At 37.5% G+C, this 72,089-nt stretch overlaps 1 protein-coding gene across 1 annotated transcript; it reads right to left on the reverse strand.

The window, feature by feature from the left end:
• Positions 1–10,047: 10,047 nt before the first annotated feature.
• Positions 10,048–50,918, reverse strand: LOC150106925 (peflin-like). Its single transcript, XM_090393506.1, has 4 exons — positions 50,677–50,918; positions 34,753–34,902; positions 18,525–18,701; positions 10,048–10,214 (listed from the first exon to the last, which is right to left on the reverse strand). The coding sequence occupies exons 2-4, from the start codon at positions 34,898–34,900 to the stop codon at positions 10,048–10,050; spliced, it is 492 nt and encodes a 163-aa protein (XP_090249632.1). The 5' UTR covers positions 34,901–34,902; positions 50,677–50,918.
• Positions 50,919–72,089: the final 21,171 nt, after the last annotated feature.

Genomic DNA, 72,089 nt, shown 5'->3' on the forward strand with positions numbered 1-72,089 from the left:
ACCATTACGCAATGCAAAATGCTATTGTTGTAACCGGACCCACAGGCCCACCCATCATAGCTCAACTGGAAGTTCAGATGTGCTTGACATAGTTGTCCTCAAAAACATCAGATACCAATACCAACTGGAAGCAATAAATGAACTTTCATCAGATCACAACCCTATTCCGCTTACACTTGGTACATAAGAACGATTCTCCCCTCCCCACTCTTTCATATCTTGGGACAAACTCACCAGAATCTTACCTGATCACATTGGTCCAGTTCCTATTATTCACACTAAAGAGGAGATAGAAATGGCTGCAAACAACTTTACCAATCAAATCAAAAATGCAATAAAGGCAGTTACCCAAACCACAGTTTTTCACCCTAGTGGACGGATCCCTGAGGAAATTATGGATTTAATCAGACTGAAAAACAAAGCCAGAAACCGGTATCATAACACAAGAGCCCCTCAAGATAAAGCAAATTTGAACAAATTAAACAGACAAGTACGTGAAGCCCTCCAGACACATCGAAACCGGGAGTGGAAATCTAAGCTAACAAAATTAAACCCTGAGGACAACTCCATATGGAAGTTTCTGAGAACCTTCCGCACCAAAAGGCAACTTTTACCCCAATTCAAACCTCGAAAGGAATAGCTCACAATGATGGGGAAAAAGCAGAGGCTCTAGCCGACAGCTTGGAAAGTCAATGCAACTCCTCATATGAAAATTTGAACATCAATCTTATCTACAAGATTCACCGCCGAATTAGGCAGGCCATAACAGAACAAAAAGATGATCTAGAATCTCTCACACCCACTTCTCCAACAGAAGTTATAAACATTATAACCCACCTGAACAACAATAAAGCTTCAGGCCCAGATGGAATTACAAAGAGAATAATTAAACTACTCCCCAGAAAAGCCATTGCACATCTAGTCAACATAATTAATGCCATCCTCAGATTCCAGTATTTCCCGTTAACATGGAAAATAGCAGATGTCACACCAATCAAAAAGATGGGAAAAAACGCTCAACTCCCTGAAAACTACAGACCTATCAGTCTTCTGTCTAACCTTGGAAAGATTGCAGAAAAAGTAATCCTTACTAGACTTCAATCACAAACGGACCAACTACATATAATCCAAATGAGCAATTCGGATTCAGAAAAAACATTCTACCGTTCAGCAGATCCACAGGCTGATCGAATACATTTCCGAAGGCTTCAACCGGAATCTTCATACAGCTGCAGTCTTTTTAGATGCTGCAAATGCTTTTGATAAGGTGTGGCATCAAGGTCTTCTCTACAAACTCATCGCATTCAATATACCTATTAATCTAGTTAAAATAATTCACTCTTACCTCAGAGACAGATACATGCAAGTCAAAATAAATGAAACCAGACGCAAGGTTCTGGCTGAGTACCGCAGGGCTCACTCTTGGCCCCCTTGCTGTTTTCTATCTATATTGCTGATATCCCTCAAAACCCAAGCTCAACACTCACTGCATTATATGCTGATGACACTGCATTATTAGCAAGATCTCTCAGTCCAAAACTGGCTATTAAGAGACTCCAAAGCAGCATTCATACGCTGGAAAGATGGTTTATGGACTGGAGAATTCAAACCAATCCACAGAAGAGCTCAGCCATACTGTTCACTAGAAAAAAGCCTCAAATCAAGGAAGATATACATTTATTAGGTGTTAAAGTCCCATGGCAGAATACAGTCAAATATCTTGGAGTAATTCTGGATAAAAAACTACAATTCACCAACCATATAGAACACATAAGTTCAAAGACGTCTAAAGCAATAGCGCAGCTCTACCCCATGATCAACAGAAAAAGTAAATTAGATACTCAGAACAAACTGCTCATATACAAGATGGTAATACGCCCAGTCATAACTTATGCATCTCCTGCGTGGAGTCACACTTCGAAGACAAATATTCAGAAGCTGCAGAGAATACAAAACAAATGTCTGAGAATGAGTTTAGATGCTCCATGGTTTATCAGAAACTCTTAAATTCACAGAGACGTCAGCATTCCCTACATCACAACTCTTCTTCATGACATAGCTGAAAAGTTCTTCAATAAGACAATTAATCATCCGAACCCACTGATCAAGCAAACTTCAGACTATAATGAAGCAGATTTCTGCAAATACAAGAGACCCAAGTCAATTCTATGCTCAGCTGAACAGAATTAACCTCACTGCCCTTTCAGGGCGAGCTTAAAGCTCAATAATTCTCCACCCAAAGAACTTTCCTTTTCAGATGGAGGGGAATATGAAAAGCATTTATGCTTCAGCCATCAAGTCAGCACCGTTATGCCGTTATGCGTAACCTTGGTATCTCTCTCGGGTGTAGCTCCGACTGAAGAAACCTTAATAAAGGACCTTGTAGCAGCTGTTATCTACTCTATAATATAAAATGATAAGCCTTTTTATGTAACGTTTTTTTGTCAAGTTATTTGAAACGTTTTGAAACTCAGGGGCTACCCTGAGTGTCGAGTCTTCGAAATTCGAGTCATCAGAATTCAAGGAGAACCGGCCTACCAGTCCGTAACTCGGGAGGTGGGGACTTAACCCCCCCTGTCGAGTCTTCGGAATTCGAATCATAATTCTTCAAGTAGAACCGGCCTACCAGTCAGGAACTCGGGAAGTTGGGCGCCGGGGGAGAGGAGCCCCCCCCCTTTTGAAGACTCGACACTCAAGGGCTAATCTGAGTGTCGAGTCTTCAAAATTCGAGTCTATACATATATATATATATATCCCGGGTCTGTCACCCACTGACGAGGTGACAGACCCGGTCAGTGGGTGACAAATTGAGGTGGTCGAAATCCAAACCGGTTTCGACCTCAATAAAGGTCGAAACCGGTCTGGGTAGTAGTCCTTCTCATTATCATGACCGGCCTTCTCTATAAAGGGACCCGGGTGCAAGAAACCTTTTGGGGCCCTAAAATATTTTTCAAAAGTAAAAATTAAATGATTCGAAATAAACGTATTATAAAGCCTCTTACCTGCAAATGATTTTGGCACAGGGAAACAAAAAGAAAAAACACATTCGAAATATAATACGTTTCCGCAAATGTGCACTGACTGTGCCCACTCGATCATGGGGCCCGGGTGCATTGCATCCACTACCCCCGAGATGGCCGGCCCTGCCCATTATGCATTGCGTTATACACGCCCGAAAGGGGATGTGTTTTGCATTATGGAATACATACTAAGGCAAGTGATATGAAGTTAGCCCCTATATACAAGTAGGTAAGACATGAATATATTTCAATAAACTTTGTTTTACTTATATATATATATATATATATATAGCCAATCAGAAATAGCTGGTCCAAGGCTATCCCTAATGTAAGCAGCCTGCAGTGAAGAAACATTTCAACAAGTGCTGCCATCTGGTGCTCTCTGACCTTAATACAATATTTTGAATGTCTGAAATAGTGTGGGTTCTACGGTCGATTTCTTGAGTTTATGGGAGAAAAAATCCCCTTGCCCGTGTCAGAGATATTTCACAAGCAAAACAATGCTTTGTGTGTGAAATATGTTCACTGCTGAGCTACTTGTATATAGAGGCTAATGACTTCACATCACTTGCCTTAGTATGTATCCCATAATGCAAACGCACCTCCTTTCGGACGTGTAGAATGCTATGCATAATGGCAAGTATCACTACCCACACCTGTTTAAAAAAAAAAAAAAAAAAACATCAGTTAACTCCATTTTGTTCATGCATAAGGAACAAAAAACTAACGCATATTAAAATATGTAGGCGAGGCTGTTTTAGCTTATTTAATTTTTGGAAACTGAGTGGGCAGTTCAATCTACACTAGTAGCCAATCAGATAACTTGCCCAAGGCTATCACTAATCAATCGGTACGCAGTGAAAAACTGGCTGCAAGTGGTCCCTCACCCTAACCCAATATTTTTTATGTCTGAAAATAGTGTGGGTTCGACGGCCGATTTTCTTGAGTTCACGGGACGAAAAACCTGAACTTACGGGGAAAAATCCCTCTTGCCCGTGCCAGAGATCGACTAACTTGGGAACTGGTCGAGAAAAGGCTTAGAAAATATTCCTCTAGTGTCAGCGACTAGATTCCTATGGTCAAGTGTTGTAGAGTGCAAACGCCACTTCTACTGAGCTACAAAGATGTATCCGGGTACATCGGTTATAGTTGAGGTAGGTGAACGCCTTTATGAATATTGAGTATTTGGGAGCAAATTAGATGTAAAAGTAAGATTCCATCAGTGGCGTACTCAGGATTTAATCTTAGAGGGGGCCGAGCACTCAAGATTTAATATTTGGGGGGAGGGGGGGGAATCTGCCTGAGCGTCTGCAGTGATCGCCAATACATTATACCTGTGATCTCCTCTGGCCCAGCTCGCGCAAACAAAGTAGCACCCGAGTACTATTTTGTTCACAGCAGGATTCCAGAGCACTATAGGGTATTCCCACCTTATGTGACCGCTAATTCATAAGTAGCATAGAAATAGAAGACACGACACAACATAAATTAAAAAAAAAAATGAATTTTAATTAGGGAAAGAATTTTAGAAATTTTTCTAGTGTTTTTTCCTTTTTCTTTTGGTGGGTGTCAGGGCCCCCTTGGCACCCTTCACTGGGCGAGCCAATGGTGTCCATTATAACAGTCTTATCAGAATCATTTGTGTTTGCTGTAGGATGACAAGAGAGCGTCAACGGTTTTTCAGTCAAAAAAAAATGAAGATGATATAGAACAGAAACTCCAGGTAAGTGATATCGGAACTGTACTCAAAGCTAAAATATTTTTAAAGAAAATTTAAAAGTTGTGTAGGAGTACTCATGTGCACCCTCTGGATCATGCAGTGCTGGAGAAAGTTCGCATTCAGTTGAGGTAAATGCATGGCCCCACAAGGGCATGGCTGACAGGGCTCTAGCCTGGGGGCCCTTCTTGTCAGGTCGGCCAGTTAAGTGAGACTAACAAAAGACAAAAAGAAACTTTAAAACATGAATGAATATCTGCCAAGAGGGACTACTAGCTTTTACAATAGTTTCCAACCCATTATCCATCTTTTCAGACTTATGATTACTCTTCTGAACTTCCCATTCGAAAGGATTTACTTTAATTTTTGGTTTTCGTTAGCCTGTCTTGCTTTCTATGCACTCCTTCGTTTCAATGTTTTAAATTCATTATAATAAATTATAATAATGAGACTCATTATGCATTTCCAGCTTTCGGTCAAAAAATAGCAGCTTGCTGCTCTTGTCATTTGCATTTCAGAAAACAAGGCAATGACCTGCCTTGTTTTCTGAAACGAAAACAAGGCAGGTCATTGCCTTCCTTCGGTTTCGAAATTTCAAAACCAAAGAAAACTGACAATATTGCACCTCCACCCAATGCCACATTGCAGTTGGTCGTTTGAGATCCCTACACCCCTAACAGGTTCAATGAACCTGACAAGTTAAAACGTGTAGTGTGCTCTGTGAAACTGTGTCCTCGCTATAGTTTGCTATATGGTGTTGGAGAAAGTATTTTAAGAAAAAAAGTGTAATAGTGCATCATAATGCATCAACAATATGAAGAGAACCAATGAAAACAAATTAACCAATTATTTCTCAAAACTTAAAATAAATAAACAAATAATAATAATAATGCCACACTTCGTGCTCTGGATTTTTGTTTCCAAGGTAGACCCTGGCACTATTTCTTTTAGGACTTCACCCATGGTGTCATCCTTAATAGGAGTACAGTTTTCTGATGCTCCTAAAAGACACTCAGAAGGTTTCTTACAAAATTCAATTCTATGTAATGAAATTATTCCAGAAGAACAATCAGAGGAATACTTATGCAAAATATAAAAATTCACCTAAGACAACATGAAGCATATTACTGGACATACCATTTGAAACCAATAATTTACATGTTTATGTGTCAGAAACATATCAAGTAATAATATTTTTACAGGGTTGCTGTGAGTACCAAGCATGCCCTGATTGAAATACCCCTTAGATCTACAGATCTAAGGGGTATTTCAATCAGGACATGCTTGGTATGAAGTGAATAGGGAGAAAATGTAGTATTTTATCTGTTTTGCTGGGATCATATCTATTGTCTTAAAAATTGTGATGCAGCTAGCCAAGTTCTGTTACAAAATAGTTGTGCAACTACATAAAAGCTATTACAACCTCTGAAATACCAATTTTGGAGGATCAGGATGTATAAGGCATTGTCTTCTGCATGAAGATTTTGTAAGTGAATATTAAAAACCATTCAGTTGGTGAAGCTGCATATAACACTTATGTAGATCTGTTTAAATTAGCATAAATTATGTCTTTCATTTTTCCTGTTATGATTGATGTCAGCATGTATCCAGATTTCTTTTGATGATGTTCAAAAGAAATTTGGATATTAGACATACCTTTCATCCTAGGTAGGAAGGGATGTCCAAATGTGGTCTACCTATATTTAATTGCGACAGTGATGGGAAAGAATGCATTTCTTATGTTCTAAGTGAATATTAACAGCACTTCTGTTCATAGTAAGTTCCATTGTAATGTGTAGGTTAAAAGTGCATAAAGATTATATTTATTTCACTCTTTGGCTGTCATTTCAGACATACTGAATATTGGTTTGGAAATTCTACACTGATCTTATATATCAAGGGAGAAGGAATAGGGAGAGAATGTAGTATTTTATCTATTTTGCTGAGAAAGTGTGACACAGCTATCCAAGTTCTGTGACAAGATAGCTATGCAACTACATAAAAGCTTATTACAACTCTGAAATACAAATGTTGGAATCAGCAGTGATTAACTGTTTCAGGAAATCACATGCTTTTTTTTCTGAAAAGTCAGTAAAAGTCAAAACTGGTCTGGGTAGTAACCCTTATAATGCAACATGGGATGCTGAGGCAATTGATGTGAAGTCAAAAGCTTCTATGTACAAGTGATTTAGTCATGAAGATACTTCATGTGCAAACTTTCTGGGTAAAGGATTAAACAAGAATTATAATTTCCTGGCAAGTATGATTTACTTGTACCAAGTGAAAAAACTTTCTACAGTGTTATTATTATTCAGTACCTCCTTGGAGGCCCATCTTAGACAATAAAAGTTTATCATACCACCCCTTACTCATTCATGCTCTCACTACCTCTCATTCTTATCTCATTAGAGAGGATATGAGTATACCAATAGTTTGAGTATTGTTGATGACATCAAATGCCTTAGCATCTCTACTTTTTGAATCAGTGTTGGAAACACTAAGCCACTTGTAGTTTTTAATATCTTATTAATATTTAATATCTTATTTGGTAACTTTTATTAGTTGTGCAAAACACTAGATTAATAAAATTGACTAGCTTCACAAACACTAATCTGGCTTCATCATCAGGGCTTTTTATGGAAGAAATGAAGAAAGCAGTTGATGCTAATAAACTAAATTACTAGAACATGATTTAACATAAATTAAATATGACTACAATGACATGTGGAATATTTCAGCTGTCTATGTAGAGTTTGCTGTCTATGTATCACATCTCTTGTTATATCAGTTATTCTGATATAACAAGAGATGTGATTAATGATTTCCAGATATACTTTAGAATGAATCCTTGCTTTCTATTAAGGGAACAAAGTGAGTAAATTACTACCATTGATCTTGGATTTGTCTAGAACGTTTTCTCGAAATAGAGTATTCCAGTTAGCGGTCCCTATTTCAGGGACCACATATTTAACTTTGTATATCTGCAAACAATTGCATACCTCCATTTTAACCTCTAATAGTGTTTAAGATATACATAGTCCAGTCAAAATATTATGAACATCCCTATTATTTCACAGTCAGCCATTTCACCTTGCCAAGTGACTCCTGTATCACAGTGAAAGCCAGTATGACACTGAAGGTGTGTGACATTGTTCATTTCTGGTTGCTGATCAACATTGGCAGAGGATGTGATCTAATGGACTGAAAAAATGGCATGACTGTAGCATACTGGTTGAAGGATGGCAGCAAAATCCAGGAAACTGCCAATATTGTAGGCTATTCATGGAGTGCAGTAGTTAAGGTGTTTCTAAGAGTAGAAGGATGCTGGGCAGAACAGCAGTTACTGGGCCATTGGTGGATGCCTCATTGATGCTTGGGTTAATTCTAGTTGTCCTACCTTGTTAAAGCCCAGAGACAAAAAAAAAAGAAGTTTCAACAGCCAACCATTGAAAACAAATTGTGTTTCTTTTCTCCATATGAGCTTTCAAAGTAATCACTCAAGGTACTCATAGTTATATCTAGTCATCAATGACTGTATTTACAGTTTGTATCTGAGAGGAAGAATTGAAGACTGGAAAAGAAAAAGTTTCCTTTACAGATAAATTTTATTTACAGTTACTGTGGATAGTAGATGAAGGATTAGGCAAAAACCTGGTGAGAGCAGGCTCGCTGAAAATGCCTGGATGATTGCCATCTCAAGTAGCTTGAATTGTCACCTCTAAGAAACTGAAAATGCCGCCTCCAAGAAAAAATGAAACTGCTGTCAACTGTCAATCAGGATCCCTCTCTGGACTGGAAACTTTTCTCTTCTATGGCATTTGGGACTTCTACTTTTGGCAATTTGAAAGCCCTGTCTGTGGCCTAGAAGTCGTTTCTCTCTAGCGACGTCTCGAACCGAGAAGCACCTTTCTGGAAGCGGAAAACTCCTCTCTCAACCAACGTCTGGAACCGAGCAGCTCTGTCTCTCTTTGGCAACGTCTGGGACCGGGCAGCTTGAGCAATGTCTGGAACCGAGCAGCCTCTCCTGTCTCTCTGGGGACATCTCTGGAACAGGGTCCCCCTCTACTTCTGCAGCAATCTCTGGATCTGGGCAGCCCCTTCTGTTTGCTTCAGTCCCTTTTTATTATGCTTCCTCTGAGACCTTGCATGAAGTTTGGCAATCCCCAAAGAATCAGCATGATTCTTTCATCTTAAGTTTCAAGTTCAGCACGCCTTTTGTTCTCCTCCGCTTTCTTTTAATTGTAAGTTTCTGGCCATCGGAAAGTTGTTTAAACCTTTCTGACTGACTTGGCAGATGTTTACACATAGAGCCTGCAAGCATTTCTCATAGAAACAAATTTTAATAACAATCTTTCTAATGCTGCCATGTAGATCTATTACATGCAGCTTCGGCAATATAAACATTGCGTTTGTTTTTAACACTCTAACATACCCCCCCCCCCCCCCACCCCCCCCCCCCCCCACCCCCCCCCCCCCCCACCCCCCCCCCCCCCCACCCCCCCCCCCCCCCACCCCCCCCCCCCCCCACCCCCCCCCCCCCCCACCCCCCCCCCCCCCCACCCCCCCCCCCCCCCACCCCCCCCCCCCCCCACCCCCCCCCCCCCCCACCCCCCCCCCCCCCCACCCCCCCCCCCCCCCACCCCCCCCCCCCCCCACCCCCCCCCCCCCCCACCCCCCCCCCCCCCCACCCCCCCCCCCCCCCACCCCCCCCCCCCCCCACCCCCCCCCCCCCCCACCCCCCCCCCCCCCCACCCCCCCCCCCCCCCACCCCCCCCCCCCCCCACCCCCCCCCCCCCCCACCCCCCCCCCCCCCCACCCCCCCCCCCCCCCACCCCCCCCCCCCCCCACCCCCCCCCCCCCCCACCCCCCCCCCCCCCCACCCCCCCCCCCCCCCACCCCCCCCCCCCCCCACCCCCCCCCCCCCCCACCATTTAAAAACCTAACAGAATCTAAACAAACATAATTGTGTGGAACTTTTAAAGATTTGGGAAACTGTAATTCTTAGACTGCCCATCCAACAGCTAAGACTAACTACTAGCATCTAGAAGTCATCCCTCTTAAGACTCAGGCTTCTCTAACATTTTCCACTTTGTTTGTGTGTGTTATTACAATTTTTATATTGTATCTCATATGATGTTGGCGTACAGAAATGAAATATAAAGACTATTAAACCTGTATTTAATTATTTAATTGTGCTGTTTTCATTCCACTTGAAGATGAGCTTAAACCAGCACCTAATCAAGATACTCACTAGAATTCACATTAGCATTTACAGAATACAGAAAGGAAAATCTTTTTTCTCATTATTATTTACACTTGAAATATTTGTTTACCTCTCTGCAGCTCATCCTGTTCAACATAACCTGATCGATTAGTATCATACTTTTCAAATGCTGCTTTCCACTGCTGAATATAATTGAACAAATGTTGAAATTCCATTAATTCAATACTTCCACTGTTGTCTCGGTCAAACATAGCTGTAATAAAAAAAAATATTAAGATCAGAAAGGAAACTGGACATAACTATAAATTGATTATACTACATATTATTAACACCAGACCTCAATGGAACCAAAAGATTCTTCACGGGAGCAAACACTGTTACACACAAAGCCCATCAAACTGTGCCTTAAACTTATTAAATAAAAAAAAAATCTTGTAGTCAGCAAATGCATTAGTTCTAATGAGTAACCCCTTCTTCTCTCCTACCCTGCCATGCACTGAAAAAAATTTTGGCATGTATTCTATAAAATTCCTTGTAACTTATATGGTTCTATCAATATTCTCTCATTTCTGTCTATCAACTAAGTTTTGTGACCCACAAACCATCAGCTATCCTCATAGGGAGCACTCCAGACCAGTCACCATTTTGATCACTTGCCTCTGAATCCTCTTCAACACTCCCATATCCCCAAGAAGTCAAAGCAACCAAATCTGTGCACAGTAGCCCAGATGTGGCTATATAAAAATAATAAGGAATAATAATCCCTTTATCTCTATTTGTGTCCTTCAAACATAAATGTAATCCTTGGAATTATTCTGCTTATTTTTGCCATATGTCCTATTTACTTTAATCTCCTGTTCATGATTACTCCTAAATTGCTAGCCTTGTCAAGTTCATGCAGTCCATTTCCATCATCAATGTAACAGACGGTGTCTCTCTTCATCCCAAAACAGCATAATTCTACACTTTTCCCACATTAAACTGATAAACATTATTCATACTATCAGTCTATTCAAATTATCTAGAAACATGTCAGTTGCAAACAACTGAATATTCTTCTTATAGTTTCCAATATCATTAATTATTCTTATAGTTTCCAATAACATTAATTAATATCAAAAGCAAACAACAATGGCCCAAGTACACACCACTAGTCACCTGCATTCTCTCATATTCTACCCCACCATATACTACTCTCTGATGTCCCCCCCCCATCAGCATTCTTTTTATCCATGTCACCAGCTTCATACCCATCCCTAATGGTTAAAATTTATATGAGAGTTCCACATAGTATCCTCTCAAATGTTTTTTCAGAGTCCAGTCAAATTCAACTGTCACTTTACTGAAAAAAACATGAGTGAAGTTTTAAAGCAAGAACCACCCTTATTAGGCATGTTTCCCTGTGGAAATGGATCTGAAATAGAAACCAGGAGACCAGATCTGCACACAGTAGTGTGGTAGTATCAAGGCAAAATGACTTCTTTATCCTTGCACATTAAGGTTTGTTTCGGCATTGCAATTATCCTCTGAGTTGTATTTGAAACCTTTGCTCAATATAACCTTGAGCTTCAACTTCCTATCTACTAAAACTCCAAGATCCCTAACCTGATCAGTTTCTTCTAGCATAATGCTACTAATATAATATGACATTGAATATTTCATTATATCCAAGTGCATGACTTGATATTTATTAACATTGAACTGAAAGCCATCTTCATATGTCCACAACTGCAGCATATTCATAGGGTGGTGTGCAATTGGAATGGATTGCCATTGGATGTTGAGTGTGTAAACAGTATGAATGAATTCAGGAATAAGTATGATAGATGGTGTGTGTGTAGTATGTGGCTTCTCTGAGTCCCTAGAGGTCTCTCTTAATAATAATAATAATAATAATATTCAAATCATTCTGCAAATGCTGTATATCAGCCACATTCCTGATTACCTTGCCTACCTTTGCATCATCAGCAAACAGTTGTGTGTCACTTGTCAAATCTTTCCCAATGTAATTAATGTAAACACTGAATAACGATGGATCAAGGACTGATCCCTGTGGTACACCAATGGTCACCTTAAATCTTGCAGACTCGCATCTGACCACTTCTGATATCCATCACTCAGCCATCCCCTCTTATATTCATGCTAATATTTTATAATCCAATCCCATATTCCCCAATTTAAGCAGGTCTTCAGTGTTGTTTCTTGTCAAAAGTGTTAGCAAAGTCTAAAATTATCATGGTGTATCCATTCTCCCTTGTCTAACTCAACAGTAACATTATTATTAAATATGAAAAAAGTTACCTGAAACATGAGAGAGTAGTTTATTCAGGAGTAGAGTTCCAGGAAAAAAGCTGTGACTAGCATTGTTCCATGAAACTCTATACTCAGGCTACTGCTATTTTATTTGTACATTAATGATATAGAAAATGAACTGTGAGGAAATATTCAGTTGTTTACAGAAGATCCAAAATTTGGTAGAGCAATAGTTAATAAATATAATGTACAGATATTACAGGATGATTTAAAGGAACTGACTATATAGAAAAAAGAGAATGACCATCAGTTTTATGTAGCAAAGTATAAAGTTATGCCTTTTGGAATGAAAAGATTACCAGCTGTATACTGCACCAATGGAACTGGGTTGCAGGATATTAATGAGGTTACAGATTTGGGAAGTGCTGACCGACTAAGTTAAAGTTCAGAGGGCATATTGTAGACATGGCGCAAACAGCTCACAGAATTACCTGGTTATTGAAGAACACACAAACAAGCAGAGATAAAGAGGTTTATACCTCTTTATAAGGTCTTGATAAGGCTCATCTGGACACCTGTGCACAAATCTGGCTACCTAGGTTTCTTGAGATGAGGAAGGGATGGAGGATCCATAGTGAGTGACAAAATGGTCATAGGTCTAGAGAATGCTCCTTACAAGGATAATTGAAGGTGATTTGTGGTTTATAGAAATTGGTTGATAGCCAGAAAAGGCTATAAACCTTAAATAACAGAAGTTATTTAAGGTTTATAGAACTGATACAAAGAAATTTTTCAGTATATGACTAGTGGGAGAGAACTAGGGAATCATACCTGAAATTAAGCAAGAGTTGTGGTTAGCAAGCATGTGTAAGAATTAGATTTTTTTTTTTTGCTTGGAGAGTGGTGAATGAGAGGAATCAATTGTTAGAAGTCTGTTGTGATTGACTTGTCAGTGAATGAGTTCGAAGTAAAGTATGACAGGTAATGTCTAAATACTGGCTGAAAATTCATTGATGGAGTCCCTATATATTCAGGGCCTCTACCAATGTGTCTGCAGATTCCATGGAGATGCCCTTGTAATAATAATAATAAAAACACTGCTTTGTATAATGTTCTATTTGCACCATATAATTGTAATATTCTAAACAGCTTTTCTCTTCCCATCCTACCATATGCCTGCTCAGATCTAAAAAATTAAATACAAATTCTTGTCATATTTACATGATTCTAAACTATTTATCTTCAAGTAAAAATCTGGTTCTGACAAACCGTTTTGCATGAACCCAGGTTGTTCTTTTCCAAAATTTTTCTTAGCCATTGAAAGTTTATTTTTCACTTGGTTAGAGTATAATAAATTTAGTTTAATCCTTTATCCAAGTGTGAGCAAACAAAGTTTGCGTCTGAAAGTATCTTCAGGACTGGGGTAAGGTGGTACAACACCATGGCACTCCTTGCAAAGGTGGAGCAAGCTACCAACACTCCTATCTCAGTATCTCCCATAATGCAAAACACATCTCCTTGCGGATATGTCTAATGTTATGCATTAAGGGAAGGGCCACAACCCAGACTAGTTTCGACCTTTATTGAGGTCTCTTCAGTGGGAGCCAGGCCCAAGTGGAGAAATGCAAAACACATCTCCTTGCAGATATGTCTAATGTTATGCATTAAGGGAAGGGCCACAACCCAGACTAGTTTCGACCTTTATTGAGGTAGAATGGGAGTTCATGTCTTTCATCATTGGCCTTTGGAGTATAAAGATTGCTGAGGGTCAGCAGGTAGTAATAGGGGAAGTTAAAGAAAGGTAGAGTAGGATAGCAGGAGGTAAAAAGAGGCCTCAGTCAACCTGTTTAGCTGTATAATAACCCAGAGGTTGTGGCTAAAAGGTCTGTAAAACATAATCTCCTTACACCTGTTCTAAATAAAAAAAAAAAATTAAAATTTATACTTCACTTTACTCGAAAAACATAACTTTAGATTACATTAATCCAGGTGTCTGGAGACATCTTGTAACCCCTAAAAAAAAAGAAAAATGTTTGTTAAAATTTGGAACTTAGATTATTCTTAAACTATGCCTTACAACTGAAAAAAATAAAATAAAACTGAGATAGTGGGATCCGTATTGAGGTGGACTTTATCCACCAGAGAACCGAGAGTTGGGGGAAGAACCCAGCCCGAGTGATGCAGCCCACAAGGAGCTCGACGTAAGCCTTCGCAGTCCGGGTTCTCAGGTCTGCCCCCTCCTATGTGGACTAAGTGTGAATACACAGAAACAAAACCAAAAGAAAAAAACTTAGAAGAAGAGGCTTTTTTTTTTAAAGTAATATTTGCCCTCCAATTTTTAATCGCTATCTCAAAGTCTTTTACCACGTTTTCCATCACTGTGAGTTTCATTCCATTTCGTTCGGTGGTAATGGAAGTTATCCCACCTCATCCATATACTAAGACTATCTAGCTCGCCTTTACATTGCAAACAAGCGGATAGCTGTGTGGACTTTGTTCCTTATCTTGGATTTGTCCCTAAGATCGAGTAGGATTCGTCTTGTTATATTCAAATTTTCGTATGGGGGTTTTTCTCCTTCTACCGGTTTTGTAATGGGATCCTCTTCTGATGAGGTTTCTTCCTCATTTTCTGTGTTGTTTCGCGTTATTATCTCATTTCCTTCCTCATCTTCTTCCGAACTTGAGGCTTCTATTTGGCTTTCAATGTCTTGTTTATTTCGTTTCATTTCTCCTTCTTCTGGCGTGATGGTCGTTTTGTTGAACTGGTATTGATTTCCATTTCCTCTGTTTCTGTGTTGTTATTGTTGCTTTCCATTTCCTCTGTTTCTGTGTTGTTATTGTTGCTTTCCATTTCAATGGTGTGAGATTTCTTAGCATTCCGTTTCTTTTTCTTCCTAGTTTTTCCTCCTGCGTTGTTCCCGCTTATTGCCTGGTTTCCTAATGCAGTTGTCGCGTTAGCTGGGGGTTGTAGGGCTGGAAACTCTTCTGATTCAGTTGTTTGTGGTTCGTTTACTATTTGGCCAGTAGCTTCAGAGTCCTGTGTTGTGAGCTTAGGACTGATTACTGGAATGGCTACTGCTGCAGGTGTTATGGCACCTCCTGCTCTTTCTGCAAGGGTCCTGTTAGGACAAACGTCTATTTTATGGGATGTTGTTTTTCGGGCAGTGAGCGCTAAGGTGGCCCAAAGCAGTGCACCGAAAACATTGTTTTCTTACGCCTGGATAATTGACTATTACTCTTGCTGAGCCTAAAAAAATCAAGTTGGGACCTCTGTTTTCATCTCGATTGAAATGCTCACTTCCCCTGATTTCCACTCTGGAATATCCGCGTCTTGTCCGATTGTTATGTTTTGGACAATCCCCCACTTGGAGAAAATGGTTTTAATGATTTCCTCCCCTTTCTCTAGATATTCTAGAGGAAACCTGTCAATTTTTACGGATTTTAAAATACTCCCGACTAGGAAGGGTAGGTATTTTTTCCCTTCACATTCTACGCCTTTAAGGAGCGTTTCTCTTGTCTCTATGTTGTTTGTTACTATTTGGAATCGTCCCCCCCCCATAAGGGGTAAGCCCGTAAATGCTTTCTGCTTTCGTGACGTTGAGAAGAGCTCTCACAAACGTCGCTTTCTCTATGCTTGGGTCAATTTCGATCCTGAGAGTACGAACTCTGGTAAGAATTTAGACATTGTTTAAAGGCAAATACTTTTCCCACAGTAAAAGAAAGTTGAGTCCCCGAAAAGGGAAGACCTTAAGACAGGCCTGTACTGTTTGGCATGAGGCCACAAGAAAAACCACCAAAAGAAAAACTATAAGGGTTCTTACCAAAGGATACTGCAATAGGAGCTCTCTCTCAGGATCTTGTAAATGGCAACTGGAATCCAAAGCAATGGCACCTTCGCTGTAACAGGACTGGAATAGGAGCTCTCTCTCAGGTTCTGATAACTGGCAGGTCTCATCAGTGGGAACTAGGTTAGAAATACCTTGAAGTCTCTTCAGTGGGAACTAGGCCCAAGTGGAGATACCAGGCAGAAGCATTAGCAGGTCATCTCCACCTACAGGGGTTGCCAAATGGTGTGCCACCTTTTTTAATAAATTACTCTGGATTTAGAGAACGATGTTGAAAGTTTATTTTTCACTTGGTTAGAGTATAATAAATTTAGTTTAATCCTTTATCCAAGTGTGAGCAAACAAAGTTTGCTCCCACTGAAGAGACCTCAATAAAGGTCGAAACTAGTCTGGGTTGTGGCCCTTCCCTTAATGCATAACATTAGACATATCCACAAGGAGATGTGTTTTGCATTATGGGAGATACTGAGATAGGAGTGTTGGTGGCTTGCTCCACCTTTGCAAGGAGTGCCCTGGTGTTGTACCACCTTACCCCAGTCCTGAAGATACTTTCAGGTGCAAACTTTGTTTGCTCACACTTGGATGAAGGATTAAACTAAATTTATTATACTCTAACCAAGTGAAAAATAAACTTTCAACATCTTTCTCTAAATCCAGAGTAATTTATTAAAAAAGGGCGGCACACCATTTGGCAACTCCTATAGGTGGAGATGACCTGCTAATGCTTCTGCCTGGTATCTCCACTTGGGGCTGGCTCCCACTGAAGAGACCTCAATAAAGGTCGAAACCAGTCTGGGTTGTGGCCCTTCCCTTAATGCATAACATTAGACATATCTGCAAGGAGATGTGTTTTGCATTATGGGAGATACTGAGATAGGAGTGTTGGTAGCTTGCTCCACCTTTGCAAGGAGTGCCCTGGTGTTGTACCACCTTATTCCAGTCCTGAAGATACTTTCAGGTGCAAACTTTGTTTGCTCACACTTGGATAAAGGATTAAACTAAATTTATTATTTTCTTAGCCTTTCTTAAATATGCTTACATAAACATTACTAGAATATTCATTAGGGAAATTCATTATAATTTTCACATTCAATTTGATTTTCCTTTTTTTTGCAGATGGACACTATGAAGGAGCTCTAATCCAGTCATCTAGAATTTGACCTACTGACCAGGCTTTCTAAATTATGCTGTGTTACCACTGTAAACTTTTATAACTCCATATTTGAGCATTTCATTTCTGGATAGTTCAAATATCATCTGCCAGCTGCCTTTCCACACTAAGATTTCTGACAACGTTTTCTACCTCCAATACTGAAATATACTCATGACAACTTTCCATCCAGATATTTTCTACCACTGTTCTGAAGCTACTTATCTCAGTAAACAGTTCTTAATTTAAAAAGTAATTACTCCAGCTATTCAGAATATCATTATGTTCAAATAAAAGATATGCTGTATATCTGGAATAATTATCCAAAATTATCCAGTGTGGACATGTACATCCTAATAAAATCACAGTCATTATATTAACTGAAGGTTAATATAATAACTGTGATTTTATTATCTGATGCTCACCAACTATCTATTCATCTATTATTTGAATAGAGAAAATGTTTAGATTAATATCGACTGTGTAGTCTACAGAGGATGCCATCGGTTTAATTTTTTTTTGGCAAAGTTGTTGTGCATTTTCATAAAAAAAAGTGTTTAACCAATATCATATGGAAAGTACTCAGACTCACAGAAATATTATATAGATAGCTTGATGATTCGTACAATTCTGATAGATATTCCTTCCGTCTGTGATGACTATAATGAAACAATCATTATCCACTGCTAATTATTTCCTTGTCTGAAATCATGGCATTCAGGTTTGCAATCCTATGTTATCTTTATTTCTAACTGCAGTGGCAGGATAGGATTTTTAACATTTTTTTTTGTTTGTTTGTTTGTTTCTGGCTAAAGAAAAATTCATGTCATAGTGCTGATAAAATGCTCTGCTAACTGGAGTAATTATCTACTCATCTACTAATTATCAACCACTGCAGATTTTATTATAATATATAATAATGTTACATTAATTCTCTTATTAATATAAGAGAATTAATGTAACATTAAATTCGCATTATTGTACTAACATTAAAGTGAGTCACAGAATTATTTACTAACTTTAACCATTATTTACTGACATTAACCATGAAGGTAAACTAGCAAACATACATTATGGTCTGCCAGTTTAACAGATTCTTAAATCTATATGAGATATATAAGACATTTACAGAGAAAAAGTATTATTCGTAATGCTATATAAAACAAATATGATTTCAGACACTAATATCGAATTATTAATAAGACCAAAATATTATATTCTGAGCTATTCATATTAATGATAAAATTTATTTTGGATAGCATGAGACACTCATAAGAACTGAAGATAATTTTTTTTCCCATCATTATCAATTTACCTATCATCATCCTGCATGCTTCTTCACTAAAATGACTCATGTTACCATTGACCAGTGCCAGCTGTAGTTCTTTGAAAGTAATTTTACCTGTGCGATCGGTGTCAACAGATGTGAACCACTGATAGATCTGAGGATTTACTCCTGCAGGAGGCTGTTGTTGCTGCTGATTCCAACTTCCTAAAAGAGAAGGAAAATTAATATTTTACTGTTCTATCAATGCAACTTTCATCTCCATTATACCCCTACCCCACCACAAAATAACTTCATTTATTTTTTTTTTTTTACAATATTATAAAATTCAAAGTATTTGCTCTCTTTCTTATGCATTAAAGTATTAATTCTGAATCTACAGAGGGTAGTAAATTTAATCCTTTTCGCATTATTATTATACAGTATCTCCATGGAGTCTAGAGACTTATTGTGGGAAAGAAAACCTATACAGAAAACCTATCATATCTCTCCTTAAACTTATTCAATGCCAGGGCACTTGCAACTAATTTTCACAATCCATTCCACTCATTCACCACCCACCAAATGCAAAAAATCTACACACCTCTACTAACTATATTCTTACTATTCTTACACATCTATAATGGATGACTCCTAGTTTTCTGTCATATATTGAAACATTTCCTTTGCATAAATTTTATAAAAACCCCTTGGACATCCCCTTGGACTGACAATTACTCATGTAATACCATTACCAACCCATTTGAATTTGAAACCTGTGAAATTGTATTCAGCATTGCATAATAATGTTTGTACACACACACTCATTTATCCCAGAGGTGGCCTGACAAATACTTGATTGCCCCTCCCCCTAATATCTCTAGTTTTGCACTTTCAACTCTGACTAAACAATGCTTTCTTGAAGCATCTAAATCCCAAACCATTCAAGTTTAGGTCCATCAGGCATATATAAGTCCTTTCATCCAACAAATTCACTCTATGCATCTATAAACTGTGCACCATTTCTCCTGCACAATCTTCTCATTGACTCATTAGCAATCATGGCCCTTCACAATTCTGTCCTATCATACCAAGGCAGCAGAATTGCAATCATTACTTTCCTACTCTTCATTTTCACTCCTTTCAACAACTCTTTCATATTCTCTCTCTTTGCATATTTTTGCCCTTGCAAATCATTTGTTCCTGCCAAAGCAATCAACTCTTTCATTTCTCCCTTCTGCAAACTAACAGCTTCACTGATATCCTTGATCTTCACACCTGGGGAACATGCTTTCATCATTTTCTCATTAAGTATACTTCTTATCATTGAATCTTGATTCTCCTTATTCCCAATTTCTTGCACTTTCATACTTTTCTCAATTCACTTTTTCTTTCATTCTTCTGTCTGCTGTACCACATGACAATTGTTTATCCAGTCACTCTAGCTCCCATTTTATCCTACCAAGGACACTGCATAAGCACTTTATTTTGCTCCTTACTGTCACGAGGTGACAGTAAGGAGCAATATCATCCACATTACTTTTAGCCACTTCTTTCATGTTCTGATTCATCACACTATCATTCACTACTTCCACATTCTCCAGAACACTTTTGCCTTCTTTCCCTAACATTATTAATATCAGTCACTTCATTCTCCATTCCACACAACTCACATTTCTTATGCTCGCACACAAAATATTTATGACACACTCTCTCACTTTCAGTTTCTCTCTCAATTTCACTCTCTCTTCTCTCCACTCTCATGCCATAAACCATTCACTCTTGGCAATGAATACACTACATCATGCTAAACTTAGTGAAACAAGGTATATATTCCTTCGCAAAGTGAACTTAGTGAAGGAATATACCTTCCATCGACATAATGAAAGACCCTTTCTGAATGATAACATGCATTAAATTTCACACACACATGCACACAACTTTATAGTCTAAAATAAGATATTACCAAACATAATTACTAAAATTACTAATATTTACTAAAATAAGACTTATCTGTAGAACATGTACAGCACTGCTTGTAATATGCACTATGCTAGCACCACATGTAAATATATGGAGGCAAAGTATGGGCATTAACGCAGCTCTAGAAACAAAAAAAGCTATGTGCAGAAGAAATGGAATGGCCTAAGAAGAAGCTGACATATCTCTAGAATCCATGAATTTGAAATGAAATCATCAAAGAATGGATGCCAATTAGATTCTGTGGTAGAAAGATTAAAAGGAAAATCTTTGTAGTGTGGTCAAACATGCTTGGGGAACATGCTTTCATCACTTTCTCATTAAGAAGAATACTAGAATACAAGATGGCCAAAAAAAGAATTTGATTGGTCTCTTCCAGGTAGAAGAAAACATGAGAAACCTAGAGCAAGGGAGAGAAGGAACAGTACAAGCTATGAGAGAAAGGAATTTAGATAATGATTATGAGTAGACAGCAAAACTTGGTACAAGGTAATAAGGGGCAACCACTAACAAAATAGAGAAACTTGTAAAGTGATAAATACTTTAAATTAATAAATTTGGAAATTAATAATAAGATGCATTGAGTAACATGAAATATCCAAAATTAGGAATCAGTAGAGAATGAAATTTTATATACCTTCCATAAAACAATAACAGCAGTCAAGGATTTTGTAACTAGGTTCAAACCCAGTGGTTTCTATATACAGGTAAGTCTTGTTATATGCAATTTCATTATCTACGTTTTTGCATATACAAGGCTTCATTATTATAGTACATAAGGACTATCACTATTTCCTGTCCAAGGGGTGGATAGGAAATAGCTTATGCACCTTGTTTCCTACACTATACACTGTGTTCCGTGGCTTGGCATTCATTTTGTATCCCTACTGCTTTATTGTTCTATGCAGAGTTATCTTTATCTGTAAATAACTTCTGCACCCTTTGAGCAAGATGAATAAAGATCAAGTAAAGAAAAGGCCTAGGAAATTCCATTCTTCATAGGTAAGTTGAACGTTCTGAATCAGTTTGATAGAGGTGTATGTAGCACTGATATTCAAAAGGGCTACAGGACTGAGTGATTCTACAGTGATAATGCTGATTCAATTCACAATAGCATCAATCGTCCATAAATCTCAGCGTGACCAGAGTAACAAAATCTTGATGCTATGCAATTGAGAAAATGGGAAGGATGTTGGATATAGGGATAGAGCATCAGAACCAGCAGAACATGCCTTTGCCTGGGACAATCATATGAGAGAAGGGGAAAAATTTGCATGAAGATCTGACAAAAAATGAAAGGCATTTCTGCTGCACATTATGGGTGGTTCGACAGCTAAGAGTCATTATGTATATCTGCAATCTCAATGTGTGATGAGGCTGCAGCTGCAGATCACACTGCCACTGAAGAATTTCATTTCTCTTCAAAGCAAAGATGTAGAAGGAGGCTGTTACAATCAGAAGTTAAAATCTGCAAGTCAGGTTTCAACTGAGAGATCCTTGAAAAAGTGGCCTTCAGCCTCCAGCTAAAGAAGAGGTGATTAAGATGTAGTTACTATGTATTAATCATGAAAATAAATAACTACTTGAAGAGTTATTTGTTTTATGCATGCTGAATATTTTATTTACCACTCTTATGCTTTAATATGTATGCATGAAAAATAGATGCATTTTAAATTAAAATAATCTTGAAATATTGGAATCTTACTCTCTTGGGAATGCAAGCTCTATCATTCCATGTTATAAGCCTCCCATTTTGTGTTTTTGATATATATGTGGCGATTCTCAAGAACACAACTACCATGTATAATGAGAATTACCTGCATATATATAATATATATATATGTTATATATATTATATATATTATGTAATTAAATTTTTAACTTGGGGATACCAAAATAAAAAATGATGGTACAACATGACAAAATTTCATGCCGGCTGGGGCGTCGCCCGGTTAAACAAGGCCCCAGTTGTTTTCGCCAGGGAACCAGGGCGAACAGCGAAAAGTCAGCTACTGGAACAAATCTGAAAACAAACCCCAACTCAACATCACCAGAGTTAAAGATCGGTACTATCAACGTAAGAAGCCTGAATGGCAAAGAAATGGAGCTAGCTGAGGAATTAGATAAGTACCAGATCGACATAATAGGGGTGACTGAAACAAAAAAGACCAAAACTGGTGAGATCTTTCTGAGCAATAAATACAAAATGTTATATTCAGGCAATAACAATCAAGGAAAAGAAGGAGTAGCCATAGTATTCAACACAAAATACGAGGCTAATCTTCTTGAATGGCAGTCAGTCTCAAGTAGACTAATGTGGGCAAATATGAGAATGGGGAACTGGACAAGGAGACTTATTTGTGCCTATGGTCCCACAGAAGGTTCTACTAAGATAGAAGTGGAGGAATTTTTTGAGGCTTTAGAAAAAGCAACTGACACAATGAAAAAGGAAAAGTTGGTCCTTGTTGGGGATCTAAATAGTAGAGTAGGAAATGATTGTGAGACATACAAAAATATTTTGGGAAAATTTGGAGAAAAGAGCAAAGCTAATAATAATGGCAAATATCTGTTGGATTTCTGCTCAGGACATGGACTGGTTATTACTAACACCATGATCCAACATAAAAATGTGCACAAATTCACATGGAGAGAAGAGGCTAGGAATAAGAAAAGTCTCATTGACTATGTTATTGTTGATAGTGATGTTTTCTCCCTGGTGCAGGACACCAGAGTGTACAGAGGATTTGAAATTGGAAGTGATCACTATTTAGTCTTGAGCAGAATAAAATTGAATTTCATATTGAAAAGAATAACATGTAAGAAAGTTTTAAAGCGAATAAAAGTTGAGCAGCTCTCAGATGTAAACTGTAGACTAAAATACAGAAATATTATTGAAAAGAAAATGAAAGAGTTTGAGAACAGGAATCAAACCTTGGAGATTCAGTGGCAAACTCTGAAGGAAACATTGATTGATTCTGCCAGAGAGGCATGTGGTGAGGTTGTGTGCAAAGATAAAAAAATCAGAACTCCCTGGTGGACACAGGAAGTTAAAGAGGCAGTGAAGGAAAAGAAGAAAGCATATCAAAAGTTCCTGGCAAATAAGGCAGCTTTTACTCTTACAGAATACAGAGACAAATGTAAGAAAGCTAAACAGTGTGTAAAACTAGCTAAACAAAAGTCATGGGAGGACTTTGGCAAGAATATAGAAAATAAATATCAAGAAGGTGGCAAAATATTCTGGAGGTTGTTGAAGAAGCTTAGGAACGGAACAAAGAGTGCTGTAAAAGGAATTAGAGATGATAAAGGTGAAATGAAAACAGGAGAAAAAGATATCCTTGAAGTATGGAGTAATTACTTTGAAAAACTGCTAAATGAAACAAGCAGTGATGACAGCACAGTGATAAAAAACACTGACCAGGCATGCAGTCAGGAATACATATCCATACTTGAAGTAGAAAAAGCCATCAAAGGCTTGAAATGTGGAAAGGCAGCAGGAGTAGATGATATTCGACCAGAAATGCTGAAGTATGGTGGTATAAGAGTCTTACAGTGGCTGCACTGCATAGTTCAGAAAGCCTGGACAGAGGGACGAATTCCCGATGATTGGAGTAGAGCTCTCATAGTACCCATATATAAAAAGGGAAATAAAACTGAATGTGAGAATTACAGAGGTATTTCCCTACTGAGTGTTCCTGGCAAGATCTATGCAAGTATACTTGAGAAACGGTTGAGAAGAATTGTGGAAGAAAAGCTTGGTGAAGAACAAGCTGGATTCAGGCCAAATAGAGGCTGTCAGGATCAGATCTTCACTTTACGACAAATAGTCGAGAAAGCATGGGAATATAACAAAGATCTGTATTTAAGTTTTGTCGATTTGGAAAAGGCATATGACAAGGTGCCAAGAGAGAAGGTATTCAATACGCTGCAGTTATATGGTGTCAATGGGGCATTATATCAAGCAATACTTAGTCTTTATTTGAGTTGTGAGTCAGCAGTTAGAATTGAAGGAAGTACAGGAAGATGGTTTAATGTTAAATCTGGTGTGAGACAAGGATGTACATTATCCCCTCTGTTATTCATTATCTATATGTATCACATTATGAAGGAATGTGGTATTAAACATGATATCAGAATTGGAGATGTTAATGTCAGCTCTTTGCTTTATGTGGACAATGTTATACCTCTAAATAAATCTTCTACAAGTTTGCACGATTCCCTGACTAAATTGAATAGCTGTTATAATAGATATGGTATGAAGGTCAGCAATAAAAAGACAAAGACAATGAAAATAGGCAGAATCATTGATAATGTCAACTGTGTTGTGAATGGAGAACCTGTGGAACAAGTAAGACATTTCAGCTACTTAGGCACGATTTTTACTGAAGATGGTAAATTAAATACGGAAATAGACAACAATCAACAAAGCTGGTATGGTAGGCAGTCAACTGAATAAATTCATATGGAATAAGAGAGAAATTAGTCAGAACACTAAATTAGCTGTATACAAGACTGTGTTCAAACCAATTTTAACTTATGGATCTGAGAGCTGGGTCAGAAGTAAAACACTTGACCAAAGACTAGAGACCGCAGATATGAGAGTTCTGAGAAAGATTAGAGGCGTGAACAGATGGCATCAATGGCAATATCATATTAAAAATGAGGATATTAGGAAAGAACTTGACATTGGCAGCATCCAGGAATGCGTTAGCAGAGCTAATCTCAGATGGTATGGTCACTTAAATAGAATGGGAGAGGAAAGATTAGCAAAACAAGTGTTCTCTGCAAGGTTGGCAGGAAAACGACCCAGAGAAAGACCAAGATATAGGTGGATTGATACAGTACAAAGTGCCTTAGACGATAGAAATATAAGATCTGATAATGTTGGAGTCTTGACAAGTAACAGACTGATTTGGAGGAAAATTGTAGATAGGAAGTTAGTAATGATGTAGTTTTTTCATGTAGTACTGTCATATCCTGTACACCCCTTGAGGGTACATGGCAGGAATTTGATGATGATGATGAAGTAATTTTATAAGCTTGAACAATAGGAACAATAGAAAGGGTGGCTATGGCAATTAAGAGAGGTGAAAGGGTGGATGAGATGATTGTGATGGTAGGAACGAATGACTTGAGTGTTAATGTAAGTCGGGCAGTGAGAGATATGAGATTTTTGCTTGAGACTGTACGGAAGAAGACAGAGAGAGGAAAAATAGTGTGCGTGTTGCCTAGGTATGATAATGATGAGCTGAGCAGAAGAGCGGTGATATTGAATGGCATAATAGCTAGAATGTGTGACAAGAGAGGACTGGTATATGTGGATGCTTGGAGTGCATTTGAGGAAAGAGAGGAATTGTATGCGAGAGACCGTTTACATTTGAATGAGGAAGGACATAGACATCTGGAGAGATTGCTGTTCTGAAAGAGTCAGTGTGTCCCAGGGAGGATGATAGCAGGGGGTGGCCTCTTGTGGGAATGGATACTTGGGAGAAGGGAGACAATGTCAGGTAACACTGAGCCCAGTGGAGTCTAGAAGGAATAATGCTGGGTATAGAAACAATGGCATTTATATGCTTTATACTAATGCCAGGAGTATCTGAAATAAGGGAGAGGAATTGGTGGCACAGATAGCATTAGCCTGGCCAAAAATTATTGCGATCACTGAGACGTGGTTGACAGAAGGGGATATAACAACAGAAATAGAAGTCGCTGGGTATAGCATTTTTCGTCAGGATAGGAGGGGAAAGCGTGGTGGTGGGGTACTGCTTACGATAAGTGATGACCTATGTCCTCTAAGAGTGGAGAATTTGGAAGGAAGTGAGACAAATGATTTTGAGAGTGTATGGTGTGAGGTAGAGGTAGGCAAGACAGGATATTTATTGGGGTGTTGCTACAGACCCAGGAGCACAGAGGATGGGGACCAGGAGATGTTTAGACAGCTAAGTTTGGCAAGTGCAAGAAGAATGATTGTTACGGGAGATTTTAACTTCAGTAGTATAAATTGGAGAGAGGAAGATGCATGTAGCAATAGGGGAATGGAATTTCTAGAATTCTTGAGGGACAAATGTCTTAGGCAACATGTAACAGAGGGAACAAGAGGTTCAAAAGTTTTGGATTTGGTTATAGCATCAGAAGAGTTGATAATAACTGAGTTGACTTCTCTCCCACCAGTTGGAGAGAGTGACCATATGGTGTTGACTTGGAAAATGAATACACATGCAGGAGTATCAAAGAGAAGGGAACTTATGTGGAATTATAAGGCAGGTGATTATAACAGTCTTAGACATCAACTTCGGGAAGTTTCATGGAGGGAGGAATTGGAAGGCCGGGATATCACTAGTGCGTGGGAAATTGTGAAAGAATATTTGTTATCAGCAATGGTAAGTTGTATACCACGAGTGAAGAAGAGGACGCAATTTGGAGTAAAGTGGATGACAAACAATATTAAACAGAAATTGCATGCGAAAAAGAGGCTATGGAAGAGATATAAGGAGACAGGTGAAGAGATGCATGAGGAATATAAGACACAGGCCAGAAGAGTGACTGGTGTGGTAAGGAAAGCGAAACTGGAATATGAGAGGAGATTGGCCCTAAGATCCAAAGAAAATCCTAGGGAATTTTTTAGCTATGTGACCAGTAGGAGGAGAAATGATGTGGAAGAATGATATTGTGGGATAAAAATGGGAGTGACTGATGCAGAGGACATAGTGGAATTGTTCAATGAACACTTTATTGGAGTATTTCATCCTAGAGGAGTCAGTTTTAATGCTAGAGGGATAGGACTGGTTCGAGGTCTGGAGGTACAGGAGGAGAGTGTGTTTCAGATACTGAGTACTCTGGATGTCAGTAAAGCTGTGGGACTGGATGGTATTTCACCACGAGTTTTGAGAGAATGTGCTAGGGAATTGACAGTGCCGTTAACCTGGCTTTTCAATGAAAGTCTGGCTTTGGCAAAGGTGCCCAGGGAATGGAAGGAAGGTAAGATAATGCCATTGCATAAGGGTGGTAACAGACTGGAAGTGTCTAATTATAGGCCAGTCTGTGTGTCATCAGTAGTTGTTAAGATCTTGGAGAAAGTAGTGAGGGACCGTATACAGCATTGGGCAGATGAGGGTAATGTTATCTGTGAGAATCAACATGGATTTGTGAAAGGACGCTCTTGTTTTAGCAATATGCTAGCCTTTTATAATAAAGTTACAAGAACATTAGATGAGGGAAAGGTATATACTGCAATTTTCTTAGACTTGGCGAAGGCATTTGACAGGGTGCCACATGATAAGCTGATATTTAAGTTGCAGCACATGGGTCTGAATGTTAGATTGGTCAACTGGATTCAGGATTGGCTGTCTGATAGGTATCAGAGAGTTGTGTATGGTGGAGCAGTTTCCAGTAGGCAGAGGGTTACAAGTGGGGTCCCACAGGGCTCAGTACTAGGACCTATATTGTTTAACCTTTATATCAATGACATAGCCAGTGGATTGCAGGGGGATATTCAGTTGTTTGCGGATGATGTGAAGCTGGGAAGGATTATTAGTAATAGTGCAGATGTGGTAGCCCTGCAAGAGGATTTAAGATGGGCAAATGAATGGGGGTTTCAGTTTAATGCAGCAAAATGTAAGGTCTTGAGGTTTGGGAAACATCGATGGGATGCTGCATACTCTATGGAAGGAGTTATATTGGATGAGGTCTGGAGACAAGAGATCTGGGGTTGATGATTGATAGAAACCTGAAGTTTAGGGGACATATTGCAAAGGTGGTGAAGGTAACACAGAGGATTGCTACTATTATAAGAAGGACACTGACCTGCAGAGATAAGAGGGTTATCATTCCGTTGTATAAGTCTCTGATCAGACCACACTTGGACTATTGTTCTCAGATTTGGTCCCCAGGATTTGAAGGGGATAAATTAACTGTGGAAAGGATACAAAGATGGATGACAAAGATGGTTTCAGGACTGTACAAGGATAGTTATGAGGATCGGCTGAGAGAATGTGGACTGCAGAGTTTGGTGGATAGAAGAAGGAGAGGTGATATGATTGAGACTTTTAAACTGTTGAGAGGTGGTTACAGGGTTGACACTGAGGAGTTCTTTCACTTGGTTGAACAGCGGGAAGGAGTGATGACAAGAGGCCATCCCTGGAAGTTACGAAAGGAAACTGTGAGCAAGAGGGTAAGGAGTGGTTTCTTTGTGTGGAGGGTGGTTGAGCCATGGAATGCATTGCCTGATGGAGTGGTGTGAGCGAGAATGGTCAGTGAGTTTAAAGAGTGGTATGATAGACTTTGTGTTTCTCAGGGAGGGGGACCTCCCCTCGATGAGTTTTGATAGACTTTATGTCTTAGGAAGGACCTCCCTCGATGAGTCTTTTGACTCCTTGGAGGCCTGAATAATAATAATAATAATAACTCCTAATCCCAAGTAAGTTTTCGCCTGAAACATAGTTCAAGTCTAAAGATAGTACAACACCAGGGCAACTCATTGTAAATGTGGGTAAAGCTCTGATCACTATTCTTAGTATTTTCCCATAATGTAAAGCACATCTCACTAAAAGATGTATACTGCAATACATTATGGGTGGGGTCACTACCCAGACCGGTTTTAACCTTTTATGGGAAAATACCAAGAACAGTGATCAGAGCTTTACCCACCTTTACAATGAGTTGCGCTGGTGTTATACCATCTTTAGACTTGAACTATGTTTCAGGCGCAAACTTAATTGTTTGCTTACTTGGGATAAGGAGTTAAATAACCAAGCTTATAAAATTACTTGGTAACTATAAACACAACTACCATGTATAATGAGAATTACCTGCATTAATATATATGTGTGTGTGTGTGTGTGTTTTATTATTTTTATGTATTTTTTTTACGTGGTTCCCACCCATGAAAGGTTACTAGTAAAACTAAAGTATATTTGTACTGTGGGTGGGCTAAGGATTTCTTTTTTCCAATTTTATCAATTATATATATATTTTTTGTAATTTTTTATTTATTTTTACATAGTCTGGAAACCGTAATCTAGAGACCAAACATGGAACTTCTTCAAGCCATTTCAGGTCTCCAAATAAGGCAGTGGTCTCACACCAGGTGATGGTATTCGGGTATTCATCTCCCACCATGTGTGTGTGATAACAGAGATTTAAAAATGGAACTTGATTGTTTTATTTTTTCCAACCAGCACCATGGTGCTTTGTTATAGTACAGTAAAAAATTAGCTCAGCTAAATATAATAATTAAAAAAAATGCGTGCATTTCATAAAATTAACATAAATAGCTACAATCAAGTACAGTTAACTTATACTATAACAATGTCACTAAACAAATTATCAAATAAATAAATAAAGTCCCAACCAAAATCTCATAGGTACATTGCCATCCTAAAGAATTTTGGGATTCCAGTGAGAGTTGACTGTGTTTGCATATTACACTCTATTTAATTACAATAAGTAAGAAAAAAATGTAAATATACACAATTTAAAAGTGCTTATAAGAACCTTCGCGTCTCTCTTTGAAGAAACCAGCAGCATTCTATCGTTCCATCTTCCATTTCTTTTTCCATAGTATGATTATACATTAACATCATGTCCTGATGAACCCCCCCCCCACATCAATGTTTTCAGGATGAAAAGTAAGAATGAAAGAAGTGAATCTTCAGTGAATCTTGTGCTGCATCATCATCAATTAACTTGCAACTTTCTGGCTTAGTTGGACAACTGGATAGCATCTCCACTCTCCAACAGGCTGTTGGCCAAAATCTTATTGCAGAATGAATGTTTGTGAATGTCTTTAAACTGGCAGATGATTTTTGCTATCCAGTGTGAGATCACCATCCTGCTTGGTAAAGGCCTGAAGTGACTCAAAAAAGTTCTACATTTCCAAGATTTGGTTCTATTAATTATTACCTTCTTGACCTCCAGAGTCACAAGATTCATCATGGGAGGTCAACATTAATCAATACAAAGTCTATTGTATCACTCCTTAAACTCACCTATCATTCGCACTTTCACCATCTTCTCAGGCAATGCATTCCATACTACTACCACTGTGCATTCAAAAAAAATTACTTCTTACCCTTTTTACTTACTACTTCTTTTTGTAACTTCCAGGAATGGTCCCCTTGTCCTTGTTCCTTCTCCTCGTTCTACCACATGAAAAATCTCCTCAGTGTTAATACAATAATAATCTGTCAACACCTTAAATGTCTCAATCACATCACTCCCTTTGTCTTTTATCCACCGACCTCTGCAGTCTGAATGCCCTCAGTCTATCCTCATAATCAATATCATACAGTTCTATCATTTTTGTTATCTGTCTCTACACCCTCTCCAAGGTTACTTCATCCCCTTTGAATCCCAGTGACCAAATCTTAGCACAGAAATCCAGATGTGATCTGATCAAAGCTTTATACGATGGGACCACCACACTTTTATTTCTTGTGGTCAATATCCTCCTTAATATTGCAGCAATTCTCTGAGATGTCTACAACCTTTGTAATATATCCTCTGAACTTCAAATTTCTATCTCTACAATCACCCCAAGATCCCTTGCTTCCTTCACTTCTAACATAACTTCACCAAGTGAGTATGAAGCATCTCATCTGTGAATCCCAAATTGCAAAACCTTACATTTAGCTCCATTAAACTAATTTCTCCATTCATTTGACCATCTATCCAGGTTATTCAAATCCTCCTGAAGAGCCAAAAACATCAGCACTATTACCAATAATCCTTCCAAGCTTCATATTATTTGCAAACAACCGAATATCTCCTTGTAGTCCTGTGACAATATCATTGACATAAAGATTATTATTATTTTGGTAATCTCCATGGAGTCAACAGACTCATTGTGGGAAGACCACTCCACCAGCAACACATCTATCATAATGAGCTTTGAAGTTATTTACACTCTTGTAATGCATTCTACTCACTCACAACTCAGTACTGAACCCTGTCGAACTTTACTTGTAACTTTCTTACTCCCTGATACTACTCCTCCATATACAACTCTCTGATACCTATCAGAAAGTCAGTTACCAATCCAATCCAATAACCTAATATCCAAACCCATATGTTGCAACTTAAAAACCAACCTGTCATGGCACCCTGTCAAATGCCTTTAAATTTTTTTTTAAAAAATGACTGCCTTACCTTCATCCACTGCTCTTCTTACTCTATTTTAAAGGTAATCAGATTACTAAAACAAGAGCCCCTTCAAAAAATCCATCCTGACCTGCATAAATAATACTGCTCTCATCTGCCCCATTCTATATTCTAATAATTCTTACTCATTTTTCCAAAAGCTTAACTACAGAAGAAATACAAACATGCCTATAGTTTAATACCTCCATTCTACTACCACCTTTATGCAATGCCACTATCTTACTCTTCTTCCACTCTCCAGTAACCTCCCATTGCAAGTGTTTCATCAAACAGCCAAGTCAAGTCAAGTCAATAGTATGGTCAGTTCCATAGGACATTCCCTTAAAACATGTGATGAAATTCCATCTAGTTCCCCCCCACTTACTGACATTTAGCATACTTTCACTTTACAGCATTACATTCTTCATACAATTGTTCTCCATCTCTTTATGTCTTTGATAATCTCAATTTCATCTACAATTCCTCTTATTTCTCTTGTCATCCATCTGACTCCAAATTGCTTTATCTTCTTCACAACAGGTATACAACCTGCCATTTCTGTCAACATGTTTTTCTTAAGTATCTTTTATGCACTACTGACTTCAAATTCTTTCATCCATTGTACTGCTGCAAGCTGGTTTCTAAATCTATAATAGTCACCTGTTATAATTCCACATAAATTCCTTCTGTCTTGATACCTCTACATGCCTATTCATTCTTCAAGTCAGGACTATATTATACTTGCACCAACTGGGGCAAGTATGATATTTCAGTCATAATCAGATCCTCTGATGCTATGACCAAATCCAAAACTCTTGATCTTAGTGTTCCCTCTACCACATGCGGCCTAAGACAATAAATCCAAAAATCAGTTCCCTTAGTAGTAAATGCTGCCTCCTCTGTCCAGTTTAAGCTGCTATAGTTGAAGTCCTCCCTAATGATCACGTACTTTTCACTTGCCAAACTAATTTGCCTAAACATTTCCTGCTCATCATCATCTATATTCCCTGATCTATAGCTACACCCCAAATATCTTCCATTATAAACATCTATCTCACACTATATTTTTCTCAAAACCAGTAGTGCTATTTTCAATGTGATTCTCCACTCTGAAAGGACACAATTCATCTCTTATCATAAGAAGAAAAAAACGCCACATTTACCTTCTCTATCCTGCCAAAATGCAATATTCTTTGATTTCTATCTCTGTTTGAACATCATCCTTAGTTAACTTCATTTAATTTCAGATCCTTAGTTTCAGATCCCTAACTTCATTTAATTTCAGATCCTTAGTTTCAGATCCCTAACTTCATTTAATTAACATCATCCTTAGTTAACTTCATTTAATTTCAGATCCATTTTCAATTTAAAAAAGATGTAATAAATGTATCTTTTTTTATGTTTGGGTTTTGAAATTTTTGGAAATCTTGCAGTTAGGTTACTTGAAATGCAAATCCATTTTTGTTCACTGCTTTAACAAACTTTTTCACAAAATCCAGTTTAATCTTGGGGGTGGGGGGGGGGAAGAGACCTTGTTTTATGTTTGCTCTTTCTAGTATGAAATCTTTTTAGTAACTCCATTTCTTGACATAATGTCCTGTCATTGTTTTGCTCTCTAATAAAAACAATAAGCAGAAATCTTTTACATCCTATTTGCATACCCAACAGTAACACAACCACTTTTAAATAACCACTAATATTTCAATGGTGGTCAATTTTCAAAAGTTTCCTTCACACTTGCTATTCATGCAGAGGAAGGTTTCCCATTACTGTTATGCTGCATTTAAGCTTATCTCAATTTTAAGTGAGAATTTTGTTTCTATTTTTAGAAACATAAGCGCTAATAAGTCCCACTGTTGAAGATGAGATCCAAGCAGTTTTGATTGTTATTTAGATAAATTCATATCTTTAATAAGAATACTGGATGAGGTTTGTTAATTTAAATGCTTTCATCTGAACAATGACTTCTTTGATGCTGCACTATCTTATTTCTTATTCATAGGTCGTATATCTTATTTCATGGGTCGTATGTGATGTGTAGTGTGTATTCGCAAATCGTCTACTCAACCCCCCCCCCAAGGTTATATCCTGAGCGCTCGGCACTCTCCAAGATTAAATCCTGAGTGCACCACTGGCAAGTACTACAATAATATCTAAAGAATAAGACACTACTGATGTTATGGCAGATTATATAATATTTAGGTACAATATCAAATGTCTGTTTTTCATAGAAAATCGATGAAAAAGTAACATTTAAAGAGTTATGAAATTATGAAAGAATAACAATTAAATAGTAACAATCTATTACATGACTATTTGATTCTCTCTAAATCACTGACACACCAAAAATCAAACTGACCTTTTTCCTGAATGCATGAAGTCAAATTAACTTCATAAAACGTGAAATCAAAAAAGCAGGAGGCCGTTCTTTTTTTTTTTTAAAATCCTGGTTCCCTATTTTATGCAAAAAGTAATGAAACGCAGTATGCAATCCATACTGTGTGAGTGACACTGTGTTACTGGATATCACTAGATGATAAACAACACACATAACAAAAGCAGTCTCATTTGTTTTTACAGTTTCTAACTTTTAAATATGATGCAATAATAAATTAAAGAAATGAAGAAATGAGAGATTCAGAGATATTTTAGCATGAGTCAGAACCTCAACACACTATGTTACAATATTTGATGTGGGATATATCAAGAAATGCTAAAACAAGCTCAATCAATTTCTTGGTTCATTTTCAAACTACTAGTATATTGCTTGAGAGCACAACAACTACAAAAACACAATTAAGTAACAATACATTAAAATTATTATTATTATTTTAAATTATTAAAGTAATAACATTATTAATTATTATCATGAGCACCTCTGTAGCTCAGTTGGTATCAACAGGGCTTTTTAACTGAAGGTGAGTCAGCCAGTCTTAAATGGAGGTAGCAGTGCTTTTTTTTTTCCTCCTCTCCCACAAAACAAGCTAACCAGCCAGAAGAGAGAACACACACACACCTTACATTTATAGAGAAAGGAAACAATGCAAATAGGATTTACCACCCTATCATAAACAGTAAGCCCACCTCCAGGAAGTATTTCTTTCTGCTTGCAAATAATGTTTGCATAATAAAAAAAATCTATATAATTATAAATTAAAATACTAACCTTGTTGCATACCAGACCCATATTGAGATTGATACCCAGCGGCTGGTTGCTGATATGGATTATTATAACCACCACCATATGGTGATGGACGCTGGACGGCACCTGGTACACCAGTTCCTCCCATAGCACCTGGGTATGGATAGGACATTTCTGATGGGAAAAAAATTGGAGGAATTCTAAAAATAACTATAATAAAAGCAAAAAAATTGATAAAAAACAAACCAGGATAATAATATAATGGCATTTAAATAAATTATAATAAATTTTATACAATAATTCAAATTTTTACATTTACATTTTTGTATTATTATTATTATTATTACTATTATTATTCAGGCCTCCATGGAGTCAAAAGACTCATCGTGGGAGGTCTTTCCTAAGAACATAAAGTCTGTCAAGACTCATCGAGGGGAGGTCCCCCTAAGAAACACAAAGTCTATCATACCACTCCTTAAACTCATTGACCGTTCTCGCTGTCACCACTCCATCAGGCAATGCATTCCACGGTTCAACCACTCTCCATACAAAGAAACCACTCCTCACCCTCTTGCTCACAGTTTCCTTTCGTAACTTCCAGGGATGGCCTCTTGTCATCACACCTTCCTGCTGTTCACCCAAGCAAAAGAACTCCCCAGTGTCAACCCTGTAACCACCTCTCAACAGTTTAAAAGTCTCAATCATATCACCTCTCCTTCTTCTATCCACCAAACTCTGCAGTCTACATTCCCTCAGCCCATCTTCATAACCAAAATTGTACAGTCCTGAAACCATCTTTGTCATCCGTCTTTGTACCCTTTCCACAGTTAATTTATCCCCTTCAAATCCTGGGGACCAAATCTGAGAACAATAGTCTAAGTGTGGTCTGATCAGAGACTTATACAACGGAATGATAACCCTTTTATCTCTGTAGGTCAGTGTCCTTCTCATAATTGCAGCAATCCTCTGTGTTACCTTCACCACCTTTGCAACATGTCCCCTAAATTTCAGGTTTCTATCAATCATCAACCCCAGATCTCTTGTCTCCCCTACTTCCTCCAGTATAACTCCTCCCATAGAGATATATACTCCATGGAGTCAGAACTCATAGTGAGAGACCCGCACTAACCTTTATATACATAATACCTCTCATACCTGTCCCTAAACTCATTCACTGTTGGGACACTCGCAACTAATTCTGGCAATCCATAACATTCACTCACAACTCTCCAAACACAAAATGTAGTTCACATACTCTTACACAAATTCCAAGGATGATCTCTAGCTCTCTCTCTCTCTCTATTTGTCATATATTGAAAAATTTTCTTTGCATAAATCTTATTAGAATCCCTTTAATAATTTATAAGTTTCTAATGTCCCCTCTTTTCTGCATATCAACTAAACTTTGCAACCCTCAACCTATCCTCATAGAGAGCATTCCACAGACCTGTCACTAGCTTGGTCATTTGTCTGAAAGTCCTTTCTATCACCTCTTGATCCCAAATATCCACTATCATCTGCAGTCAACCAAACCCCACCTACTCTTCTTAACAGAAACTCAAATCTCACCTTCCCCCAGCACTATCCATCTCAACCTTCCAAACTATACACTATTTAACTCCTTTCACCCCAAGGGTACTCTTCTTAACAGAAACTCAAATCTCACCTTCCCCCAGCACTATCCATCTCAACTATCCAAACTATACACTATTTAACTCCTTTCTCCCCAAGGGTGGTGTCTGTGCATATATCCACTCTGACATACCCTGCCAGAGAACACCTGACCTAGAATTGCCCAACTTTGACCTTCTTTGGTTAAAAATATCCCTCCCCCACTCAGTCAAATTCATCTGCTGTCTCTATCACTCTCCTAATACCACCAACCACTCTGAGCTCTTTAATTTCCTCTCCTGAAAAGTTGATTTTCTCCAGTTCCACTCTCCTAACAGTAAAATCATCCTCCTAGGTGATTTTAATGTCCATAACATCAACTGGCTTTCCTCTTCCAATTGTACAGATCCTGCAGGCAGAGATGCTGAAACATTTGCCATCACCAACAACTTTAAACAAATTGTTCATAAGCCGACCAGAATACCAGAAAATCCAAATGACTCCCCAAATAACCTAGATCTCTTCCTTACCAATGGCCCTTCCAAATATACAGTGAATGTAGTGAGCCCCCTGGGTAATTCTGACCACAAACTAGTGCTCACCCCCTGCTCCATGCAACAGTGCTTACACAGTCACACCCACACAAGAGTAGTTTGGCATTATAACAGTGCCAAATGGGACAGCCTACAAAACTACTATGCTTCATTTCCATGGTTGGACTATTGTTTGTAGCACCGAACATATCAAAAGTAATCCTCACTGGCATGAAAACATATATTCCCCACACTTCCCTGAACTGTCATCCCCTATCCAAACCCTGGTACTCCAAAAGATGTGCCAAGGCTGTACAAACGAAAAATCAGGCACACCACAACTGGCTCAAATTAAGAACCCCATCCTCCTTCAGTGCCTATACTGAAGCCCGAAACAGGTGCAAAAAAATTATCAATGATTCCAAAACAGAATTTGAATGGGCAAAAAGCAAGAAACTTGCAGCCTGTCCTAGCGGCAGCCATGCCTTTTGGTCTCTTGCTAAAGCAATTGGTCGCAACTTTTGCCCTACACTACTCCCACCCCCTTTCATTTTCATGGTTGGACTATTGTTTGCAGTCTTCCAATCCAAACATATGGACTGAACGTAGCAAAAGTAATCCTCACTGGCATGAAAACATACATTCCCCACACTTCTCTGAACTGCCGTCCCATATCCAAACCGTGGTTCTCCAAAACATGTGCCAAGGCCGTACCAATGAAAAATCAGGCACACTACAACTGCCTCAAATCAAGAACCCCATCCTCCTTCAGTGCCTATACTGAAGCCCAAAACAGACACAAAAAAATTATCGATGATTCCAAAACAGAATTTGAATGGGCAAAAAAAAGCAGGAAACTTGCAGCCTGTCCTAGCAGCAGACATGCCTTTTGGTCTCTTGCTAAAGCAATTGGTCACAACTTTTGCCTTACATTACTCTCACCCATATCATACCCAGATGGCTCAATTGCAACATCACTCATAGAAAAAGCTAATCTCCTGGCTCCACACTTTGCCTCCAATGCATGCATAACTAACAATGGCAAATGTCCCCAGTCATTCCAACTGCCCAACATACAATGCCCCCTGTATTCTTTTGCCAGAAAGAGATCATAAACCTGTTGTCAAAATTAGACACAAAAAAAGCTCTTGTCCCTGATGACATTCCTCCAATTGTACTGAAGGTCTGTGCAGCAGAACTGACTCCTATCCTATGCCGTCTGTAGATACTCTCTGACTCCACTGGTATGTATGTGTGTGTGTGTGTATATATATATATCCCAAAGCTTGGAAATTGGCCTATATTCAACCCATTCCTAAAAAGGATGACAAATTGCTGCCATCTAACTACCGCCCTATCTCACTTACCTCAATCCTATCTAAAGTGATGGAGAAAACCATCAATTCTCAACTCCTACTTTAAATTGAAGGTACCCAGCTATTAAGTGACCACCAGTATGGATTCTGTCAATGTCGACCAACAGGTGACCTGCTCTCATATATCACCCATCTCTGGACATATGCCATGGAAAAATTTGGCGAATGCCAAGTAGTTGCACTTGATATCTCAAAAGCCTTTGACCGGGTCTGACACAAAGGCTTACTAAGCAAACTTCCATCATTTGAACTGTTTCAGGACTTCTGCAAATGGATTGCTAGACTTCTGGATACACACTATGTGTGATGGTAGATGTCTCCCTATCCTCCCACTATTCAGCTAATGCTGGGATCCCACAAGGTTCAGTTCTCTCACCAACCCTCTTCCTTCTGTATATCAATGGCCTACTTCAGTTTTACCTCCAACCCAATATACACAATTTTGCAGATGACAGCACATTGGATTCTTCCCTTTCATTTGATAAACCTTACCCTACACAACTCACTTCAACCCACAGAACATCAACCACAACTTCCCTTAATTTGGACTTCCAAGCCATTCTCCAATGGGGCTCAGATAACCTTGTCAACTTCAATGCTAGTAAAACCCAGTTCTGTCTTATCTCCCACAAAAAAGAACCATTTTCTCCCAGTATTATTTTTGATAACACTCAAATTCCCAGACAAGATGAAATTTCTCTTCTCGGAATTACCTTGACATCAGGACTCTCCTGACATGAACACATCACAACCATTGCATCCTCAGCTTCCAAAAAACTAGGCTTTCTCTTTCGCTCAAGACGTTACTTCACCTCAAAACAGCTGTTAACCTTATACAAATCACAAATCTGCCAAGCTATCAAATACTGTTCTCACATTTGGAGTGTGGCTCCTAAAAGCTCCCTGAAAATGTTTGCCTCAATACAGAGGAGAGCAATTAGACTGATAAATGATCCACATCTCTTACCAACTCACTCCTCCCATTTTCACATCGACATTTAGTCTCTGCAATTTATATATTCTATAAATATTTTCATGGAAAATGTTCATCTGAAACAGCATCAATAATTTCCCCCCCACTCTGTATTAAGCCCATTGGAACACGAACAGTCGCTGCCCAACATTCTTTCACAGTACACCTTGAAACCCACAGAACAATTTTCTTTTCCTCCTCCTTCATCCCTGCTACTGCTGTACTGTGGAACAGCCTTCCCCTGATGTATTTCCCAACGAATACAATATGCAGGCTTTTAAATTGAATGTCAACAAGTTTCTCCTTTCCCATCCCACTACCCATATATGGTAGTAAAGTACTATAGGTTGACTAGCCAACCTCTCATATATCAGCTCAACATAAAAATAAAAAAAAATCCAGGTGACCATATATGTCAAGATGCAGCCAAATCATAGCTTTATAAAAAAGCAATAATAACCTTACTATCTTTACTTGTTACTGTGTTTTTCAAACATCCAAGTAATCCTTTAAGCTATATTACCTACTTTTGCAATATGCCCTCTGAAACTTCAACTCTCTGTCCACCATTACACTAAGTCCCTAGCCTCATCAATTTCCCACAATCCAGCACCTTCAATTGATACACAGTATGTTGACTTTTCAACCCAAAGTGCATAATCTTACATTTTGCAATATTAAATTGGCAATCATTATCGTCTGCTCACAATGCCAATTTATTTAAATCAAATTGCAGGATATCCACATCACCTTTATCAACTATTCCCCTCCCCAGTTTTGCATCATTAGCAAACAACTGAATATCTCCTTTTAAATGTGGAATATGGGATTGGATTATAAACAATTGGCATGGATAAGAGATTGGCATGGACTGACAGATATCAAAAAGTTGTATATGGGGGATGCAAGTCCACAAGATTCAAGGTAGCCAGTGGTGTGACTCAATGATCAGTCCTTGGTCCACTGTTATTCAATCTGTACTATACAAAAACTCTGCGAAACAACTTGGGGTGCCTCAGCCATGCTTTGCTGCATCACTCTTGGTCTCATTTACTCTGCAGCTGAATACTGCTCACCTATATGGCTGAAGAGCATCCACGTATACTTGGTCGATGCCCAGCTTAACACCACTATGTGCTTTATTTCTGGAACTGTGAAATCAACCCCAACCTACTGGCACCCAGTGTTAAGTTACATCCCACCTCCACATCTCTGCAGATCCAACATTCTTTTACTTGAATATAGCAAAATCATGGAAATCCAAGATCTCCCAATCTACGAAGACATCCCACTCCTAGAAATAAATAGGCTAAAGTCAAGGCACCTTCCAATCCTAACAGTGAAAAATCTTGCAGAGACAAATTTTAACATGAAGGAGAAGTGGAGAGAGTCCTGGCATAATACTTTAACAGGGGATTTTCATGAATCAGTGGACCCAACCAAGATGCCTTTAGGTTTTGTCCCACCACAGAAAACTTAGTCCACTCTTAATAGAATCTGAACCAATCATGGCAGATATGCAGATCACTTTTGCAAATGGGGCATGATTGCCTCACCCAGGTGTGACTGTGGCTCATCCTGCCAAACAATTAGTCATATCACAGTAGAATGTGCTCAATGTGCATACCATAGAAACCTGTCAGACTTCATCCAAGCTACCCCAAGTGCAGTTGATTGGATAAACAACCATGTAGTGTCTTCTTTATGACTGTTTTGTATCATGTTTAAGTATTTCGTCTATTTTATACTAAATGTTTATATATACTGTATCAGTGGTGCACTCAGGATTTAATCTTGGAGGGGGCCAGGTGCCCAGGATTTAATCTTGGGGGGGGGGGGGGCTGAGTTGAGTAGACGATTTGCGAATACACACTACGCATCGCATACGACCTATGACCGAGCATCTGCAGTGATCGCTAATTCATAAGTAGTATAGAAATAGAAGACACGACACAACATAAAAAAAATGAATTTTAATTAGGAAAAGATTTTTGGAAAATTTTCTAGTGTTTTTTCCTTTTCTTTGGAAGGTGCCTGATCCCCCCCCGGGTGTGTCACTGTACTGTATATACCAAAGATTATTGTAATGTAACTTTTCATTACATATGGCTCACATATTTAGCATATGTGAGCCATATGCTATGTGAGCCATATGCTAAATAAATAAATAAATAAAATATATCTCTACTCATTCGCTTAACTTCCACTTGGTTTATTCTCCTGACCAAGGGTATGCAGTCTAATACTACTTTTAAACAATCTCTGACCACTTCTCACTGCACTAATGACATTCTTTTCTTGTAGTTTTTATTTCTCGAATAATACAAAAAGTGCCATCATGGCACTTTTTGTATTATTCGAGGCAAATTCTATACAAATTTTTGAATTATTCTAGTCATCTATAGTGGAACAATACTCAAGAGATCCTAATTTCTTCTTACAGAGAAAAATACCAATTATCCAGTAACAGCATACTCACTACCTGTTCTGGTGATGCATTCTCCATGCCAAAAACCTACTGTTCACTCACTCACTTACAAGACTTTTATATACAGTTTTCAGGGATAACTTTTTATTCTTCCACTACCCACTGCAATATTTCCCCTATCAGTGAGGGCTGTCCGTATATGAAGATTAATGTACCAGTAAAGTAATGAGTACCATGTTTCAAGATTTTCTGAGGTCACTTACTGTTGAACTTATATATAGGACGTTGATAGAGCATGGGAAGTGGTCAAGGAGCATTTACAGGAGGTTATGGCTGATTGTATACCTATGGTCCGAATAGTAAAACAAAGGGGTTAAATGGATGAATAACACCATTAAGCTTGAGCTGCAAAAAAAGAAACAACTGTGGAGGGAATTTAAAGAAATGGGTGACCTGCAGGCACACGAACGGTATAAAGTGCAGGCCAGAAGGGGAAATGAGTGTGGTAAAAAAAGCAAAAGCAGATTATGAAAGGAAACTAGCTATGCAAGCTAAAGAGAATCCCAAACAGTTCTTTCAATATGCTGCAAGCAAGAAAAAAACTGTACACGGCAAAATGATTTTAAGGAATGACGATGGTAAGGAGGTCACTGAATCAGTCGATATAGTGGAGTTACTGAGCGAGCACTTCGCAAAAGTATATCATCCAGGTGGTGACATTGAAAAAATGAAGGAACCATTAGTTTATACGGGAATTATGACGAATGAAGTGGAGGTGAATAGTCTATTACAGAACCTAAATGTGAATACATCTATAGAATCACAACTACCATCATCATAGGATATAACAGGTGCTTGGATTTATGCACTGGGGAAGATCATACACATAATCAATGTATTCATTGGATGGTGGCCCAGATTGGGCTATTTAGAATTAATGGTGAGGTATGATACTGTCTGTCAACTGTGGACATTTACTGGTTTGTTGTGTAAGAAGAAGAAAGACCCTGGTGACCAGGAGAGAAAAAACTTTTCTACACATGTAAGACTACTTAACTCGGCTCCTGTTGAAAAGATTCCTCAACTTTTTTTGATGAATTGTGCTAACCTGTTGGGTTTTTTTTGCCAGCTGCTAAATGAAAAATATTATTATTATTATGCAACACCTCCAGGGAGTCCAAGGGACTCATCAAGGGAGGGCACCTACTCTATAACTCTCTGTCCACCAACTACAACAAATCACAACTACCATCATCATCTACCGCACACCACCACAACTGGTATTTTTACAGACAATCACAAACATCCACGCTCACGGCGGGATTTGAACTTGCAGTCTTTTGGATAGAGAGCAGATAAGCTAACCACTTGGCCAACCAGGCCAGCATATTCTGAAACATTCTACATTTTTATGTGACTTGCATCTATAACAGGCTGCAAACCTATGAGTACATTAATACCGTGTTTTTTTTTTGTTCTTTTTTTATATTTATTTTTTACATAATTCTGTAACCAAACATGGAACTTTTTCAAGTCCTTTCAGGCCTCCAATAGGTAGGGTGGTGGTCTCACACAAGACAATGAAATTCATCTCTCACTTAAAAATAACCACAAACATCCGTGCCTGTAATGGGATTTGAACCTAAGACCTACTGGTAGGTGACCATAGACATTATCCCCTTGGCCAACCAGACCGGCAAAGAGAATATATTGCAATATATTATATGTTTTCTTGAATGCAGAAGAATACAAAACTACAAAAATATATCTTTTTGGAAGCTAAGTAATTTTAGCTAAATGAGACATCTAAATTTCATTCCCTATCTCCACAGATTGTGTAATGTTAAAGTGCTGCCTCTGATAATACTAGTTTGAGTTGGCAAAATATGAACTTGTGAATAACTGATTTTAGTCAGGAAATTATTTATTTGCATTCCAGTTTTAATATAGTTTTATTGTTCTAGAAACTTCAACATAAATCACAGCAAGCAGCTGCTAAAATTTGAACATCAGAAACTGACTGTTCAAACTACACTCTACGTGATTCCTCCACATGAACTGAAGGAATCATACAGGATGCTAACCAAAAGTTTGGGGAATTGAACTATATAAAAAAAAGAAATTACTTACCCTAACTCCTAGTTTCCCATCTCCTTCAAAGTAGTTCCCAAATGACTGGACATGTATACAGAGATCCCAGTCATTTTTCCATGATTCCACACATCCCTGGAGGTCCTTGAGTGCGACTATGTTGAGCACCTGTAATTCTACCTAGATCTCCTCAATCATGTCAAAACAACATCCTTTCAAATAGAATTTCATCTTAGGGAACAGGGAGTGAAGTCAGGTGAATAGGAAGATGGGGAATGACTATCATGTTTTAGGAAGCCAGGAACTGTCAAGCAATAAGTGTGTGTAGAAGGAAGCACATTGTCATGGTGGAGAACCCTGTTGTTCTTTAACTTGTCTGGACATTTGTGCCGAATGCTCTCTCTTAACCCTTTTAGCACTTTTGCAATGTTTTCGTTGTGCTTGTCAACAGTTGTTCAGAATGCTTATTGTCATTGACAGATGTCCATCTGTCCTTGAAGCATTTGTACCACAAAAAAAAGTTTTGCTCTGGCTCATCACATTATCACCAAATATTTCCTTAAGCATTTGAGTAGTTTCTGCAGCAGTTTTTTTGAGGTTGAAGCAAAATTTGATGCAGATTCTTTGTTCCTTAAAATCTGCCATTTCAGTTGGAGAAGAAAATCAGCTCACCACTAAAATATGAGATTACGAAAACTTATGTAACCCAAGAATCCATTCTCTCAGTTTGCAAGCTGCTGGTATACTAATTCATAAACTGTACTGCATGCCCCTTAGAGTGGTGGAAGGCCATACTATACCTCACATCACCTCAAACACATTCTAGCATAGGATATTAGATTGCATTGCCCAAAGACAGGAACACATTTGCACAATCTGATGTTCCATTCCAGAGAATGCCAAATCTAGAACCTTCTGTGGGACCTTCTCTAGGTTAAGGCTTTCTGGTTCTATTCATACATCTATTCTTTCTTTCTTTACTACTTTACAAATAGTAAAGTAGTAAAGAAATAATTCATGGTGGAAGTTTATTTTTCACTTGGTTAGACTATAATACTAAGACAAGGAGTGATGAGAGCTCAGTCCACTTTTGCTCGGAGTTTCCAGGTGTTGCACTACCTTACCCCAGTCCTGAAGATATTTTCAGGTGCAAACTTTGTTTGCTTACACTTGGATAAAGGATTAAACTAAATTTATTATAAAATAATTCATGGACTTCCTCAACAGTGCAAACATACCCAGGTCACTACTGTATTACCTATCCTCTTTCTCCTATACATAAATGACAGTCTTTCACTGAGCAAAAGAGGCAAACTGGCCAGGAGAACACACGCAATTAACAGACGTATAGCCTAAACTGCTTATCACAATTTAAAACAACCCAATTTACTAGCTTCTGACTTTTTCTATCTTGCAATCCAATTACCCAATGGTGAAGTTGTCTTTATAGATAGCTTTAAGGTCCACAACTCCAACTTCTCATTTCCAATTCCACCAACTAAGCAGGAAGAAATTGTATTTGATGCAAGCAGTAATCTAACGTAAATTATTCAGCTACCAACTGAAATACGAGATAACCCTTTTCACTCTCCCAATACTTTTGATATTTTCAGAACCAATTCTCCTTCCAAATATAGTATAGAAGTATATATAGAAGTCACTTCTCATCTTAGTAACTCACACTGCAATCTTGAGCAATTTCCTCTTACACAGAACATCCTTAGCCATTCTACCTTTGGCACAACAGTAAGACTACTGCTTCTGCTCTTCTGATCTTAAATTATCCTAGTTAGAATGAAAGCCTTCATTCCCCACTGTATTCAAAATTTTTGCTCACTATCGATGCTTGGGTTTGGCATGAGGTGTGCCAAGTAGCCTAAGAGAAAAAAATTCATCATATTGCAAGTGGATTGAAACAACAACCTCATTCTCAGCCTACTTGCAGTAGACAATAAATGCAAAACAATCACTGACAAATAATCCAAATCTGACTTTTAAAAGATCAAATACAGAAAAGTCACTTCTGTAGAAATGACAGCCATGACTGCTGGTCCCTTACAAAGGCCGTTAAGCACACTGCTCATCTATAAGTCCACCTCGTTCTTACAAAGATGGCAGCACTGCAACAACACTTAAAGCTGAAACTCATCCCTTGGTATTATTCTCTGTCTCTAAGGCAAATCACTTCCTGCCATACCGGAAACAGTGCACCACATATCTCCTGTCTTTTGCCAGAAACACATCAAAAGAATCTTAAATAACCTAGATACCAAAAAGTCTTCTGGTCCTGATGGTATCTTTCAGGCGTACTCAAAAGCTATCTCATATTGCATTTAAATTCTTTTACATCAGCTGGCATCCACCTCAAGACAGGGAACAAATCCAAATTCAGCTCATTCCCCCCCCCCACCACCACCAAAGAAAGAAGATAAAGGTAAACCTACCACCCATTTCCCTAACCTCAGGCCTCTAAAATAATGAAGTCATCAACAGTCTACTTCTTTCATGTTTGGAGACCCACCAGTTAATCCCCACCACTAGCTCCAGATCCATGGAAAATTTCTTGGCCTGCATCAGCCATCTCTTGACACATTTGGAGAAATCAGTACTATTGCTTGAGCATGATTAACTGTGTGATTAACAAATTAACTGTGGAAAGGGTACAAAGGCAGATAACAAAGATGGTTTCAGGACTGTACAATGATAGTTATGAGGATTGGCTGAGGGAATGTGGACTGCAGAGTTTGGTGGATAGACGAAGGAGAGGTGATATGATTGAGACTTTTTTTTTGGGAGGCAATTATAAACTGTACATGTACATATTTATATTATACTTTTTTAGAACTTGGCTGACTATTATGCTAGAGGGGGGGACATCAAAATCTTTGTGACGTTGAGGTGGGGCATGATCCAAAAAACGTTGAGAAACACTGCTCTATGGGGTCTGTTCTCTCTCTCTCACCTCTCTTTGTCAATTTTTTTATGGAAGATTTTGAAAAACATGCTCTTGACTCAGCTCCTCTCAATCCTTCTATCTGGCTCAGATATGTAGATGATGTCTTTTCTATTTGGTCTCATGGCCTAGACTCATCAGATACTTTTCTATGTCACATCAATACTCTTCACCCTAGAATCCAATATACTATGGAAAAGGAAATTGATAATAGTCTAGCCTTTCTAGACACCTTGGTTGCCCGCCTACCTAATGATAACCTGTCCTTTTCAGTATATAGAAAACCCACCCACAAAGGCAGATACATTCACAAACTTTCACATCATCCCCTTTCCCCTCTTAACAATATGGTGTAATAAAAACACTAACCCATAATCTTTGTTCCAATGAGACATCTCTTGCAACAAAATTCAATCACATACACCACACTTTTCTATCTAATGGTTACAGTTGCCACATTATCAAAAAATAATCAATCATTCCCCCAAATCTACAACCTTCTCTTCAGAATCCTCCATGTCCGAGGCACATCAGAAAAAATATCCAGAATCTTAAAGAAATATAGCACCACTTTCAAACCCCACTTACAACTAGCAATCCTTATCCAACTCCACTAAAGACAAACTCCTTCCCCTTTAAGTTATATATAGAGTCCCTTGTTCCTGCAAGTTGGCCTACTATGAACAGACAGGAAGATCAGTCACCATCCGAATAGAAGAACATAAAAGATACATCTGCAGTCATGATTATGGTCTATCTGGCCTTACTGACCACACTTTGAATGCAGCTCACAGAATCAATTGGAAAAAGACCATCATACTCCATCACAGTAAATTCAGAAGAGAAAGACTATTTTTAGAATATGCTGCTGCTCTTAAAAATCAGCCTAATTTAAATAAATATTGTTGAAAAATAATTCCAAAAGTATGGGAAACACTAATACTTCAAGGTCTCAGTTTATATCCAAGGCTGGATATAAATCTCTACTCCATCATTTTGTACTCCCTGACGATGTCTCTGCAACTGAGACGAAATACTGGAAACATGAAATACTACTTTTAATCGCTTACTAGTACTGTTTCACTCCATTAAACTTTTATCATGAGTTTTTCCCAGCACTTAAGCCTTAACATAGGAGAGCAGGTATGTTGTCTGCTTCTGGCAAATTCTTTATACAGTATAGTCTTTATAACTCATATCCCAAATTGCAGTCTTTTCCATTATTAATCCTAGATCTAACATCCCTACCATCTCTCTGAAAACAAAGATCTACCAACACAAGTATAATATTCCACTCTGAAATATAAAACTATGTACATATCTTTCCAAAATGCAAACCTATTCAGAACCTCTTTAATGGGCATGGCATAGAAAGAAAAGTCAAGGCAATACAGTTACACTAATAAGAAGGATATTAAAAAATCATTACAGGGACCAAACATCTAAAGTGCACATATTTGATTGTCTGGTTTTTGGGAACATAAACATTGAAAATGCTCCAGATACATATAAACAAGGTAGTATTCAGCACCATAGAATGTTGACTGGGAAAACAGAATAAGAAAAGGCAGTTTATACTGTTTGAAAATTGTTAAGATGTTAAGAATTATGTCAAGGGAGCTAAGTCCATGACATGGAGTTGTATTATGTCTGTTGGTTATTATATTCTCTATCAAGTCTATTTTTTGGAGAAAAAAAAAATCAGGGTTTTGAGGAAAAAAACTGCCATATCATATGAGATCAGCTAAACCATCTTTTGTTTGAAAAACAGGATGGATCTAAATCTTTCCAACCAAATGGGTGTGGTGTATGCAATCAAAAAAAAAAAAAAAGACATAATTGAGATATAAAGCAGTAAGAGGCAAACTACTAGATAACACAGGAAAGATTTTTTCATACGACAGCAAGTGATGTAAGTGAATAAAACATAATTCCATTAAGTTGTATAAGGAGAATGTGAATAAGGCAGTGAGAGGGGTTTATTTTTATTTAATTTAATGAATGCATTAATGTTTTTTTTTTTTCATGGAGAGTGGTGAAAGAGGTGGTGATTAATTCACTAACGTTGGTGTGATAGAAATTATGAATGTCAAATTGTCACAATGATTCAATAGAGGTCTTAGAAATTAATAAATAATTACTAAGTATTATTACTAATTAATACTAATAAAACAATCATTTTTTTTTCATTATCAGTAATTTGGAATTCTATGGAGTCCTACAATGCTTATGAGACCACACCATAATCCATTCACTCCATTGAACTTATTAAATTCCATCATCTCTTTTGTGTTTGCTCAATGGTCTTATATGGCCAAGTAACTTAGCTTATTGAAACTTAATTAATACTATGATAGGAGAGTTAATCTTATCTGCATAGGGTATTATGGCTGTCAATTGTGTGTGTGTGTCCTCCTAGTCAGTTTGCATGTCTCGTGAGATGAAATACTCAAGTTTATGGGAGGAAAAACTCCTGCCCCCTCCATATGAGACCAGCTAACTCGCCTTCATTTGAAAAGTCCTGATATAGGTTCTTTATATTCTAGATAGGATTTGAACCAAGATCTTTCCAACCAAAAAACAGTATCAAAACTGACTGTGATATGGAGGCTCTAACTTATAAACCGTATCTGTTACGTGTATGTTTTCAATACCAGCTTGTCTGCTTTACAATAAAATAAATAAATAATAATATTATAATTTTTTAAGCTATAATTACAAAGATTGTTAAAGGAAGTTTAAAAAGGGAAAAAGTAAATTTTCTTGTAATTCTATAAAACTGTCCTAAATAGTGGCTTTCATCTGATACAGTATTCTTGTTTTGCTGCCAGATTTAAAAAAAAAAAAAAAAAAAACACGTTTCATATCTTCAAATATTATATCCAGAACTGTGTCTCCAACTGTAGCAACTGTGGGATTATGAGTACATTCATAGAGAACCTCCATAGCTCAGCTGGTATCAATGATCAATGAAGCCTTTTGGTTGGTTGGTAGGATCTAGGTTTGAATCTCATCTAGGATGCGAAGAATCTTTATTATGGGTTTTTAAATTAAGGTGAGTTAGCTAGTCTCATAAGGGGCAGCAGGTTTTCATCCTACATACAATTTACAGATATAATGTCCCTTAAATTTTCCACCACTATCCAAAGACTCACCGCTTCCTTTAGCTCCTGCAATAGCTAATGCCAATTTGGTACAGGGCCTTATATCTATTAAAGTCGAAAATTTAACCCACTCATTCGCCTGAATAACTTGTCTGCTCAAATTGTTTTGTAGTGCCATTATATTATCATCCTTTATAGTTTTACCCAACTTTGCATCATTAATTATAAAAACACTTTCTTGGTTCAAGATACGATGAGACAATTTATCTGCATATATTTTTATTTGTATAATAACATTCCATTTATCAATTCTCAACAGTAGTCAAAGTAAAAATAAATAAAAAGGGTTACGCAAATTTTCTGAAAACTAGTAAGCAAAAAATTGTCAGGTGATAATACATCCGATCTAAAATCTTATTCCATTGGATTACCCAATATTGACAATGCTGGAACTGGAACGCGAGTTCCAGTCGTAACTCATATGTTGTCTGAAATGATATACTTGATGAAACAGTATACAAAGACCTAACGTAATCAACCTCTATAAACTGCAATAAAAATGTTGTAATTCATTTATGAGAAGGATGAGAATCTGAATGTTGGTTACCATCAGGGTTACCCAGTTTATAATTCTGAATCATAAAATAAAATTCACCCCCCCCCCCAAAAAAAAATTACATGATATTGCATAAATTAGTAATAATATAAATGCAATTATTTTCATCCACTAGCTATAATTACAATATATGTATATATGACAAACAGGGTTAACTTAGAAATGTCAGTACTATCAGTTCTTTAGAACGCTAAACACCGAAGAAACTACCAATTAATCATATTTTTTAAGCGGGGGGGGGATTATTTTATTTTTTCACTTACTGTTTTCTGACTATACAGTACGTGCTGGATTTTTTAAAAAATCTCACTCTCTCTCTATATATATATATATACGTATATTTTTAATTCCTTTTCTTCTGGTAGCACTGAAATTAAGTAATGTGTATATTTGTTATCTGCTAAGAATTCACATCTCGTTGCATTTTATCCAAACTTGAAAAAAGGTTAGTTCTACTTTACTGAGCGACGTATCCTAATAAACCTTCACAAACGAAAAGCACCAAGTGAACATCTTTGCCGGATACACGTGTCGATATAAGTGACGTCACATGGATACAGTTTCATATATGGATATATTGCTGTAAAAATGTTATAGACAGATTAACTTGGAGGGATATTGTCGATGTGCAGTTATTAATAATGTAAACTTATTACATTAATAATGTGTATATCTACTCTATAATATAAAATGATAAGCCTTTTTTTGTAAAGTTTTTGTGTCACGTTTTTTGTCAAGTTATTTGAAACGTTTTGAAACTCAGGGGCAGGACCAACGCACAGTATTTTTCTTGTGTGTGCGATTAATGTTCGGCGCCTTTCCAAAAGAGTTTTTTTTTTTTTAATAAAGTCGAGAAGAATGAGTTATCAGTAGTAAGCCGACTTTTAGGGCCGAACCACATCCATCCGATCCCATATTAAAATTAGGATACGGCATTTACACGGAACTCAACAATTAATCATAAGTTGATTTATGATACATCAAAAAATAAAGAAGAACTATTTTAGGTATATTTTCGTAAATTTTCATCAAAAATTACAGTGATATAATCGGGTCCAGGATACAATTTCAGAATTTATTTGTTCGTTTCTGAGAAGATCTGAAGGGGCCCGAACGGAAGACGACGTACATTCATAATTATATGTACCATTCGTTGTTCGTTTAAACTCTTATCTCATATTTTTTGACATCTTTTAGACGCCTTTTCTTCTGCGGTGCCTATATTGCACACTTCGCACACGCCACCAGCCGGCTCTGCTCAGGGGTTACCCTGAGTGTCGAGTCTTGAAAATTCAAGGAGAACTGGCCTACCAGTCCGGAACTCGGGGAGGCGGGATTAGGCGTCGTAGGCGTCACAGGGAGGATCATCTAGCGGCAAGAATAAATTTTTAAAACAATTTGTAAAAAAATATTCCTACGAGTTGGAGTAACTACAATTAAATCACGAAAGAATAGTGGATTTACGTATGCAATCATTTATCCCATAAATATGGGAAAATTTATTGCATGTATTTGTGGGAGGACTAGGGGACATCCATGGAAACTGGGCAAAAGTGTGGTTAGTAAAGGTGTTAGAGCTGGGTTCTTTACTTGTAGAGTGGTGAACGAGTGGAATGCGCTCCCAGAGTCTGTGGTGGATGCTGTGACAGTGAATGAGTTTAAGGCGAGGTATAATAGATACTGTATGAATGTAGAATAGCTGTGATGAATATGATTTGGGGCCTCCCTCGATGAGTCTAATGACTCCCTGGAGTTGCCCGTAATAATAATAATAATAATAATAATAATAATAATAATAATAATAATAATATATCACACAAATATGGGTTGACAGAGAATATCTATACTTTGCAATGAACAGCATGGGTTTATTAAGGGAAGGTCATGCTTGAGCAACTTGCTCACGTTCTATAATAATATTACTGTTGAGTCAGTAAAACGGAATCGATGCACTATGATACTTTTGGATTTTAGTAAAGCTTTTTACAGAAAACAACATGGAAAACTGTGGCATAAATTGAAGAATATGGGATTGGATTATAAAATATTATCATGGATAAGACAATGGCAGATATCAAAAAGTGCTATAAGGGAGATGTAAGTCTGAAGATTTAAAATAATCAGTGCTGTATACCACAAATCTACACATTAATGACATTGGGAAGGATTTGATAGCAGATATATAGCTATTTGATGAAGCATATGGTAATCAACATAGCATATCTAGCATGCAGTAATTAGCCCATTCTTAAAACGTAGGTGATGTAATCTATGAAAAGTGACATATGGAATTGGATCGTGCATCTGATCATCTAATGATATGAGATGTAATCCAGAAATAGGTTTTTTTTTTTTTTTTTTTGCGAAACTGTGAAAATTAATCCTTAATTTGCAGCGATTGAAATGAAAATGGACGTATTGTAGGTATTGTTATTGCTCACGAGCATTGGAACATATTTGAAAGGCAGTAACTGACCCGCTTTCCTACTCCCATCGGTATATGTGAAATTATACACATTATTAATCCTAACGCCTGTGTGGTTCTGTGGAAAAGGCGTGGGCGTCCATGAAGTTAGACCACTCAAAGAAAAGAACATTATAGGTTTGATTTTAGTCACCCACTATAGGAACCAAACGTTCTTTCTGCAAATCTAGGAACGGCAGCATATATTTTGAATATCAAACAATGGTACGCTCTTGAAGAAAATTATCCAACTCAACTAAGAAACTTTGATTTTCCAAAAAACAATAGCAACAAGTTTCAAGTTTCTGAAGTTTCAGAACCTTGTTAAATGGTGATGAAAGCACCAGAATTTGAGTATTAAATTCTACTTCCAAGGATTTTGTGTGTTGTCTATATTGCACACTCCTTAGGGAAGTTCCAGATTAAGTTAGCTTGTGGGCACAGTAAAATTTACAGGGTCCCTAAAAAGTGAATATGTATGTCGATGTTACATAAAAATTAAAACACAAACAATATTAGATTTAATATTATTATTTTAAAACATTACAAGAATTTTTTCTTTTTAATTACATCAGGTATTATATATTTAATACCTGGTGTAATTTTAATAAATTTAAAATTAAATTTATAAAAAAAAATCAGCCAATGCCTTTTTATTCCCATATAGGGAGTAGGCAAGGTCGTTTTAGCCCTATCTTACTTTTGGAGACTGAGGGGCAGGTTAATCTACACCAGTAGCTAATCAGAGATGGCTAGCCCAAGACTATAAAAAATATCATGGCACCTGATGAAGAGAGGCGACTGACAAGTGCTGCCATCTCGTGGTCCCTAATCCTAACACTACGTTTGCTGTATGAAAATAGTGTGAGTTCTACTGTCGATTTTCTTGCGTTTACGGGACGAAAAACCAACGTGCCAGAGATCGACTAACTCTGGAATCGATCATAAAAAAGCTTACTAAAAGTTCCTCTAATCGGTGATTAGAAACTATCTTCGGACGATTTAGCGCCATGGAAGGCACATGCCATCTCCACAGAGATACACAGGCAGAGTAACCTTACAAGAAAATAATAAAATAATTAAAAAAAAAAAGACGAAATATATTCAAGTTGGAGTAAACAGATAAATACATTTTTTCTAGATTTTTCTCTATAGAATTCATCAGTTAATTTCTCTAAGTATCGATATTATTTAATATTTCATGTTCCAGGGTTTAAAAAGGGTAAAAACAGTTTTTTAACCTTTTTAAGACACAGAAAGGTCTTTCTACCGCGCGGTTAGCCTAGTGGCTAACCACTTTGTAATCACTTTGTAATCTAATCACTTTGTAATTATATGTCTAGGAATAGAACTCAAGGATTTCTCCATGAGTGCAGGTCACAAAGATGGCTCCAACGATCTCGATCTTGAGCCTCTCGCTTCCATGTTATACCCATAGATTTCACTAGTTGATCTTCCCATCTTGTAGGTGGTCTTCCTGGTTTTCTCTTTATTCTTGGTTGCCAGTTGTCACATATTCTTAGTAAACGTGGAAAAAGTGAAAAGCATAGACAATATAAATAGCAAAAAAAAAAAGAGTAAAGCTTATTAGGTAATAAGCCTGTGTAGCTCAGTGGATGTGATGTTGGCACACCAAGGCACTTGACCGCATGAAGGAAGACTTCTTGGTTTCGAATCTAGTTGGCGACTAGAGGAAATTTTTTCTAAGCCTTTTTTCGACCGGTTCCCGAATTAGTTGATCTCTGGCACGGGCAAACGGGTTTTTCTCCCGAAAACTCGGGTGTTTCGTCCCGTAAACTCAAGAAAATCGACCGTAAAACTCACACTATTTCAGACATTAAATATATTGTGTTGGGGACCACGAGATGGCGGCATTTGTTGAGCCGTCTCTCTTCACTGCTTGCCACTTAATTAGTTATAGCTTTGGGCCAACTATCTCTGATTGGGTACCAGTGGAGATTGAACTGCCCACTCAGTCTCCAAAAGTTAGATATGGCTAAAAACGGCCTCGCCTACGCCCTATACGGGAATAAAAGGCATTAGGTGATTTTTTTTGGATTTAATTAGGTAATAAGCTTTATAATAATTTTCTGAAACCTCTTCTTCTTTGTATTCGTCATTATCCTACTTCACTTGGAGTCAGCACTCTCAGTACGTAATTGCAAATGGGTTGTCGATGTCTCTGAGCAGTTCGGAGATGCTTGTTATACTGGAGATCCATGTTAACCGGGATCTACCACTTTCCCTCAGTTCCATACACATTTCTATTATCTTCCTCGTAGTGTGAACTACAGGTCATCTCGTGATATACGAGTACACACACACACACACACACACACACACACACACACACACACACACACACACACACACACACACACACACACACACACACACACACACACACACACACACACACACACACACACACACACACACACACACACACACACACACACACACACACACACACACACACACACACACACACGCACGCACACAAATTTCCTCTATGTTTTACCGGTTATTTCTTTTTTAATGTGCACCTGAAGAAGTCTGATACAAGCTGAAATTATATATATATATACCGGCGTACCGTACATATATTTATTCATACATACAGGGTGGCCCAATATGTACCTGCAAAGTTGAAATCCAATTTTCTCTGCAATTAGCTGGTATAACTGAATTAACCAAGATATTGTTTCTGGTATCATCTGGTTTTCAGATGAGACCAAGGTCAATATACTTTTGGCTTGATGGGTTCGTGAATAGGCAAAACTGAAGAAATTGAGGATCAGAAAATCCGCATGTTTCGGTTACTTCAAATCTTCACCAAATATGTGTGACTGTGTGGAGTGTCCTGTCAAAAGTTTGCATTTTTGGACCAGAAAGTTTTGAGGTATCAAAACTTTCTTGAAATCAATTTCATTCCTTTCCTTCAGAGTATCTATGGTTTTGGCCTCATGGGTCACTTTGGAGGACAGTGCTCATCCCCCAAAGTGACAATCAGAATCCATTTTTCAGCTTCTGAATAAACATTTCCGTGGGAATGTCATTCATTTGGATTATCTAAAGCAGTAAGGAAGCAGAATTGACTGGCCACTTTATTCACCAGACCTCAAGCCTTTGGATTTTTTTATGGGGATCACCTAAAAGACAAAGTGTATCAGAAAACAAACCAAAGACATTGGAGGAGCTAAAGTCATCTATCCGGCATGAAATATTGACTATTTTAACAGACCTCCACAAGGTGGTGTACAATTGTATGATAAGATTGCGCAAGATCGTCGAGGTTGAAGGTAAACATATTACCTTCAACCTTGACGATCTTGAGCAATCGTATATATATATATATATATTATTAATAATAATAATATTATTATTATTAAGAGAGACCTCCAGGGAATCAGACACTCATCGAGTGAGTCTACTCGTATCATACTTATTATTGAATTCATTCACACAGACACACTGCTTACACAAACAACATCCAATAGTAATCCATTCCAATCATGTACCACCCTATGAGAAAAAAATTTATCCCTCATCTCCTTAACAGCATTCATTCTCAGCTTCCAAAGATGTCCTCTTGTCCTTTCCCCACGCTCTATAAAATGAAACATTCCATCAGCTGAAATCTCCTGTATAACCCTTTCAGAAGTTTGTAAGTTGCAAACATATCACATGTCTTTCGCTTGTTTGCTATTGTCTGCATTCTACAAATTCTCGATCTGTCTTCAAAATCAGTATTGTGTATGAAAATCACAGGAGACTAGGCTTATCCACAATAGTCTAAGTGAAACCAGGAGACCAGACTTGCCCACAACAGTTTAAGTGAAGTGTTATCCAGGCATTGCAAAGAAGCAAAACGGCATCCTTATCTTTACAAGTGAAAGTTCGTTTCAGCATTACAATTATCTTTTGAGTTGTATTTGCAATCTTTCCTGCCCCTGAACTTCAACTTGCTGTCTATTAACACTCCAACATCCATAGCCTGATCAGTTTTTTTTAACCTAGTCCCACCAATAATATTACTTCACCGGACATCTAATCCTGCCGAAATGAATGGCTTTACATTTACTGACATTGAACTGACCTCCATTTTCCCATGTCCACAATTTCAGCCTATTCAAATCATTCTACAAGTACTGCATATCAGCAGCATTCCTGATTACCCTACCTATCTTCAGCAAATAGCTGTATGTCGCCTGTCAGATCCTTCCCAATATCATTAATCTACAGATTGAATAATAGTGGACCTAGTGGACCAAGATCCTTGTGGTACATCATTAGTTACCTTAAATCTTGCAGACTCAGATCCCTGTACAACACTTTTTGATATCTGTCAGTGAGCCATCATCTTATCCATGCTAATATTTTATAATCCAAACCATTTTCCAATTTATGCAACAGTCTTCCATGCTGAATTCTGTCAAAAGCTTGAGCAAAATCCAAAAAGTAAAATGATGTATCCATTCCCCTTTGTCTAGTTTAATGGTAACATTATTATAGAATGTGAGCAATTTGCTAAAACATACCCATCCCTTAGTAAACCCATGCTGCTCATTGAAGCTATTTATTCATTGTCAATCCATTTCTGAATGTGAGTACAAACCAAATTTTCCAAAATCTTCACTACCACTCCTGATGTGTTTGTATGTGTTTGCGAGCGCGCGTGCGTGTGCACACTTTATTCTTACGACCAGCATTCTGTACAACTTTGAATGAACTAAGTTTTGTAAAACGTTCCTCTCGGAATTCTAATGATAACGGGAATGAGCATAAGAATGAAAATGGGAATTTAACATACAATTTAAGGAACAATGGCTCTTAAAGCAATCCCTAGAGTCACTGCACTAGTGACTTTTCTATTCTGAGTATTGCTTAACTATATGCATCTTGCTGATACCTATTAGTTAGTCACTCTCAGAATCCAAAGCACTAATCTATTATTCAAACTCAATTAATTCCAATCAAGTTATCATGTGGCACCTTGTGAAAAGGTTTTTGCAGAATCCAAATACCACTGTATATCCATCTCCCTTGTTCAATGCCCCTCTCACTTCAGATTACTAAAACATGAATTTCAGCAAACCCCTGCTCTTCATCAAAGAGATTGCCACTATTGCCAACCCTATTTTAAATGTTGTCCTCACTAATATATCCAGCACTTTAACACACCTAATACAAATATCGGTCTATAATTCTCAGCTTGAGTCTTATTCCTTCCTTATGAAGCAGTGTAAGACCAAGATAAAACAAGAATGTCAAGGGAGATGTGAATTCTCTGGTACATTATCCTAAGAAAAACGGTGATATATCATCAGGTCCAGATTATTCACAATCAGTCCTACTCTTTCCCTTCCACTGCACTCCAAGACTGCATGATATCATATTCAGGAGGATGAAATACTTTTATGCACCCTTCATTTAGTATCTCAACTACATAGAAGCGATTATTCTTTTACTTTTCCCCTGACCAGTATTATCCTTCCATAATCATTCTTTCTTCTACTGGCTGCATCTCAACAGAGCTTCTTAGGATTTTTTAGACTTCATAAGCCAATTGGTGTTTATGCTGCACTTTTTTCTATCCTTATCCCCAACAGGTGCAGCAGCAACGCCAATCCCCAGTTAAAACTTCATTGGCTTCAGCATTGCTATAACCACTTCCGCACAAAAGCGCTTTAGTGGGAGCCAGACCCAGAGGTGGTGGTACCAAGGTGTAAGTAATGGAAAAGTCATATTTACCTATACGAGTTGCTGAAGGGTGTCACACCCTATTATTAAAATTCTCTAGATTAGAGATAAGTTTATGGAAGTTTTTTCACTTGGCTATGCTACTAATTATATATTGGATTTTATCCTAGTGTTAGCAAGCAAAGTTTGCGCCTGAAGTACTTTCAGGACTGGGGCAACTCGTGGTAAAGGTGGTATAAGTTCTCATCACTTGCCTTACTGCCTTCCATAGTACATGTCTGCAAGGAGATGTGCTTTGCATTATTGGAGATACTGAGGCAAGTGATGAGAACTTATACCACCTTTACCACGAGTTGCCCCAGTAAAGTAGTTCAGGCTCAAACTTTGTTTGCTAACACTTATATATATATATATATATATATATATATATTAAGCTTCTTTATATAATTATATATTTTTAATATTAATAACAATTATTAGCATTTACTATTATATTTGATCATTTATTTTTAGGTGAATAATATATTCTTAACGCGTAGTAGAAAAAGTAACTTAAACACAGGTATACCTCATCTTTAGGATCATTCAGTATGTCATTAACATTTTTATTGAAGCAGTCTTTATATATGAGACTATTTATCCAGGAAAGAATTAAAACAAGTAGTAGAGAGAAAAGAAAGTGGAATGAGTGAGATGTAAATTGGAGCTTCCGCTAAACTCGATAATTAATGTTTAGAAAGGCAAAAGACAAACAAATATGCATTACTAGAATTCGAACCAACGGTGTGGTTGACGAAATGATGAGATTTCTGTGGTTATGTTGAAATTCTTGATAATTCTACCATAAAATTTTATTACTTTCAAGGTTCTTTACTAATTTCGCATACGTGTTCGTAAGCTTCTTGAAAGTTTATAGGATATCAGTTAAACGAAAAGTGATCTGTGACCTTTGCTGCATGAAAGGTAAAATAGATCAATAGTTGGAAACTAGTTTAATAATGGGCATATGTACTGCCACAAGATGCATCATATCCAGCATCTTCGAGCGTGAAATTCTTAATGAATGGTGACTAGACTTTATAGAAAATAACGTCTTCATTTTTATTGCACTGAGTAGGTGCAAGTACCAATGCACATCTGGTGGAAAAATTTGATATATTGATAAACGGTCGTGTACGGGAATAGTGGGCCCATACATCAGTTTAAATAAATCTTCTTGTTAAAAAAAAAAAATGCTTTTCATGAGAATTTTATTAGTCATAAGTTCTATTAGATGTCATAAATTTGATGGGTGTCCAAATTATCTTTGTCGCTGTTAAACGTTAAATAAAAAAAAACTAGATTGCATAAATTAGAAGCACTTTTAATGAACATATACTATCTTACACATGTCTATAGATCTCAAGAAGTATTTTTTTGTTTGTTATTAGGGAGAGAATGAAAGAGAAATGACTGACTAGATGCATCCTACCAGCTTTTTAAATTGCCTCCGGATCTTCTTCCAAAACTTCCTCTGGTCCTCGTTCGCGGCCAGATCTGAAAATAAACCACTAATTTAAAACAAATCCTTTCACTGTTTTCTCTCTCTCTCTCTCTCTCTCTCTCTCTCTTTCTCTCTCTAGCTAATGAAACCACTTAGTGCAACTATGCGGTCCAAAGACGTCACAAACTTCAAGAAACCAACTGGGAAGAGACGGGAAGATAGAGTAGACCTCAAAAGAGGATATTAAATTAAAAAGGAGACCAGAACAGATCATGAGGTCTATATCCATATTTAACATTATAATGAATATTGTTGCAAATAACTACCAAATTAAACAAATGCTTAGAATTCATGGCGTTTACGTATACGAGTATGTTCCTAAAGTGTGACAGTTAATGTTTTAGGTCTCTTTGTATATATAAATTCAGGCAATAAGTCCACTGAAATGTATCTTCTTTTTCTTCCTAGCGTTATGTCCCTCTTGGTGCAGGGTCCGCTGAAAATCCCATTATGGGAGGGATGGGTCTACTTCTCCTATGGTGATCCGCTCCATCTTTGGAGAATGTGACGAATGTATGAAGGTGAAAGACAATCACAAACATCCATGCCCCCCTGACCTTTTGGCTGGAGAGCTGAGGACTTGTCATTTCAGAGGACTTGTCGGCCTGGTTGGTCGCTAACCACTCGGCCAACCAGGCCAACAAGTCCTCTGAAATTTATCTAATGCAGTAATGCTTGATTGTACTGGTTCTATAGATAATTATTGATTACTAGGATATGGATCGGCCAGTGTTCAAGAAATCATTCCGCTGCATTGAGAAAATAGCAATGGAAAGATATACACTCACACCGTATCCCAATATCTAATTTACTATCTTAAGATCGTTGGTTACGCATAGTCTCACATAATGAACACAGCAGGTCTGGTTGATAAGCTAAAAGATGACAAAGTTTCTAACACCACCACTACGTACTAGCAAAACTAGATACCAAATCCCTATTCACTAATTCCTGTTAACGAATCTTTGGATTATCTGAGTGATCTGTTCTCTGGGATATTACTTATCACCACTTTGCTAGTTGTAGGTCTAAAATAGCTTAAAAAAGAATCATGTTTCTCTAGAGTAGGGTTCTGAAACCATTTCATGTTGAGTTGTCGTGAATGGGAAACAAATGAAAAAAATAAATATAAATAAAAATAAATATTTTAAGAGAACATGTTTTTATGCAATGTACAGCAAAAACACAAAATACCATTCTTTTCCAATCCAAAGTAATAAGATTATAGAGTGCCATTTCAATGCCCCATGTAGGCGGAGTTCTCTTAACATATTGCAGCAATATGTATGGCATAAATATCACCCAAAATCCATCACTCTTATAAGATTTGACTACATTATCTACATTTGACTACATTCAGAAATTTATAAAATCATATGTACTTTCAGCATTCCATTTTGGCTGTCGTATGACATACGCAAAAAAGAGCGGCTTGTTAACATCGCCATCCGCATATGGACAAATAACTTTTAATCCCATGGTTTGGACAAGTCACCTGGGATGGAGGCATCATGCCTCCTATAATGACAAAATGCAGAAATCTATTCTTTTAAGTAGTTCTAAGTGAAAAGAAGCTACAGCTCGCTTAACTGCAATGATAGCTTAAAAAAAAAATCGAAATGTTCGCCCATTTAAGTTTATTGGAAATCAAGAATGTGATTTTTCCCCAACCAGTATATGACTAGCGTGAAACCTTTCAATGTCAACAGCACAAGATAACTTAATTATCACTTGGTTATTAAAATCTTATATGTAATTCCACAATGAGTTCTTTAAACATAAAAAAAAAACACTTATTATGCATGTAGCAAGTTACTTGAATGCCAACCCTGTTCGACCACTTTCATTTGTTGCAGTTATAATTTCATCTTGTATAACCATCTATGGAAGACTATAATTTATTTTAATCCTTATCTTAACACTCTTTCGCTCAGTGACCATTTTGATCCATGAATATTTAAGAGGAAATAGACTTCTATTAACAAAATTTATATTAGTGTATTCTAGGTAAAACGTTGCGTACAAAATGAGACTTTTCCCTTGCCTGTTATTCATCAACTATATCACACACTTTCAGATAGCATATCTTTAACAGAACCCAATCAGCAGCAGAATGGTCTTGTACTAGATAACTAAACTCATCTATCGCATAAATAGATTCGTAAATATTCATTCAACAGTGGGATAGGAATCAGTGTGTTGAGTGGACTGTAGAGATGCTGTCCACGCTATTACTCAGATAGCAATCCCCATAAATTGATCATTATATATTTTTTAACACACTTGAACAGTTTCCTCAATATTTCAAATTCAAAACTGAATATATCTATGATACTTATATGTTTATAAGAAAACATAAACAAGACTGATTCTTCCTTAGTTTAAATATCTTTCATCTCAAATGGGATTTACACTCGCCCTTTTCATTAAAACGACCGAGCATTCTTTTCATAGGAATACAACAATCATAACATTATAGAAGGAATACAACAATTATATAAGTGATATAATTGAAAATTACCTAATATAAATCTGAAATGATGTTTAACTGAAGTGCTACATACTTTCTAATCTACAGTAACTGGTTTCAATCACTATGTGTAAAACATTTCCAAAATTATTCCAAGCTCTGCATCGGTTTTATATTAACATATGGCGATAGTTAAAAAATTGGTTGGTTAGAACTATGGCTGAAGCATCTGATGCTATGATTCCAGTATATTATGCCTATTAATGGAATGTGTTCTCAGTCGGTTCGCCTTTTTTTGGCAGGATGAAAAACACGAGTTTACAGGAGGAAACTCGTCCAGCGCTGTTAGAATACACAGTTTTCCATCTCATAAATACAAATATGTGAAGAATAGCTTTTTTGTAGACTCAGAATTATTGTCATAACTTTGATAAACATTTTCTGAGAGATCTGGAGAGACATTTGTAAGCCACATGGAAGCTTCTATGTACTCGTAGACGTCATCTTCCTAGCTGTCTTAAAATATGAGGCAGAAATAACTGAATAGTTAGTGGAAATGGCGGTTGCACCTCTGCACTAGGCCGTCCGAAGATAGACTTATAGTCTGTTCGCCGATTAGAGGATGTTTTTCTAAGCCTAACTTCGACTAGTTCTAGAGTTAGTCGATCTCTGGCATAGGCAAGCGGGTTTTTTCTCCTGGAAACTCTGTTTTTTCGTCCCGTAAACTCAAGAAAATCGACTATAGAACCCATATTATTTCAGACAGTAACATATCCTGTTAGAATTGGGTATCAAGAGATGGCCGCACTTGTTTGCAGGTCTCTTCATCGGTGGCTGCCTATTATTAGTGATAGACATGGGCCAGCTATCTCTGATTGGCTACCGGTGGAGACTGAACTCCTACCTAGTCTCCAAAAGCTAGATAGGGTTTAAAGGTCTCGCCTATTCTCTATAACTAAACTCATCTATCGCACAAACAGATTCTTAAATATTCATTCAATAGTGGGATAGGAATCAGCAATCTTCATAGCTGCCGGTGCTAGTCGTGTCTCGTGCAGTCGAAGAATAAACATATCGGCTCCACTTTCTGGTTGATCCATTAATCAACAATATGCCAGTTTGGAGTAGTGGAAAAATTGGGCAATGGCAACTCTCCTCAAGTGGTATGTTGAAAGTAACCTGCAAGTAGCAGGTTCAGATTCCCTACAAATAATATGACCGGATCCTCCAGATAAGTTCATATCGTTGAGAAATCCAGTTGTTGTTTTTTTTAATCTTATTTAACTAAGTCAGTAGAGAGCATTTTATTGATATTTTTCACACATTTTCATCATCAACGTTATTCTAACAGGGACTTACTTAAGCGCCTGAGCCCTTTGTAGTATCCTTGGATGTTGTAATCGTAATTCCAGGATAATGTGCTTAATCCAATGTCTATAAGCATTCTTTTATCTTGTAAACGGTGCCTATTCCATTGGCCAATTAGCAGGACGAAAAAACCGACTTTCTGTGAGAGAAAACTCTACCACTTACGTATGACACCGGCTAACTTATCTCTAGTTGAAAATTTCTGACAATTCAATACGTCTATACTGAGCTCAGGAAGGAATGTTACATTCGAAAAGTTTTTAAAGTTGAAAAAATCAATTTGAAGACTATCACTTTATGTACGAGAAAGCAGAGACATTTCTGGTTATTCCTTTCTTGGAACGAGATGTGACACATACAGACATAAAGAAGGGCTTTCCTTAAGTCATTGATAACGGCGATTTCCATTATGCCGCTGTCATCAGATTGTTCTGATTAAAGATGGTCCAACTCTTCAAGATTTGCAGGATAATGTTAGCAACAGCATCAGTGAATGATGTTAGCGTTGTTTAGAGATATCAACTGGCCTGTCTGAAACACCACAAATGTGAACAGGGTTCTTCGATACTGCAAAATATTGTGCCATGCTTAAAGATAAACTGATGTCTGTTCAGTGAATATAGAAAAGATTCCTATCAACATGCGTTCCCTAACCCCATGACAAAACTGACATCATTTAGACAATGCAGCCATTGTAATTAAAAGACAAATCTAAAATTCTTCCTTACCATGCCCACCATGTTGTTCTTATCTCAAACAGCGTGCCGCAAAATCTTGATAATAAAAAATATTATCTTCAAAATTACAGCGCACTTTTGCCGATTTTTAGTTATCTACCCCATATATATAAAATGATAAGCCTTTTTATGTCACATTTTTTGAAACGTTTTGAAACTCAGGGGCTACCCTGAGTGTCGAGTCTTCAAAATTCGAGTCATCAGAATTCAAGGAGAACCGGCCTACCATTCTGGAACATGGGGGGAGGGTTTGGGCGCCGTAGGCGCAGCTCCCCTAGTATTTATATAAAAACTTTCGCTAGCTTATATTATGTAACATCGGTTTATTTTGCTACAAATGTCAAACTAAAGCGCCACCATCGACCATCAGTAATACGACAATGCATATGTCAAGTACCGCTGGTTGAGTTATGATGAAGTCAAATAAATGCATATTTGGCTGTAGGAACTACTGGAAATATTCTTTAAAAAAAAAAAAATAAAAAAAATAATAATTTGTATGTAAGAATAATATAGCATATGAGAGCAAACATCAAGGGCAGTTACTATTTACTATGAAGATAAACAAGCCGGAATGTGTCCTCACAGTTGGTTCATCGTATCTCGTGTAGTCGAGGTGAAAAATAACTTCCAAATGTACCAAATTATAGTAAAATATGTTCATTTCTAGATTTAGTAAATAAAAAATAATAAACTTCCTGCTTTTGATTTAGTCTCGTATTATACGATTGCTAGGCATATTAGCTGTTTCGAACATAATTACAAATAAATAAAAATGAAAATAAAAAGTAACTTGCTTGGAAAATTGTACCACTGGCACTTACCCGGATGTAGTATACTCACATGCAGAATTCGGATCTTGAAAATTTCGAATAGGCTGTGAATTATTTGACTTACGTTGAAAATATGCCAGAAGTCCTTTCTTTGATTTTTTGCTTGCAGGAGAACAACTGTAATGACAAGTTGGAGGAACAGAAGTTTCACTGTATTCTAAAAGGTCCCGAAATTCTCTGACCAAATCATAATATGCAGGTCTTGTGCCAGGTGATTTAACATTTTTCAAAGTCTGATGGAAATGATATTTATTTTCACCATGACGATTTGGTCTTCTTGGCATATTTCCAGCAGAACGACTTGTGGCACTGGAAGTTCCAAGTTTGGCGTTGTTAATGACCGCTCCTGGCAAATTTGGATCTTCACATATGTCGCTGTTCGAGGTGTGCAACTTGCGACAAACCTCATTGTTATAAGATGACTGAGAAGACATGTTATGTAGCAGCTTATCACACAGATTGGGCGTCATTTCCTCCAACCTTGGTGTCGGCATCTTCACTTCCTTTTTGTTAGAACTACGCTTGTTTTTTATGAAATGGCAATTAGTTTTCACTGGGTCAACTGACGATTCTAGATGTGGCATAATTCCATTCACATCATACTGGCTGCCAAAAGGTGAAGTCTTACTTATAAATGGAGTCCTATGAGACTTTGTTTCTCCGCCAGATGTTGGAAGCGTGCGTAAGTAGGAACAGGGTTGAGTGGCTATCTTCAAAGAAGACAAGTTTACCTCATGAATGTTGTCATCACTCGAGGTGTTGTTCGCAGTCATTTCGGGATTCGTGGGAGGATTTTCACGATCGCTTTCACTGGTGTATTCATCGGAACACAATGATTGCATGTTACTTTTATTGTGTTTAGTTGACCTGGGATATTCGTTTGCATAAAAAGATGAACCTGGAAAGGATACGAAACGAACTAATTGTCATTTCATTAAACCTGAAAATTGTTTGTTTTGATATATTGCTTTTGTTGTTAGTGAAAATTTAAGTATTGCATTCGAAGATTTGATGTACAGCAATCCCTCGATTAGTGAGCCTAACGCGTTCTTTAAAACACGCGCATTAATCGAAAACGCGCTAATCGAGTATAATAACCTATAGGGAAAAGTATAATTCATTAAAAGTATAATTCTTTTTTTACCCTTGATTTTTTTTTATAAAAGAATTAGGGTATGTCTCAGTGCCTAGTGAAAGGGAAACTATGAAGCTGAAAGAATAAAACATATTCAAAATATAAATCTATTATTCTGGCGGGCATTCTGTTTCTCTTTTTCATACAACTGACGGTATGGCTCTATTGCCTCTTCTGCAAATTTTCCTGCTTCTCTCTTCACAAGGGCCAGTTTCTAAGTTTCGGTTACTCGACAAATATTTTCAAATTGTTTCTGTGAAATCTCTTTGGGCTTATAAGTGATTAAATTTTCTTCAGGATCTTCCAGCTGTGTATCTAAATTTAGCAGGTCGGAATCACTCAGTTTCTCAGAATGAGATTTAATTAACTTATATTCATTTGAAATGAATCTAAGTTCCTCTAAAATCATTTGTACAATGTGGAAAAATGTGCTTCCAAACGGCTCGCATATTGCTAGCAGTAATTTCATTCCACTTTGCAACTTTATAACCATGTTGAGATTTCTCTGATTTAGCCAAAAAAAATCTTGGAAGGCATTGGCTTCCAAAAAAAGGCCGGTTCCATCGACCTTAAATATTTGTTGATCACAACAGTCCCCTTCTTATACAATTATCTTCAAATCTCTGGATAATTTGTGGCCACCTCCTTATCGACACTTGCAGCTTCGCCTGTGATTAGAACATTTCTCAAACCACCTAGTACTAACGTGGAATTATTCTTTTCCATCATTGATAGCCCTTTCTTTCAAGGTTGCAAAGAGGTTTAATGCTTTTGATTTAATAAGGTCAGTGCTTAGTAGGATCCGTTTTTGGTTACAATCTTCGATCCGTGTACAAAGAAATCTCTCTAATTCAATCATTATAATACTTTGTATTCAGCAGCTTGGCTTAAAATTGCTCTTGTAGTTGATTCACCCATTTCTGTGTTCTTTCTTATCTTTGCTCTGGACTCGCCTTTTTCACTTTCTTTATTATTTCAAGTTTTTCTTCCAATGAGATTACTTTTCGAATCATTTTCACATTTCACTTTTTTGCTCACTAATTCTTTTACTCACGAAATAAATGTAAAGGAAAATAATTACAAAGAAGGTACGAGATATGTAATTAGCAGAGACGATATAAATTTTGGCGGTAAAAAATTGGAACATAGTGTACATGGAAGTAATGTAGTATGCCATTAAAAATAACTTTGTAAAATGTTTTAAATTGGTAACTAAATTATTTCCTTCTGGTGAGTGATTTTTTAAAATAGTTAGGATAAAAAATGTACAGAAAGAAAATTTTTAAAATCTGTAACATTTATTTTTAAGATATATATAGGTGCACTAATCTAATTTTAGAGAAAATTTTAGAAAAAAAAAAAAAAACATGATGCACTAATCGGGGGCGCATTAATCGAGGGATCACTGTATTTGTTTCACAACAATTTTAAGCAAGCGGCCTAAACTGTAAAAGAATGTTTTCACAATCCACTGATATACGAGAGCAAACATGAACAAGTGGATTACAATAATTATAATATTCTTACCTAGTTTTAATGAACTTCTTCCATCATGAGTCACGCGTCTCTTGAGGAAAGGGTGCATAAGAGCTGAAAAAGCTGTTCTGCGTTGGTGAGGTTCCTCAACTAGAAACTGAGCTAAAAAATCCCAACACTCAACAGCATCAGCATCACTAATCTGTACTGCAGCATGGGCATCCTTTAATAACACTCCAAGATAGTCCGATTTCTGGACTTTCTCCATGACCGCTCGGACATCAATGGGCCACGACAGATATTTGGGCAAATTAGTACGAAAAGCTTCTTGAGTAAGAATCTCAAGTGCCACAATACCAAATGCCCAAAGATCGATTTTGTTACCAGTCAGTGGAAGAGATGAGTACGGACAGGCGACTTCTGGTGGCTGATAAATGAGAGGAAGACCAATTTGTCGTTTTGCAGTTACGGATGAACTGGGAGCAAGGAAAGAATAATCGGCAATCACAGCACTTCCATCAAAAGCCAGCAAAATATTATCGGGTTTCAGATCGAGGTGACAAAATCCCGAACAATGTAAGTAACCTATTCCACTGAGAACTTCGTATAACCAACCTTTTACTTTTAGGAAACTGCCTGGATCTTGACGAAAATCTTCTCTCTTGATGTGTTCCATTAACGGTCTACACTGAAGGGGCATCACAAACATGGTAAAATTGTGTTTAATTTCTATCGTTTCCACCAGAGGAACAAGGCTAGGATGATTCAGTAATTTCCAAAACCTTATTTCTCCTTCTTCGGGCTCTAGAACAACTTTAATGGCCAATGGAAAGTTTCTTTTAGGATCCCAAGCTTGTAAAACTACACCAAAACTTCCCTCTCCTATTATACCTAGAAAAGCGAAATTTCTCTGTCTTTCTAGGTAACTGATTGCATCTTTAGCGAGTTCCGAAAAAAGTGATCCTTCTCCGCTTTCCATTGGGAATTTTCTAAACCATTTTTATGTCTTGTTGATGTTTTAAAAAGAATGTGATCATACCTTATTTGGATCGAGTTTGTATGGTACAGAGAATTTCATTATGACCTCGTCAGTTTTATGTTTTTAGTCAAACACTGCAGAGAGAAATTACCGATGGATTTTGCAACTGGTGGTGGTGTAGTAGATATGGGCGTTTCTCAATTGACACAGATATATTTATCTGTAAGTTCTCAACGGAAACCCTACTCCATTCAGGTTAAAACCGAATTTGTGAAAGCCATTTCCAACAATGTGGATCTGGCATATGACAGATTACTCGATATTATTAACAACAGTTAATTGTTTGCATTTCTCGTTTTAGCCCATTGTTCACAGATAGAAACGTTTAACGAAGTTTCTGATTGAATCCATGGACAATATTTTTTAAAACATTATAATATTGGCAGTCTCATTTAGTTAAGGCAGACAGACTTTATTTCGCTGATAAAATATTTGAAAATAGCTAGTCGGGAATAAGTCACTTCTGGTGGGAAAGATCTGCGTTCAAATCACGTCCAAACCCTGCAAAACACTTTAAAGGCTTTTCAATTGAATGTAAGCTACCTGGTCTGATATCCCGTGTGATATAGAACACAGAGAACTATTAATTCCATCAATTGTAGAATACATACACACTCTGTCCAAAAAGAAACCTAACTTTTCGAAAATAGAAGAACCTTGTGGCGCCTCCTGTTTTATCTTTTTTGTTGTCGAAAGCGGCAACCTTCATTAGTGTTGTGTCAACTGTTTATGACATTTGTTTGATTAGAAGCGAGTTATAGTGCCAAGAGTGACAGTGTGTATAGACGAACGATCGGTCGTCACGATATTCATGCGTATGCGACGAATTCTCGCTATCAATCGCTTCAAAACTTCGAGAGAAAACTCACCATTGACCGTTTGGCCAGGCGGAATGAATTCTTTGTGGATAATGCCCTTGGAATCGTAGAAACAAATCAGCATTGTCTTTACTTTTGACTTCTCCAAGCGACTTTTTTTCGGATGCCTCTCTTCTGGTGGTCTCCACTCAGCACTCCGGCGCTTTGTTTCGGGCTCATACTCAAACCACGTTTCGTCACCAATAACGACCGTTTCAAGGAAGTTTGAGTCCTTACGAGCGATTTTAATGAGGTCCTTGCAGTGTTCAATTCGATACATTTTTTGGTCGTCGGTCAACTTGTGGGGAACAAATCGCGACTGCAATTTGCTAAGGCCCAAACCCTCGGTCAAAATGTTGTGCACAGTTGATTTTGGAATCTCTAATTCATCTTATATCAATCTCACGGACGATTTCGGGTTTTCTTTGATGAAATCACGCACTTTTTGAATGTTAACTTCGCTCAGTCTAGTTTTTGGACAGCCCGGATTTTCCTCGTCGTCAATCGTCTCACGACCACTTTGAAATCACTTAAACCACTCGTAAAATTGAGTACGGGATAAGCATTAATCACCGTATGCTTTTTGAAGCATTTCATGCGTTTCGGTAAAACGTTTACCAAGTTTAACACAAAAGTCAATCGCAGCTCTTTGTTTGAAACTCATTTTCCGACCGTTCGTCAAAACACACTGTCACTCTTGGCACTATAACGCGGCTTCTAATGAAATAAATGTCATAAACAGTTCATATAACACTAATGAAGGTTACCACTTTCGACAACAAAAAGACACAACAGGTGGTGCCATTAGTTAATTATATTTTCAAAAAGTTCGGTTTCTTTTTGGACAGAGGGTGTATAATTGACAGCCATTGCGCATAAGATTAATCTATCATAGCATTAAATTTCTATGAAGCCAACAGATACATAATTACAATCGCCTGGTGTAGTACCACCGTTTAATAAAACTTGAAATGAATCCATATTGCTTTGGTCTTCAGAACAGGATTCATGAAATATCTCTTCATGGCTTGCTTAGGGTAATAATAATTCATTATGGCTTTACTCCTCTTTTTAGGGGAAAAACAATGAAAATTAAGGAAACTAGCAATAGTAAGAAACGGAAACTGCTGGTTACTTGACCTCTTAAGAAATCATGAGTCATTTCTAGAACAATGAAGTCAATTATCTGTGCAAATTTTGAATTGGATACTCCTGGGTCTAGTGTTTCACAAGATGCATAAAAAAATGCGGTATAAGTCCTACAAATAGAAGATCGTTTAGCACATCTGTAGTACAGCGATAGAGTTCAATTTTTAATTTGCTAATATTATTGCGTTGAAAGATGGAAGATGAGGCTAATTTCTTGCATTTTCATAGTGGAACTGCCCCAAATGTGGAGCGATATTCCACATTTGGGGTAAGCTTGGCGGTTAATTTGGGGGATCTAATTTACACCTTAAATATTTTACATGGTGAAAGAAATTACCTCCAAACTGAATGATGTGTAGTGTTCATTTGCAAAAGACGTAAGCAAGGCTGTTTATTTTTATTTATTTATTTATTTTGAAATGTGCAATAAACTTCGTATTTCCAAATAGGTGATTGGTTTAGAAACGCCTTAATTTCCTGAACAATTCATAGGTCTGACTTATACCCTACTTATTTATTTTTTCTATTGGAGTTACGTATTGTATAAATTGTACACATCAAAAATGGCTTCAGTATAATACTTAAAAGACAATTTTAGAGGCTGTAACAGCTACAGTTACTCAGAAATGTCGGACCGCAACATGCTAAGAACTGAATTACAAGATGGATGTAAGCCGAGCTACACTTATAGTGAACTTGTTCACTCCAAATAACAAATTATAATTCAGAATGTTTGTTATCGCTGTATTTTGATTTACTGTCTACATTTAAAGTACCACTATTCCTTTGTAAAAATCCTGTATAGAACAGCTCCTGAGTGAAGTGACAGATCCAATTGAAACTCGAAATCAGATTTTTTTTTTTTTTTTTTAATTCACGCTTCGCTATCAATAAGCGTGAAT

This window comes from Typopeltis vanoorti, chromosome 5 (assembly GCF_054136105.1).
Source record: "Typopeltis vanoorti isolate ZY-2024b chromosome 5, IOZ_Tvanoo_1.0, whole genome shotgun sequence".
In the NCBI taxonomy this organism is placed as follows: Eukaryota; Metazoa; Arthropoda; class Arachnida; order Uropygi; family Thelyphonidae; genus Typopeltis; species Typopeltis vanoorti.

Excerpts from the sequence above, each read along its gene's own strand:
- LOC150106925 (XM_090393506.1), bottom strand. The coding sequence starts at position 34,900 with ATGTCCTATCCATACCCAGGTGCTATGGGAGGAACTGGTGTACCAGGT. Across the intron at positions 18,702-34,752 it reads TGGGTCTGGTATGCAACAAG|GAAGTTGGAATCAGCAGCAA; the intron begins GTTAGTATTTTA and ends CTTCTCTTTTAG. Across the intron at positions 10,215-18,524 it reads AGCATGCAGGATGATGATAG|CTATGTTTGACCGAGACAAC; the intron begins GTAAATTGATAA and ends TTTTTATTACAG.